Source organism: Conger conger, chromosome 11 (assembly GCF_963514075.1).
Source record: "Conger conger chromosome 11, fConCon1.1, whole genome shotgun sequence".
In the NCBI taxonomy this organism is placed as follows: Eukaryota; Metazoa; Chordata; class Actinopteri; order Anguilliformes; family Congridae; genus Conger; species Conger conger.
This window is the reverse complement of record NC_083770.1, coordinates 25496247-25568335: the sequence shown is the minus strand read 5'-3', so window position 1 is coordinate 25568335 and position 72089 is coordinate 25496247. Positions and strand designations below refer to the sequence as shown.

Sequence of the window (72089 nt, the reverse complement as noted above, 5' to 3'; positions counted from 1 at the left end):
ATGTGTTCCATATGGACGAAAAATGCAGGTGGAAGTGGCCACTTTGTGGAACATCCTTGGGGCTCTACCTTTTCCCACAGACAGAAAGGGTGCCTTATCAGGCCTAATGATGAAACAGCTGGAAGCCATTTGCGATAGACGGCATCGTCCTACTCCAGCCAGATTAGGCTTTGAAAACCAGAGGGCCCATTTAATCTCCTCATGTCAAGAATAGATGGAGTCGACCTGACATCAACAAAGAAATATTTTGAACTAATGTGATTTTTTAATGTTATCTCTTTTTAAAAAAAACATTGCATTGATCTTTCTTCATCTGAGAGCAAAGAATCACCTCGCTTTGTGTTCAGTTGATAATTATGGCAAGTAGATCAACCTTGTTTAATTAAACAGAGAGCTGCTGTTTGGTTTGGAAATAACTTGGAAATACCTGTGAGTGGTTTCATTTGGATATCGTGTCACATTCATTCCAGGTTGTGTTACTGTAGCTGACACAGGACACTGTCTCTTGTATGACAGTGACACCTTTCAGAGGGCAGTGATGCTGAACAGGTCAGTCTGATGTTGGAGTCTCTATCAGCTGATAGCTCTCCATGGGCTGACAAAGTACCATTTGAGAAAACTGAAGCTTATCTCATCTTAAAAGCTGGACTGAAATGGGTCTCAATGAAACACAGCTGTCCATGTATTTTTGCACGTCAGTTTTGCTTTATATATGCAGCAGTGCTGCCATTTTTAAATGTCTAATCTTCAACCATCATTGTCTCATCATTTTCTTATTTCATACTTCCAAAATGAAACATGCTAATCACTGTGCACTACAGGAACAAAGCTGTAAAATAACTTTAGTATGCCTGTGGCCTCAGTAGCTCAATACTGTTTACAGTACACCACAATGAGGTAATGAACTGAAACTATCACTTTGGTCATCATGGAGTTGCACCTGGGTCATATTGTTCTTTGGATGAGACATAAAGAGAAGGCCCTGAATCACTTTGGTATGGCAATCGCTAATTGTGTTGATGATTAGTGGGATGGTCATTGGTGCCCCAGGAGAACTCCCACATATGGGAGAGTTTGGGGGGGGGGGGATAGGGGGTTCCCTGGAACTCCAAATCTGGTTCTCTCAATCTGGCTACCTAACCTTCTCCCCATTTATTTGGATAAATGAAGTGTGCCCTTTCCACCTCAGCTGATGTATAGCAACTGTTTAGATATAACATGGCTGTTGCACATCATTCATTCACTCTGGTGGAAATTGAGGTGAGGTATTAATATCTTATTTAAATAATCACATTTCTATACAGTGTGACAAATTATTATGCAAATTGTTTTTTTACTTTTTCTCTGTCCAAAAAGTCAGCTTCAATAATAAAATCGCAATGAATAATTAAGCATGCAATAAGAGCACATATTTGAACTCAGAAATGGAGAAACCCCCAAGGTAAATCACATTACTATCCTGGGCTAATACACAAATAAATGACAATGTCTATTCCCTATGCGGTCAAAGACAGTGATACAGTTTTTTCAAAGAGCTCAAAAATGTTGAGCACTTTAATTACATTTTATATATTTTAAGGAGAGACAGTTTCATTTTGGAGCTGACATAGTAGCACAATGCATTTCAGCCTGTTATAGCCTGAGGGACACCGGAACAAACAATGCACTGCATATGCCAAAAAAACTAAATACAACATTGTGATACACTTTTTATTAATATTAAAGTTTTATTATCATTCAGGTAATTACTTCTACCATTGATATTTTTGTTATGAAATGATATGTGTTTCTATTATTATTTTTGTTATATGTTTTTAATGACTTGCCCTGGCGACACTTTACAATGTACACTGAAACAACTGTAAACACTATCTATTTCCTGGCGCAAGTGAGAATTACAGGCGCTGCTAAAGCTAAAGATCAAACTACAATGTCCTGTCCCCTGACCACTGCTCTACACAATAACATTATTTTGAAGAGAGCAGCATGAAATATTAGTTTGGAGTTGCCTATGTGATGGGTGTTGGAGTTTCACTACCTGTGTGTCGACATCTCTCTTCATGCCCCTGAGAGGGCTTGTTTTCACCCCAGAGTGGGGCAAAAACAGGAGGTACTTCACAACAGCTTTAACTCCAACATACTGCGAGTTAAACACTGTGTTCAGTTTGTTACTTGACTGTCTATAAATGCCTGTAAGCATCGAAGAGACATATGTTGTGTTATCAGTCTAAGCTGCCTATATTTGTCACTGCCAGTTGCATTCTTGCTTGTCTCTGATCATCCCATGCATGGATGCAGGTTTCTGATGGGAAACAGAGTGTAGGCCAGTGCCACTGTAGTACAGGGATGTCTGACAGATTGACTGAAAGCAGTTTTCCCCAGCTTCCTTAGAGGTGCTACTCCCCCAGTTTTCCAGCCTCTCGCCATTTCCATTAGCAGGTATCTCCAACAGGGTTCCCAGGTTTTGCTAAAATTTACAGCAGTAGCTGTTACATTGAAGCACAGCTCATTTTCTGGTGGGGAAACTGCATCAACCTCCATTCCCATTACAGCACTGCATGGCTACAAAGCTGAAAAGGCCTGCACAGATGCCGCTCAATCAGGGTGATGGATGGCCTCATTCATTTGTCAGACATTTTACAGGAACCAGAAGATGTGTTATCTGATGGAGGGTTGCTTAATTTCATATCCTGCTCTAGGCCCTGACTATGCCATGGCCTGGGCCCCTTGCTAAGGGCAGTTCTCTCTTCTCCCACCTGCCAGACATACAGTGGGGCGCAAATATTTGGGAGCCCCTGGTTTAAATGTCTCTTACAATGAATCTGTATGAGATCAAAAGCAAACCTGAACTATAAATGGTACAGGAGTTAAACATGAGACCTTTCTGCAAATTTTAAAGCAAGATTGCTTTTTATGAAAATGTTTTACTGTTTATAAATGTAAAAAAAGGTCCCTGAGCAAGACTTTGTTCTTTGTTACTTTTTAAAAAGTTGATTACTAAGGCCCAGACCCAGGTGATTTACTCATTAGGGCTTCAATGTGTCAGCTAATTCCAGGACTGAACTTTTTATTCTGAAGTAACTCAATGCCTTCTGAAGTATCCAACTGGAGTGGCTGTTCTGTCTGGTGTTCGTCTAAACAGTTGTCCAAGAATTTCAAAATGAAGATGGTTCATTTCCACCAAGAAGGAGAAGGCTACAAAAAAAGCATGGAGGTGGATCCATTATGCTTTGGGGTTGTGGAAATATTGGAAATATTGTGCAAGAGGAAGAACGAATGGAATCTACAGGCTAATATTCCGGAGGCTAATGTTCAAAGGTCAGTCCAGACATTGAAGTTGAAGAGAGGTTGGGTATTCCAGCAAGACAATGATCCAAAGCATACCTCAAAATCAACCATGAAGTTCCTCCAGGAAAGATGGATGAACGTTTTGGAATGGCCACCACAGTCCCCAGACCTGAATATTATTGAGAATCTGTGGAGAGATCTCAAACATGCCGTACATGCAAGGAGGTTGAAGAATATGTCTGAGCTAGAGGTGTTCTGCCAGGAAGGATGGGTAAAACATTCCAAAAGAGAGAATTGAAAGACTTAGCTGGCTACAGGAAATGCTTACAAGCTATTATAGTTGCAAAGTGCTAACTGACAGGGTTCCCATACTTAATAATTAACTTAATAAGACACAAAGTTAAAGAGTTAAAGAGTTTACTTTCACCAGCAAGTTTGGTATCAAAAATCCAGGATTGACTTTTGGCATGCATATTTGGCATAATCCTATCAGACACAAGGAGCAGAGATATTGCTCTTTCCCCTCTTCATTGTGCTTGCCTATTGATTTATCTTCCCTTCATCAGCAAAATACACAACAGGCAACTCACAGTGGAAGTTAAACAACCCCTTTGACAACTAAATATTTTAATGAAGAGATAACTACAATAATTGATGAATGTAGGCAAAATGCCATGAATGAGAAAAATGCCATTTGGTGCTTTGAAAAGTTGTAAGTAAATTTTAAGTTTATAAAAGCTGGTGTGGCAAAACAGGGAAAGAAAAATTGAAAATATGTCAAATGATTCCAAATTCAATTGGCTGAACTGCAAAATAGAAAGGGTACAATCCTGCTTTTCTCCTGCTTGAATAAAACAAAAACAAAATGTGAGACTGTCGTCACTCCTTTTAAAATGATGCACTGAATTTGAAATGTAACTGTCTGTATTGATGATAATTCAAATGATTGAGAAGATTAAACATGAGTCCCAACCTTTACACAAGATTTACACTGATCACATAACTGAGTAGACACATTTAGCCATCATAAATTGAAGACATGCCAATAACTATAAAATGGCTGGTAGACTACTTGACAGACTTAATTTGTCAGAATATATTGCAGGCAGTCTCTTTCTTATTTTCATAACCATGGAGATGGCAGAATTATGTAGCTACAGTTAGAACCCTCAATGATGCTCTTTTTATGCAATTATTTTTGTTGTCAATGCAACTAATTTCACAGAACTGTTAAATAGGTGAAGAAAATAGGTCAGTGAAGAAAATAGGTTGGCTTTCCTTGAGAAAACATTTGTAAAAATACAATAGCAAATAGCATAAAATGAAAGAACACAAATGTCATCAAAATTGATTCAAGCTTTTTCACTTAGGGGCTAATTTAATGTAATCAATTTGTCTCTGTAATTCCCATTGCTTTATTTTTGTCTTGTCTGTTTATACCCCATTTTTATTGTATTTTAGCTGCTAATAATTCAAACTCTTGTGTTTGTACTTTGTCTTATCCATGTTAAATTAAAAGAAGATCAAGAAGAAACACAAAGTAACCCAAGTTTGGGCCTGTATTATGTGACCGTGTGAAGTTGTTTCTAAATTTGGTATGTTTACATGAGGTCAGAAAGTACAGAAGTTAACATTTGTAGAGTCTGAGAGTTTGTGGCCATTTCAGTTACTTCTGTGGGAATCTCTGAAAAGTGCCAAATGCTCAGTGCTGTTTAGGCATGGAGTATGCCTCTGCAACCTGTAACATAGTGGATGGCATACTCAAATAATAACTAAAATTATTATAAGTCAAACAATAATGGAAGAGACTGGTCAGCATGTGAGTAATGACCAGCCAGAATTTTCAAAGAAGAAACATGCCTGTAACAGCACTGAGGGGTTTCCAGAAAAAAAAAATCATTTTTCTAACCAGTCATCAGTCATTGGCGAGCTGCATTTCAGCACATCTTAATGAAGTAATCCTCTCTCTCGTTTTTCTCTGGTTAGGAATGCCCTTGTTCTTTTTCAGCTCTTTTTTCCTGCTCTTCATCTGGAAGGCTTGGGTGGAGGGCCTGTGCAACCTTGAGGTTTGAGGTTGAGCAGGGCCGCAACTTATCACTGCTTTCACTTTTCCTGCATCTTCCCTCCATCTTGGCTCAGCTACAGTGGGCTGCAGCACTCTGTGTAGCTTTTCACTGGATGTTTCTGTGATGTTATCTCATGGAGAAACCAGAGGACAAGAGAGAAACTCTTCTCAGTTATAAAATAGCTGTGCTATTATAGCAATTTATTCATGTTTTTTTCCATAGTTGTAATCTAAGTCAGACAACAGTATGCTTACTCTTATCTCATAGAAATAGCATCAAACTGCTTTCTAACCATGTGAGAGAGTGTTTTCTTCATATTTCTTCACATTCAGTTTTTTTTTTACTTATGGCAGTTCTTAGAAAATGGATAGACTGTAGCTTTATTAGTCTTAGGCGTACTCACTGTTTGGAAGGGTGAGTGGTACATATGTATATGTGCATAAGTGGCAGGGGGTGAGTCAGCAGGGAGAAGGATATCAGTGGCCCGTTCAATCTTAAATCACATACAGAGCAGGCGGGCTGAGGCCAGAGGGGAAGGGGTTAATTAATTTCTCTTGCTGTGGTGCGACTGTGCTTTCCAGGCAGATAAGAGGGGCTGGAAAAGGGCAGGTACAAACGACGGGTTACCATCGGTCAGATCAAAGGCTCCAACATTAGTGGGCCAGGCTACTTTGTTTAGGCCAAGGCCTACTCAGTGCAAGAGCCGGGGGGATGGGGGGGCTATTTGGGGGGGATCCTCTGTCAGACCTTTCGCTCAAGTCATTTTTCAAATCCTTTTGAACACACGCCCAGGATTAATTGGCTGCATAAACTGAACATATTTGAAATACTAGTGGTTAGGGTGCCATATTGTTATGGTGAAGTCTATGAGTTTTTGTTTGGAAAAAGTCAATTTTACTGCATTAACACAGAACTATTTCACAAACATACAATATATGCACTGCGTAAAGCACTGACCAAAACAAATTCAAAAGGAACAAGGAAAATTAAGCAATGAAACAATAGCAATGGCAACAAAATACATCTTCATATAAATAATTACAATGGATATGGTTAATTTAATAAGCAACATAGTTCATAAGTAAAGAATGGGTTCATGAAAATGAAGCAGATACTAATTATTCTCTAAATCCAAATATTGACCTTTTAGAAAACTGCCCATTGCAATTTCTTAAGAGTGTGGATATCATATTATAGTGGATTGCAAAATAAAGTAATTGAAATATTTTTATTGCAAACAGCACCATCCATTTGAACAATTTCAAATTCCATAACAAATGAGAACTTCAGTGAAATAAGAAAACTACAATATAACTAATTATATTGCTCCAGCAGTGGATAGTTGAGGTTTTCTGTGATTGCACAATGCAGTTTGTATTTATTGGGACTTCTTTCAACAAGAAATATTGTCAATGGTATTATAAGCCTGTAAATATGGACGCATTACCTAAAATACTAGCCTCACAAGCCAGGCTGTTTATATCAGTGTGGATTTAATTCCTCTTGTAAAAGCATTGTGCTTTGCAAGCCCTGGTGTTCCTCATCAATAATTTAATATGGTCAATCACATACTGAATGATATATTCAAAATGAGTACACTGGTACTTGGTGTCTGTCTGAATACAATGGGTTTCATGCAATAACATTATCGTAAATTTCTCGTATTCTTTTGTACGACTCGTACAACGTTAGATTCTGAAGGTGGTTAGACACTGAAGTTAGATTCAGAAAACTGTCCTAAATGACCATGTAAACACAATAAATCCCCACCTCTAAAATGAGCATGTATGCATTGTCATGTCCTTTGCCCCTTGTCTGTTCTGTTTCATGTTTTGCCCTGTTCGTTACCACACCCCCCGCACCTGATATGTGTTCCCTCATGTTTCATTGCACTCACCTAATCCTCATTGTTTCCTCTTTAGTCTTGTATTTAAGCCCGTCTGTTTTCTTTGTGCCTGAATACGGTGCTGGAAATGGTGCTGGGGCAGAAACTGAAGAAGATGCTGGGGAGACTTGGGAGGCTCGGAGTTGCTGGGGAGATACGGGAGGTGCTGGGGAGACTCAGGAGGTGCTGGGGAGATACGGGAGGTGCTGGGGAGACTCGGGAGGTGCTGGGGAGACTCAGGAGGTGCTTGGGAGACTCAGGAGGTGCTGGGGAGATACGGAAGATGCTGGGGAGACTCAGGAGGTGCTGGGGAGATACGGGAGGTGCTGGGGAGATACGGGAGGTGCTGGGGAGACTCAGGTGGTGCTGAGGAGATATGGGAGGTGCTGGGGAGACTCAGGAGGTGCTGGGGAGATATGGGAGGTGCTGGGGAGATACGGGAGGTGCTGGGGAGACTCAGGAGGTGCTGGGGAGACTTGGGTGGCTCAGAGGTGCTGGGGAGACTTGGGTGGCTCAATATATATACAGCAGTGGGCAGGCAACAGGACTGGGAAAGAAATGAAATGGGAGCGAGACATAAGCACAAAGACAATGCACAAGACAATCTGGCAAAGGACAAAAAAAACAGACAGGCTTACATACAAGAATAACAGTGAGAATGCTGGAGGCTCCAGGGCCTGGGGGGGAGGGGGGGGGGGGGGAGAGAGAGTAAGGGGCATCAATGTGCTGGACCTGAAGCGGGCCGGAGCCTGAGGTGGTGCTGGAGAGGGAGCCTCTTAATTAAAAAAAAATGGGCAGTACTGTATGTGGTTTCAGTCAAATAGATGGCCAATGGGATCAACAAGAACTCAGTCCACTAAAGTACACTTGCCAAGTGTTTCTGAAAACATTTGAGCCAAGAAATAATTTAATTAGCATGTATGCAAATACAGTACCACAGCATTCACTGGACTGCACCTGTCATGCACTGAAAGCCTCTGCAAAGAAAATGAATGTAATGCATTCCTTACATGATATGTATGACAGGTCCTATACTACTCTAGATAAAAGAAAGCAGCAGGTTCTGTTAAATCACTTGTACGAGTGATTTAAGAACAAATATGTTTCTTGCATGATGCCCATTGTTGCTGAGAGAATTGTCATTAAAATGATTGGATGGATAAGGTATACTAACTTACCTGCATAATTATGTATTGCAAGACTTTCTTAAACAGCAATAGCATTCAAATATAGAGGTGCAGAAATAACAATTAATAACAGCTCAATGCCCTCATTTTCTATTCTTTGATTTAGATTTTCTTTGTCACTTTCTTTGGATTAACTGGTGTGACAACGATTCCTTTTGAATTCAGATATTTTGCATGATCATCCATGATTGATAAAGGCCAGGTAACCAGACAGAACTGCAACTGCAGAACGGCCCATACGATTGGCGAATTTTATTTATTGAACTGGAAATCATGGGCCACACTGTGCTAATATGGGATCAAACATACTTCTTCGATTAATATATTGTCCTCTTTATCAAGACTACTATCCGCTATAATAAGAGCGTACATGAACCTTCAGTAAATGAGACACAGGAATAGGTTAATGTCCTCTAACCAACAGCCTTTTAAAACAGATAATATTGAAGCAGCTCTCCTTAGTCCTCAACCAGGATATGCATAACAAGTGCAATGTGTTCTGATTGAAAACAAAGGATATGAAATGTGTACCATTCACTCGAGTCACTATTTTTTGGGCACATATAAAATGAGAAAATTTATGTTTTAAGGCTTTACAAAGCGTATTTGTAATGGAAAAATAACTATAATGGACTAGAAATTATTTAGTCCGATGGTAATTGCTGATCGTGGGTGGCTATAGACTCATATATTTTCCATCTCTCTTGCTTCTAGCATGACCCAAAAAAGAATGGAATGGGATACTTTTTTTACACTGGTTTAAATAAGGTAGAACAGCATATCAAAAGCTTAAATTCTACAGTAGAAAAAAAAAACTATTATATATATTCTCTTGTTAAAGAAAATAAATGTCTATTTCTTATTATTTGATTCTATTCAATGGATTACTTATGTGAATAGTTTTTCAGGATTAAAGTACAAATTGAATACTTTGAATTTCATGATTACAATAATGCATGAATTTTGCAATATAGATTTTCATATAAATCATATTATACATAATATTACTGTAATTACCGATGACATACACTCTGTGAACACTTTATTAGGGGTTTATTAGACTTATTAGACTTATCTGCTGCTGTAGAGAAGCGTTGTGAGATGCTCTTCTGCATACCACTGCACTGTTGTAATGCATGGTTATTTGCATTACTGTCACCTTCCTGTCAGCTTCAACCAGTCTGTCCCTTTTCCTCTGACCTCTCTCATTAACAAGGCATTTTTGCCCGCAAAACTGCTGCTCACTGGATGTTTTTTGTTTTTGCGTACCATTCTCTGCAAACTCTGTTGTGCATGGAAATCCCATGAGATCAGCAGTTTCTGAGATACTCAAACCACCCTGTCTGGCACCACCAATCAATCCACAGTCAAAGTTTCTTAGATCACATTCCTTCTCCATTCTGACATCTGGTCTGAGAATCAGCTGAACCTCTTGACCACATCTGCATGCTTTTATGCATTTAGTTGCTGCAACATGATAGGCTGATTAAATATTTGCATTAACAAGCAATTGTTCAGTTCTACCCAATAAAGTGGTCACTGAGTGTATATGACAATTATCTAAATTGTAACTAGGAAATTATATAATGGGTACATCTTCAAATTATTAAAATGTAACTAATAATCTAATGGGAACAGCTTATTGTTTTAAATATTTGGATGGACATTTACTTGCAAAACACACTTGGGAGGTACAAATTATGCTTGTAGTATATGTTAAATTACTTCTCTGAATATGCATACTTCTCTTTTAATCATTTTATTGATAGATTCATTATTCCGTGAACATGAACTTTAAAATGATCAATTTTCTGTGATAAGCCGTGGCGTTATTTCAGTTTTTCATAGATAGATCTGTCTGTCTCATTGATTCATTGGCTTGTAGGCATGAAAGGTATGGACAAAACCTTTAGCTTCTACTTGGTATGTTTTAATTTAACAATGACCTGGGAGAGTGGGGTACACGTTATAACACATTTATCTATTTCCTTGTGGTGTGCCATTTCATAAATCCAATCGTCCTTTGATGTTGATGAGGAGCACATCGACACAAAGGCTCGTTGGAGGAAGGAAATGAGGTGTCAAATCAGTCAGTCCTGTCTAGTTCAGACAACCTGTGAACCATGGGCTATTTTCAGTAGTCTCTTTCCTTTTTATACCTCCACCCCCTGACTGGCTGACCAGACCATACCCACCAACAGCTATGTAGAACTGAATAAGTCTCTCCAACTATAGGCCGAATAATATAATGTGGCTGGGGCTTTTGGCTTTACTATTTTTTTTAAACTAAATTTAAACCAACAGAAATACTTTGTGAGAGCTCCTGTCATAGCATCTGTTGAACTGCATTTGATTTACACCATTAGGATGTCATGGTTAGCAGCAAAAAATGGATCTTCAGGGCACTTGAAACAGCACTTTGTCAAGTCCTGCTTTTCAGGGCAATAGGTTAACCCTTAGGAGTTTAGGAGTGGCTCTTGCTGTAGCATGACCAGGTGGAGACCTTACAAGACGAGGATGTCCTTGGAAAATGCGTGGGAAGACCAGCCAACTGTTTTCTAACCCTGGAGCATTTCCCCCCTAACAGCTAGCTGAAGTGGCCAATAGTTTTGTGGGCCTATGTAATTAATCCCATACAATCGTAGCCATTATCATGGCAGTATTTTCCAAATCACACTACTTTCCAAAATGGTACTATACTCTACATGGCTTAATTTCACACAAAATGTGTTCTCTGCTTGCTGAGTTAATTTCATTCAGGCCTACAATACCTCAAATTGTTATCACCCAAGTATGTATGATTTATTAATTCAATTATTTACATCTTGGAGATGGATTGAGGGAGCGATCCTCATTTGCAATCCCGTAGAGTTACTGCAGATATAATAAAACCTCCTTTTACAACTGCCCAACAATAAGCGCCTAGCTCTTTCCACATTACACAACCTGTGTATTATATGGGCTTATTTAGTTATTGGCTAATGGCTGTCTATAATGTTTTGCCATTCATAGTACCTTCATAGTGATTAAATATACTGCAATATACTGAAATAAAATATTTTATCAAGATACAGTCGTATGCAAACATTTTGGCCTTTTCTGTTCACTTGGTGAACATAATCAAACTTGGACTGTAAATGTTACACATGAGAACTTTAAAAGCAAAATTGCTTCCTTTTTTCATTTTTACTGTTTATAAATTATAACAAAGGAAATGGGCCCTGTGCAAAAGTTTTGGAAACCTTTTGGATTATTCTTTGTTACTTTTTAAAAAGATGCTTACTAGGCCCAGAGATTTACTTGTTAGGGCTTCAATGAGTCAGGTAAATTTGATTTCAGGGCTGAATTTTTTATTCTGAGGTTACTCCATGACATCTAAAGTATCCGACTGCAGTAGCTGTTCTGTCTGGTGTTAACAACTGTGGGTTCCTCTAAACAGTTGTCCAAGGATGTCAGAATGAAACCTGTATGTCAGATGGTGGGAATGAGAAAAAGAGTTGGGTATCATCAGCGTAGCAGTGCAATACATGGCTGTGCATGTCTTGCAAATTGAGTGCATGCACGTAATTGGATGAAAAAATATAGACCTGTGGTAGCTTGTCCATTCGTCATCTCGTTATTATTAGTCAAGGAAAATGGTAATATGTCACACATTGCAAAAATTTACACTGGCTCGGTGCCACCAGGCACATATGGACTTTCCACTTCCTCCCTGTTGCCAGTCTGGGAGCTGCTGCTTGTACCTTAGCATCTTGATACTCAATTAGGGTCATGTTCAGCCTCACCTTGGTGCATTTGTTTTCTTTGGTGTGGCTAGAGACAGGCAGTCTCCATCCATCCATCCATCCATCCATTATCTGAACCCGCTTATCCCGAACAGGGTCGCAGGGGGGCTGGAGCCTATCCCAGCATACATTGGGCGAAAGGCAGGAATACACCCTGGACAGGTCGCCAGTCCATCGCAGGGCACACACACCATTCACTCACACACTCATACCTACGGGCAATTTAGACTCTCCAATCAGCCTAACCTGCATGTCTTTGGACTGTGGGAGGAAACCGGAGTACCCGGAGGAAACCCACGCAGACACGGGGAGAACATGCAAACTCCGCACAGAGAGGCCCCGGCCGACGGGGATTCGAACCCAGGACCTCCTTGCTGTGAGGCGGCAGTGCTACCCACTGCACCATCCGTGCCGACAGGCAGTCTCCATACAAGCCAATACCACAGAGGCAATGTGGGAGTCCATGCCATCTCTTTATGTATGAACTGACTGTTTCCAGCTTCAGTTTCTCCAGCTTCTCAGCTCCATCATGGGAACATCGTACACAGTTAGAGGCCACATCAGGCAGGGGAGCAATCCGAACTGCAGGCACCACAGTTTCAACTTTCACGAAAGTAAGGTCTTGTCTATGCTGACAAGGCCTTTGATGGTTTCTTCCCTCAGTTGGTCACTCTGGTCTACATCTTTGAGGTTTGCTGGCTGCTTTGACACCATTGGGATGGGTGTTTCATTGGCAAGGAATCTGTGGTCTTTGAGCTTTCCTCTGATGATGGATACGCTCCTGGGTTTGAACTTCATCCATGCCCACATTATGTTGGAATGGAGCTTTAATAGCAAACACTTGGTACATGCAATAGTTGAGGTGAAAATGGTCATGCCCATATAGGCACAGATCTGAAGATGTCGATGAGTGCAGACAATGTCCTACGACCCATTTGGCTGCTCTGATTATCAGTTCCATTGCCATTGTGAAGGCTAGATGGAGATGGCGCAGCCTGCTATTATCCCTACTTCCAGAGATTGCCATGATGTAGTGTACTTTGATATTGTGAGGCAGAATTGCAGATCTTGAAGTTGTTTCCGTGATGGTTTTTGGCACATGGAAGAATTTGAAGGCTGTTGAGAGGAGAGAATGCTGGACAGATCCAAAAGCGTTGGCTAGGTCTAGGAACACGACATGTAGATCTCTTCCTTCCCTTTTTGCACCTCAAATCTGATGGTATACCAGCTTTCTGTACTGATGTATCAATCAACTTGTTCTGTTTCATCCTCATCATCATCCTTTGAGCAATGAAGATTGAAGATTGAAATGTTCAAGATCTTCCCTTCCACATTTAGGAGATTTTCCGGAATTGGTTGAGATTCAACACATAATTTTCCTTGCGGATTAACATGCCCCTGCTCTTTTCTATACATTTGTGATGATTTGTTTCTTCCACAGCACCTTCATTTGCTTCCACATGAATCTCCGGACATCTGGAGCATTGTAATATAGCCAGCTTTCTCGACCTCACTCCATCTTGGAGGGCTGTCATGAAGCTGGTGTTCTGGTTGAGGAATGGGTGGCATAATGGCTGGAGGTATGCTCATGTCTCTCGTCATCTGTGCATGTTGTTTTCGGGTGGTCTTCAAGGTCTTTCTTTGGCATTTTATGTGACCCACTCTTTTCCTTGAAGAGTCCTTTCACAAATCTAAAGGGATCCTTGTAGAAGGATGCTCTGGCCCTCTCCTTCTTTTTTCATCATATTCTGAGGTTTCAACCACTGACTCCTCAAGTTCCTTCTCTCCTTGACAAGGTGCTCAATTTCTTGTTACCTTCTGGACTTTGTAGGGGTTGTTGTTTTCTCCATCGTTGACCATTTTGCGCCAAACCTTTCTGCCCTGCGTATTTTCCGCTGTTCCTTGAATTCTATCCAGGGCTTTGCTCAGGTCAACGTTGACTGTTGTCCACTCTTACTTGCTGTTTGACTTTGGCCACTTGTGGTCTGTGGCCTTGGATCTTCTCCACAGCAGGCTGTGTCTGGTTGAATTGAAAGTTCTCAGAATGCTCAAATTATCCTCCTGGGCCACTGGGGTATTGATGCTTAGCGGGCTGTGGGTTGGTGTCCTGCTACTGAGCTTCACTCTTGTAAGTAAACTTCACTCGCAGTCTCACAGGAGAATGCAAAGTCCTGGCCATGGCTCCTTCAAGCACTTCTTTCGGCCTTGATGTTTTCTTAGGCCTCTGATAGATGTTACCTTGGACAATTCACAGCTGCATATTCAGAATATGTGTCCAGCAGCTGATGTCTCAAGTGCTGTGCCAATTATCTTATTCGTTGTTGTGTTCATGCCAGGGTCAATTACCAGGTTATCAGTCAAGGAGTCGTCTTCCGCCCTGCTCTCGTAGACTCAGGGGGTATTTTCCTTTTTGGACTTTTTGTAGCTATGAGGGTTGACTCATATTAACTTATCGAAACAGTGGAGCCTGCCATCATGACAGCCCTGTTGGGGTCTTTTCCTCCTATCATCTGTCTTTCCACACTACCACAAGGTATTTGCCTATTTCTCAGCTGCACTTTCACAGCAATCACTGGATTCATCCAGCAAATTAGTTGAACTCATTAGACTTGATATTACAATCCCTTGATAATCAGATGGATTATATTGTGTTAATTAGCTCATTAATTTTTTTTTTCCATTTATTTTGCCTCCATTGCAAGAAATAACCCCTTTCATATATAAATGACTTCATGTGGAAAGGCAGTGATACATACGCAAGTGATTTGGTGAAAAAAGGAAGGTAAGTTGAGAGTAGTTGCCTATGTTCTCGGTTCTCTGTACGTTGAAGCCTGACTTGGCAGTAATGCTAAGCCTGGTATCGCGTACAGCTGAAAACAAAGCCAAGTTGAGTGCTATCAGGGTTCAAATTGTTTACACTTTGTTTGAGGCTGACCTTTCCTAGCATGGCCAGTCACATCACAGCTTTGCATGAAGCAGGCATACGTTGCCTAGCAACTCAGAGCCATTTCACCTAGGCTATATTGCTAACTGAGTTAGCCCGGTTAGTTTCTTGATGTTTTGGGATTAAACTCAATATGATTTGTTTATATAATAGGAATTGTTTTCACAGAGCGAGTACACAATTAAGCTTTTTAAAACCGCAGACAACCTACTGCTTCCTGGATGGATGACGACAAGTTGAACAACTGGAGGCACTTGATTCTTCTCATGTGTAGTCAACACCTTACTTGGCGTAGAACATAAGAGTTTAATGCTGATCGTGTGAAAGCATTTGTACAACAGGAATGTGCAAATAAATATTAATCAGGCCTAAACTACTGTTTGTTCACTATTGCTAACGTTTCATTTTCCTGTTATGTTTCATGTTAATTGTTTCAATTTCCTTTGTCTTCTTGTCAGGATTGGGTAATACGAACATTCTAACCATGTGTTCATGTTTCTTGTGCATGTCATTTACTAATTTACTAACGCTAGGGCAGGATAGGTTTATTACTAACGATTACTAATTACCTTGTTAACTTGTCAATCCTCCACACCTGATTTCCATTCTCATGCTGCTCTCAAACTAATTGTCTACACCTGTCTACACCTGCATATAAAGCTCAGTTTCATGTCATGTCTTTGCGAAATTGTTGGTTTTTTGGCTGGATTTTACATGTACGAACATTGCTTGTTTTTGACCACGCTCTCTGGATATTCCCCGAATAAAGCCCTGACGGGACTTTACTACACCATTGTTTCTGAGTCGTGCATTTTGGGTCCAAACCCCCCACGCACCCGTCTCACTGTGATAAAATTACAATATACCTGTTGTGAGTTATTGCTGAATTTCAGCACACATCCCACTATCATGTATTGAACAATAGCTAAAAACTATTGGTCCACTCAAATATAGGCAGCATATTTCAACATACAATTGCATTCCTATATAATTGACACATGTATGTTCTCAAATACATTTAGGCACAAGCTTCTATTGGCATAGAATTTTGGTCAAAATGAAGACAAAGGTGAAGACAAAAGTCAGAAATTGAAATTAACAGTTTCAATACTCCAAAGGTTCTTTTAAATTTATTGCAGTTCTGTATGTACATTTGTGTTTATTTATTTACATCAGTGATACACAACATGTTAATCCAACTGTTCTATACTGAATAACCAAATTTTATATGATAATTTCTTCATGTTTTTTCTTAGAATTTTAAATGAAAAAAATGAAAGTAAACTATCGACAAAAAAACCCCAACTCAAATTCAATGTATCTAGCAATATTTCATTTGAAGGGTGACTGCACAATAAATACTATGAACAAGAACAATACAAGTTACCACAAGCAACCATTTTTCCAAATGTAATTTTAATTTCATTTACCACTTGCCCATATGTAATACTTGTTTCTTAGAACATAATTTTTTTTAACTCTCTCCATTCACTTATCAGATGCTTTATACAGCCCTCAAACCTGTATAAATATGAAAGCATGAATGTCAAATTTTAAACTTTTGTCAAGGCAATAATATATCATTTAATATCAGCATACAATTCTTCACCTTTTTTTCTTTATTCAGTCCCATGTTTGTGGATTACCATGTACAGTCCCCTCCAAAAGTATTGGAACAGCAATTCCTTTGTTTTTGCAATACACTGAATACATTTGGGGTTGAGTTAAAAACATGAACACGAGACAAGACTTCAGAATTTTACCTGTTATTTCCTGGTATTTATACCTAGATGTGTTAAACTACTTAGAACATAGCACGTTTGGTATCAGACCACCCAATATTTATGTGAGCAGAAGTATTGGAACAGAGAGTATTTTAGTAAATGAAAGTAAATAACACTTAATAATTGGTAGCATACCCCTTGCTTGCAATAACTGCGTCAAGCCTGCAACCTATTGACATCACCAAACTGTTGCATTCTTCTTTTGTGATGCTTTTCCAGGCTTATACTGCAGCCTTCAGGAGGTGAAATGCATGCTCAATTGGGTGACGGTCTGGTGATTGACTTGGCCACTCTAGACTTGGTTATTCTTGCTCTCATGAAACTGTATTACTTCTTTACAAATTGTAATCTCGCCTTCTGATTCTTACTACTGATGAGTGGTTTGCATCTTATTAGCCTCTATATTTCTGCTCTCTAAGTCTTCTTCAAACGGTTGATTGAGATATCTTCACCCCTGCCCTGTGAAGATTGTTTGTGATGTCATTGACTGATGTTTGGGTTTTTTTTCTTCACAGGTCTCACAACAAAATCTGATCGATTTCTCCTCTTATCTAAACTTCAAAATGGCTTGCTTTTCTCCCAAAGACAGCTCTCTGGACTTCATGTTGGTTTATCTTTTCTAACACAAATGCAGCCTTCACAGGCAAAACCCAAGATTAAAACCAAGCGTAGACATTCATAATTATTTATTGTTTAACCGATCCATCCTACAGCACACATTGGGCAACAAAAAACACCTGTCAATCACATGTTCCAATACTTTTGCTCACCTAAAAATTGGGTGGTCTGATACAAAAGGTGGAGTTTTTTAACAAATCTAGATTTAAAAAATACCATGAAATAAAAGCTGAAATTGGGATCTGTTATCTCATGTATATCTTTTGACCTCAAACTTAATGTCTTCAGTTAATTGACCTTGCTGTTCCAATGCTTTTTAAGGAGACTGTATACTGGTTTAATAGCATGGTCTGTTTGTAAGCAGTATCAGCAAATAAATAGTTTGCATTCTTAATTGATGTTCTCTGTTGAGGTCAAGTTTTGTCAAAATATTTTGTCAAAAAGCATATCTTTCTATTACAATTCCAATTGATTCAATCTATCATATACATTTTTAGTGAAAATAAAAGAACAAGTGGGAATAATGGCATTAACAGCACACATTTTCAGTGCTCTTTTATTTTTAAATGTGAATGACTTACCCATTGATCATACATGAGGCAGGACAGTGATAAACAAACTGTTAAAAAATTGCTTTGAGAGTCCAGGAATCTCTTCATAGTGCTGTGTACCATGGGTGTGCACAGCAGTATCCAGTATCTCCTTTTTAGAAATACAATTCAACCCCAACACTTGTGTTGCCCAGCAGGGGTACTAGTTGCATCATAAGTTGTGTTATGAAAATTAATATATGCATATTCCCCAAAACTGCAAACCAATTGATCTGTCACCTGAGTTTTAACAGAGAGCTGCAGTTGCAGAGACTCCACATTTGCATTTTTATGATCTTCAGCATGACATTTGGTCATCGTTAGGCTCCCCCGTTCCCATCTTGGGTCCGTAATGAAAGAAACTGATTCTTCAGGCCACCAACATAAACCATTTAAAAGACAAAACCAACAGCAGCATTCTCGAGTATACAAGAACCGCACAGGGACATCTCCTGTTGATGTACTTTTTTCCCTCGTGATGCAGAGGGCTTTTTATGTTGTGGTATTTTATTCCCTCCAATGTCTCAAATGAAAAAAGAAACTGACTCTAAGCATCTGCAAGTAAAATGCATTTTGAGCACATGCCCAAATAATAAAGCCTGGATTCAATAAGCAATATAATATTTAGAAAGCATTCCATCAACTTGATTCCCAGTTAAAATTACAATGTTACATCACATTTAATCAAATGGTTTACACTCTTAGTTTGCAGATTTCTTTAGAGGCAATTTCGTGAGATCATTTTCCACCAGATCATTTTATTGAAGATGGTTTGATCATACAAACCATCTTCAATAACACTTGTTTTTATTTGTAAGTCAAAGACAAGGACAAATGTTGATTGTACCCAGGTCTCATGTTTGTAACAGAACCAGTGATTTACTGCAATACATGACAAGGGTTAGCAAAATGATGTACGTGACAGTCATATGCTGTTTTTAGTGCTTTTGTTGAATGCAGTTCACAGAATTTAGATTTAGTGAAAGGCACATTCCATTTGATTTTTATAATCGAAAGAGAAACATATTTTGTTGAATCTGCATTCGATTAGATATATGAAGATGGTTTATAGGATATTCTGCAAACTACTGCACTGACGGGTGTGATAGTGTACAGCAAAACTCGGTTAAATTGACTTCTAGCCATGCGATAATTACATCAGATGTGTTTCTGACAACTGCCACCACAAAAGTACAAATGCTTACACCTGGAACATTTATTAATTGGTGATTTTGTGATAAATAATAGTATTCCCATGGAAAAAAAAAATTTTTATATATAGATTTATTTGAATTTGTGGATAAATCTAAACAGCAGTTTGTTGTGTGTGCCCGAATTCAAGGTATAGTGATGACCATTCATCTGTTCTGCACCTCAATACAAAGCACTGAAATGTGTTTGCGAGATCTAAGTGCAAATAAATATGTACATTTTACTGAATTCAACCATATTTGTCAATAGCCAGTTCTCTTGAGAAAGGGCACACTAAAGAAAATAAGGAAATTTGCATTAATCATAAATTCATTAATACAATTGACATGCTTGTTAAGCAAGCAAAATAAATGGAAACAATACTGTTCTTTTCATACTCCCCATAGATCAAGCTCTCACTGTGGATGCTTATGTGTAGTCAAAGTGGTGCTGAATGGTGCTTCACACTATCACCATGCTACACTGGTGATAGTGTACAGAGAAATTAACCAAATGGACAGATCCAATAATGTAATGTATCCTCAAGACACCATTTTACCAAGGAAATAAATTACATTATTGGCATTTTGGCAGACGCTCTTATCCAGAGCGACATGCATTTTGATTAGACTAAGCAGGAGACAATCCCTCCCCCCCTGGAGCAATACAGGGTTAAGGGCCTTGCTCAAGGGCCCAATGGCTGTGCAGATTATTGTGGCTAGACTGGGATTAGAACCACCGACCTTGCGTGTCTCAGTCATTTTACCTTAACCACTACGCTACAGGCCGTCCATTGCCTTTTGTTCTTGAATAGAAATTATACCACTGGAAGGGAGTGTGAAAAATATCAAGGGATTCTACTCAGTCATGCTAAAGCATGTACACGATTTTGTTGGAAAGGCTACATGACAGGTAATTTCATACTGTGTCAACATGTACCCAGTAATGGCAAAACCTGCTTTCAAGTGGGATGTAATGATCAGGAAGCACATGGACTATTTTGGGAAAAATAACTGTTTCCTGTGTTAGTTTCAAAGGAATACCATAATGGGATGGGAATGGGCGAGGCTTCATTTGGGGCCAGCAATTGATATCATACACTTAAACACCAAGAGGAGCAAGAAGGGAATAAAGGAATCTGGTTGATGAGGGAAAAGTCTTACTTTTTGCCATGTCATTTATTTCCTCCTCTCTGTCCTTTAGAAGTGATGTTCCCACAGATCTCTCTGTTTAGACCCGTGATGTGATGGGAGTAATGCTGCAAAGATCTCAAGGCGCATAAAGCAAACTTCTCATGACCTGTCTTGGCAATCTTAAATAAAACCGATGAATAGTGTCATTAGACTTGTCTCGAAAATATTTTTTTTTATAAATGTCTCATTTTTCCACCCCATCCCATTGCCCACTCAAAATGTAAAAGCTGTCCAATTAGCTGCCCTCACTCCAATCAGACATTATGCCCACGGTGTGTACAGCATGGTACTGGTGTGGAGACAGAGTGCGGGGCATGCCATGGGGGTAAAGGTACTCATTGGCCTGCAAGCCCGTGGTGGGTGACTGAAGGCCTCCGCTGGGGCCACACTGCCTGGCGAGGGACTGGTGTGGCATCGAGCTCTGGTACATGCCGTGGGCATCGCCAAGTGGAGGGGAAGAATGGCTTGCCACACTGCTCAGTCTGGACACCAAGGGCCCAGAAGTGAAGTGGGCGGAGAAATGCTGGTAAGGCAGCCTATCCATGGGCTGCATGGCTGTCACCGGGCAGCTTGTGTAGGGTGGAACCCCCGCCCACGTGTTACAGCTGATGTCCTCCAGGCTGGGCACTGGCTCACCGGACTGCGAGGTGCCGGCGTACATGCAGGCCTGCCGCTGTGCCGACTCAGTCCTGTAGGTGGCGCCAAGGCCGGAGTGCTGGGAGAAGGCGGCTGGCCGGTAATATGTTTCATCCTCGCTGGGAGAGCTCTCGATGTAGGACTTCTTGAATGGGTGCTCTCCTGCATGGCACTCATCCTCCACTGTGAAAACACACCGGTAATCTCAGTTACGACATAAGTCATATTGTTAGTATATTGTTTAAATTAAAGGAAAAGTGAGACATTTTGTAAATAATGGTCTTTATACATAAATATTGCTTTTAAATTTAGCACAATAAATAAAAGACAGAATACTACCTTTTGTTATAATGCATCAGGACAGGACATACCGTTTGAAAGTGTTAACCCACAGTTCCATCTGTATAACCTGTTTTAAGATGCCATTGCTTTCGCTACAACAGTTCCTTATTTCATAAAATGTGGGAGGTAAAACCTCACGAGGTACTGGGGACCTCACGACTACAAGAAATACGGTAATGTCAGTGTTCTTTCCACGACAAGTGTCAAGCGAACTAAATGCATAATAGTTTCAAATTCTAAAAATGTGGAGTAACATTGATAGAATGTCCATTGTTTACTTAGAATTTCTCTGGAGGAATTATCATTGTCCGTTTCACCATTGTCTACTTCTACAAACGTACTTGTGCATAGAAATGCTATGATCTATGTTTAGTATAGGCTTTCTCGAACATGATGAGCAAAAGTACAACAATCTCCGATGAGTATTTGTAATTTAGTTTCTGAGAAAATGCATTTCCCTCATCTGTGTGTCAGACAATTCAATATAACTTCAAGAATTAAGAAGAGAGTCAAGAATCCCTCCAAACGTGTTCCTTCAAGACCCACTCAGTAATTTCCACAGAACATTTGCTTGCTTTCAACACAAATTATGTGGATGGCAACTACAGTCCCCTCACAAAGTATTGGAACAGCAGGGTCAATCCCTTTTTTTTTCTAAACACTGAAGAAAATTGAGTTTGAGATCAGAAAATGTACATAACATGACAAATCTTAATTTCAGCTTTGATTTCTGGGTAGATTTGTTAAACAACTTAAACATATCACCTTTCGTATCAGACCCCCCAATTCTTAGATGAAAAGAAGAAAAGAAAACCACTGGCATACAGAACTGTGAAGAAAAAGCCCAAAACATCAGTCAGTGACATCACAAACAATCTCCACAGGGCAGGGGTGAAGGTATCTCAATCAACCATTTGAAGAAGACTTAGAAAGCAGCAATATAGAGGCTATACCACAAGAAGCAAACCACTCGGAAGGCGAGATTACAATTTGCAAAGAAGTACAGATGAGCCACAAAAGTTCTGGAACAAAGTTTTATGGACTGATGAGACCAAGATTAACCTCTACCAAAGTGATGGAAAGTCCAAATTTGCTCATGATCCAAAACATACAAGCTCATCTGTGAATCACGGTGGAGGAAGTGTCAAGGCTTGGGCTTGCATGGCTGCTTCTGGAGTGAGCTCACTAATCTTTATTGATGATGTAACTCATGATGGTAGCAGCAAGATGAATTCAGAAGTCTATAAAAACATTCTGTCTGCCAACTTATGGAGAAATGTGTCCAAGGTAATTGGGAGGAACTTCATCATGCAGCAGGACAATGACCCAAAACACATCGCCAACATAACAAAGGACTTCATAAGGGTTTTGGACTGGCCAAGTCAATCACCAGACCCAATTGAGCATGCATTTCACCTCCTGCAGAAGAGATTGAAAGAACCCAGCCCAAAACAAGCTACAACTGAAAGAGGCTGCAGAAAAATCCTGCAAAAGCAACATTTGGTGATGTCAGTGGGTTGCAGGCTTGAGGCAGTCATTGCAAGCAAGGCATATGCTATCAAATATTAAGTGTTATTTACTTTCATTTACTTAAGTACTCTCTGTTCCAATACTTTTGTTCACCTAAAAATTGGGTGGTCTGATACCAAAGGTGTTATTTTCTAAGTAGTTTAACACATCTAGGTGTAATACCAGGAAATAAAAGCTGAAATGCGGAACTCTTATCTTGTGTCCATCATTTTATCTCAACCCGAAATGTATTCAGCATATTGCAAAAACAAAGGATTTGGCCTTGCTGTTCCAATACCTTTAGAGGGAGGGGACTGTAAGTACCTTGGTGGATCATGGTACTCATATTACTTAACGTCTTTCAGTGGCATCTTGGTAATCTGGGCAATAACATTGCTTAGCTCGCTGAACTGTGATACAGAGCCTTTTTTACTATTTGCAGTATTACTCATGTTCGTTTAATTTTATCTGGTTTCCCATTCCAGATAAAATATATTATTTTTCCTATTCATACAGTTTTAATAAAGAGTCAGCTGGACTGGAAAAGGACATAAATAGGTACATATATAAACAGTGATGTTACTAGTTACTAGTAGGAATTAATTAGAGCTGTTTTGCCACACAGCATATACCCAAATGTTTGCATTGCCATGGTTGTAATACTTTATCATACTTGCAAATGAAACACATGGCTGGATGATGTGGTTTCGAATAATTCTGGCCTGAAATTTATAGCATGCTACATGAAGGTAAATAGACTCACAGTTTTCATACATCTATGGTAATAATGTTTGTAATATTAACAAATTATGCAAATTATATTAATTAAATTGCCAGTGTAATTATTTTTGATGATACTTTTCCTGTGTACACCTGGTTGTTTTGCTTAATTTAGTTATTGTTATCACTTATCACTTCAAATACATTACACAGTTGAAGAAATAGTTTTTAATTTAGTTTACAGTAATTTAGTTTTTATATAGTTTTAGTTGTTGATTTTAATTTAATTTACAGTTTAACTTACATTTTAATTACGTATTTCACCTGAATATGGAATGCCAAAGGGTGCATATTACATGTGCGCTTCCGACATGCATATAGCCAGGTTACCACTTTTCACTGCGCAACCCCCACCAGCTCAGCTATCGTAGCTACAGTACAGGGCTGCACAACTACAGTGCAGGCATCACATTCACTTGAGGAGTTGCTGGTGAGTCAGAATGACCAATTATGCATATTTAGCATTCTTCAGACCTTTACTGAAATTATTATAACATGGCTTAATCGCACATCAGGGTAATTATTAATTATATTGCAATAGAATTGTTACCTCCAGTGAGTAAAAAAAGTGAGCAAAAGTGAGCTGAAAGAGGATCACCTACCTTTTCTCTTGGTGTAATGGTAGACCTGGCTGTGCTCATGGGGGAGGGGGTAGGAGCCTGGTTGGGGCAGTATATCCTGGGTGGTACTGGTGACCCCGTTTTCACATGGGTACTGTGAACTCAGACTACTGGATGTTGCTAGGCCTCGCACTTCCCCGCTGAATGGGCTGTGGCTGGATCCAACCCTCTGACGAACAGTGCTGCGTGGAACCACCGGGTATTCTTTACTGCTGGAGGATGGGGGAGGATGGGGGAGGGGGGTTCACAAAGCAGGGGACATCAGACACATAGGTAATATCGTCATAGCATCCCAATTTTAGCAACATGCATCCTGTAGCTGTGAGTATTGGAAGCAGGTTACACCGTGAGGTGTTCTATGCTAAATCAACTCTGATAGAGTCAATGCAATCTCTCTTTGATTCTGATAAACTGTTATGTACATGTGCATTTATGGCACCTCAAACAGTCCTCCTCCCCCAATCTGTAATGTGACCTCTGTGAGGTCAACATGGCATCCAAGGTGTAAAGCTATGTCAGAGAATGCACTGATTTTCAGAGGTCTATATACCAGCCAGCGTTTTTTACAGCTGTATTGGAATACCTTCAGGCTATGTTTGGCTTTATCTTGTTGCTATGATGGAATAAATACTTCTGGTGGTGAAATGTTCATATGTATCCTTGAGTTCATGCTCCCATGTTATTGTCAGATGTGTCTAGTTCCAGATGAGACCGGTCGGGGGCACTGAGAAAGCCTGTATTTTATTTACTTTTCGTGTTTCGCTTAGTAATGAATCTCAAACAAAAACTGGTGCTTGCAATCATAGCTTGGTTGCAGGAGCACTGCATGTCTCAGTTGAGCAGTCACATGGCAGTGGCGCTATGGCAGTGGGGCTTGTGTGCAACATTTGACAGTTGCATAAAAATATTCAACATTCACAAATTCTCACAGATAAAAATTGCCTTAACAATGATTCAATTGCCTTTCTATTGGTTATATTGGTTGAATCAGTAAAGTAACACTTTCTGGATGAAACCCACTGTGTTTAAGAAACTTTAGTCAGGCTGTGAATCTGAAGGATAAATGCGAAAATGGAGATGAGAGAGCATTGTACAAAATTTAGAGATCCAAGTATTTGCAAATGTCAGTGAGCAGTGTTTGTCAGAAAGTGGAAGCTGCATTATACCATGCAAGCAGTGCCTAGAAAAGACTGTCCCTTAAAACTCCAAGCATCCAATCAAGAAGGATTTGTGAGGGAAGCCACAGAGAGGCTAACAGTCACTTTGAATGAGTTACAGAGTTCAGTGGCTAAAAGTCGAGTAAAGGTGAAACAGTCAACAATATCAAGAGCTCTACATAAAACTGGACTGTATGGGAGGGTGGCAAGAAATAAGCCATTACTCAAAAAGAGCCCTCTCAAAGCACATCTGGAGTTGGCCAGAAAGCATGAGAGTGACCCTGCTAAGATGTGGGAAAACGTTTTGTGGTCAAATGAGACCAAGACAGAGCTTCTTGGCCAAAATTCAAAGCGCTGTGTATGGCGCAAAACTAACACTACCCATGGCTCTAGAAACAGCATCCCCAAATGGAGTATCATTATGTGGGGATGCTTTTTATCAGATGGTGGGCATCTTGTTAAAAAATAGAAAAAAACTGAAGCTTGGGAGAAAGTTCACATTCCAGCATTACATTACATTATAATCACTTATTATTAAATTACTGTTTGGTTTTGGTTGGTTCAATTGAAACATTAATAAAGTTCAGTATTTTCCTGATATTCAGCAATTTGAGTTTATTTCAGTAATCATACTGTTTATTTTCTGTAAAGAAAAATAAGTAATTTTTGTGCATTGCCAGTCAGGGATGCCAATAATTCTGGAGGCCACTGTATCTTGAACTCAACCTGGAAATGTTGTCAAAGGTCCCTCCTGTGCCCCGCAGAAGTACAGGAAAACAGAAGTACAACAACATCACATCAGCATCAAAAACTATTTTCAAAATACTAATTATGGGTGTGAATAATGAAAGTCAGATTTTTTTTGTGATGCAGTTATTTGTAGACCTTATGGGTAACTATGTAAAACTGGAAGTATTCCTTTTTTTCCATTCACATTACAAATATTCTGTGACCTATTTCGAGGCATTACAAGGCATTACATAAGGAATATCATGCCAACAACAATTGTGTCTATTTAATAATGTTCATAATTCACATTTTTGGGAAAAGATTGCCTCTGATTCACATGCACTTTCTGTCACCTCCTTACCTCTCTTCCACCCCCTCTGCACACAAACACACTAAACTCAATTTGACCTCACTCAGATGTTAGCTTATTTTGAAGCCTTACCCTTATGCTGCCCTGCCTCTAGACTTTCTGTGACACACTGTATAGAAAGATAAAGCACAGGTCTAAAAATACTCCCCAGCTTCTTGTCACATTAACATAGCATCTCCATTGCTAAACCCATGTGCTGCTGTGACTCACTGGCTGTGGTCTCGCTCATGAACTTTACTCTTTAACAGACAAGATATTCTTGTGTATTGGATGGTGAGAAGAAGTGACAGTCATTTATAAATGCAACCCTACTGTTTACATGAATAAACAATTACTGGGCACATGACTCATTACTACTTTTTTTTTCTTTTGTTGAATGCCATTTTGCTCAGTATGGAGTGTTTAAATTTAAGTCACCAGGAGAGTAAGGGGGGGAAGGAGTACAGAAGCATGCTGCTCATGCTACCAAACAATCCTTGCAGCCAGTCTAGAACAGCATGGACGAGTCCAAGATGAAGAAGTTACACTTGTTTAGATTCTGTGCCAGATCAACAATGAAAGCTTTTGCACAGGAAGGCCTGAGAAAATTGCTGGCCCCTGCTCAACAAACACACTTACGTCACCTTGGGGAGAGAAGGGCTAGGGGCCACACCATCTGCATTGAATCATAATTACTCGTTTTTGGTGCTTACGCGATTGGTTTTCATCAGCTAAGATAGAGAAAAGGATACCAATATCCCAAGGGGATAGGCCACGTGTTTTTGTAATATGTTTTATTCTGAATGAGGTACTTTGTATGCTATATTCTACAAAAGGAAAAAGGGCACACATGGAAAAATACACCAGCTAATGGTCATTTCTTACAGACCCTGACAGAGTCAACCATGTGTTGTTCATATTGATCATATTATTGAGTCATCTGTATGAAATAGAAACCTTATAATGTTTTCATTAAAGACCATTCTTTATGTAGTATTGGAAATGAAGGTAAATAACAAACTGATAAAAAGCTTCAGGTCAGACATTATATAAGTCTCCTGCCAAGCTATCTGGCTATATACATTATCGGACATTTTAAGCCAAATCACAATATAGAAATTCTTCATATCTTTACTCCCTCAGGATGTTACACTTGCTGAGTTTAAGATGCCAACTCTTGGTTAATTATACGATTTTCATTGTTGTGCTGCACCATTCTGTGAGATTGCTGACCATTGTGGAAAGTGTTATGCATAAAGAGAGGCATGATGGCAATCATCACAACAATGATGATGAAATAAAAGAGATCAGGTTCAATTTTTTAGATGATCCATAATGGATGTGTTAAGCACTGGTCTCGGTCTCTGGTACCTACCTCTGCATCCTGGACATCCGATGCAGCTCCATGTCGTCACTCCCCCGAAAACCCTTTGCAAAAGGATTATTCTCAATCTTCAACTGTGTAATCTGAAAAACAAACAGTAATTTACAAAAGACCAGTCCCCCAGTCCCAGGATGCACAGAGTTTCGATTCCTAGTAGCACTCGAACAGTCCTAGTGTAAACAATAATGCAATTTTTGCTAAGCAAGCAGAAAACAGATCTAAACGAACAGTACAGACAGATGCAATTGCAGTTGGAGTCACTGGAACAATTATTAGCTGTTCTCAGTGAACACAACTTGTGCATGCAGGAGATTGAACCGAGTCGAGGGGAGCAAAGAGGCTGATCTGTTTTTCCACTCCAGTCCAGTTCAGTGAATGTGCAGACTTCTCCTTTGTGAGAGAAAGAATTCAGATGTTTGAACACGGGTACACTACTCCATGGCATAAGTCCTTCCATCCCGTTCTGGATATTGCTATGGTGCAGCTTCATCTCTCCTTCTAGAGCACTGGATCCTCACTGATCCTTTGTTTCACTGATCACTGATCCTTTGTTTCCTTACTGATCCTTGTCATGTTTGTGGTATGCCTTTTGAATAAAATGTAAAATACATTTCTGCAGGTATCTGTATCAAGTATGAGGCAATGTGCCTGACTTCTGCCATTGATGGTCAAAATTGAGGAAAACTGCTCAAAAATTGTATGGCCAGGGTTCAATCAACATGTGTCCTTAACTTTTGACTTAGAATGAAATGCAAAATAGGTTTTATTCACAACTCAGTTTGGTGTGTTCAAAAATCAGTACAAAGAAATTAAAAAGACAAGGACAATAGTGATATATATACGACCATGGTTATATATAACTCCTATACAATCAGTGATCACTTCATTAGGTTGACCAGTACACCAGCTTGTTAATGCACATATTTAATCAGCCAATCATGTGCCAGCAACTAAATGCATAAAAGCATACAGACGTTGTAAACAGGTTCACAAAGTCTGTATGCTTTCCAAATGTCAGAACGGGGAAGTACGATCTCAGTGATTTTGACCATGGAATGATTGTTGGTGCCAGGCAGGGTGGTTTGAGTATCTCAGAAACGGTTGATCTGCTGGGATTTTCATGCACACCAGTCTCTAGAGTTTGCAAAGGATGGTGCAAAAAAAAAAAAAGCTGACAGGAAGGTGATAGTAACGCAAATAACCACACATTACAACAGTGGTATGCAGAAGAGCATCTCTGAACGCACAACGCATCATAACTCTCTGTGGATAAAAAATAAGTCTAATAATAAATACCTAATAAAGTGCTCACTGAGTGTATATAGTAGCTGCCTATGTTACGTAAGCTAAACAAACAATTGTATGTGAATATTTAAGCATGTGTTTTGTCTATCTTCAATGACAGTTTCTTTGAAAACTTTATTCAATTAATTAAGCTTCACATCCAAAAGATTTTCTGGGACTTTTATTAATAAAAACAGCGAAACGATTTAATGTAGGCTATTGTAAAAACAACGGGCTTTAAATCAAAGAAGATAACACGCACACAACTTATCCAAGATTCTGAACCGAACATATGTAATACATAAAAAGTATGCTTCTACGTAGGCCTATTTCCTCACAAAACCTCAGAAACAAACGGCATTTTGTTCATCTATTTAAATTTCTTGTTCATAGAAACATCCATTACTAGCAATGCCTTTCTGGGATCTTTTCAAATCTGTATGCTAATCAGCTATTGATTCAATATTAACTGCTATTGGGCTAAATGACCAGCTAGACTACTTCATTTGATCGACATATCGTTACATTGTCAGGACGGCTAAATGACACATTTGATATTATTCCGTCAGTTTTGAATGGACTGCTGCCAGGCATAGAGTTTTTGCGCCTGAAAGCTCAGGCAACCACATGCACACTTTGTCTCTTTGTATGCTTTCGCCTATAATTAAACATGATTTTACAGCTCAATACATAAGCCTACTGGTTAATTTTGTCTGACTACTAAAACCCAGGCATCCTACTGAACTGAGAACATGTGCTAAAACGTGTTTTCTTTTGGATTTTCAAGAGGACATTGTTCAATTTGCCAGACCTCAGTTGTTAAGGTTAATGAGAACGATTTCTGACCAGAAAGTTCTGTTCTTACGACCCTTATGTTAAGGGATCGGATATAATTAGCTATTACCTTAGGATAACATTCATTTGGGTTTCCTGTTCTGGACGGTTGGCTCGTAAGTCTTTAATTGTTCTCATTTTTCCCACTCTTATTAGTCCACTCCGATCCTGAACATAAATATTGGGAGTCTGTCAAATGGTATGAAAATAATGTTTCGATTCGAGTCGAATTACTATGCTTTTTGATATTGTGGATAATAGGCTACTTTGATAAGGCTAACAAGTGCGGGTTAAACATTGGCCTAAGTATATAGCCTTTATTTTATTTTTTTCGCGAAAACATGGGATAAATATGCCTACAATAAAGTTCAACATGCATATAATTGACAATATACAAATGCAGTACGCACTTTCAGATTAACAATAGTTTGTTATAAATCAACGCGCGTAAATACGTACGAAGGAAAGAATATTTGGCTGAAGAGCAGAAGTAAATTACCAGTGTACAGTATACTTACATAAATTAAGATAGACCGAATATTAGAGGTTTGTTGATACATTTCGTAATATGTAGGCCTAAGCCAGGCAGATTCCATGATGTATAATACCACCGAAGGAAAGGGTATTGCGCATAAAACGCATTGTATGTTCCACGCTTCAAAAATGTGTTTATGCTATGACCATGGTTGAATTGCACATTGACACGTTATTAAACCTAAATGGTTTAACATCACTCAGCCTACGTAATTCAATTCAATTCAAGTTTATTTGTATAGCGCTTTTCACAGAGAGGACTGTCACAAAGACGATTTACATAGTAGCCTACGTGGTTTTTAACACATAGGCATGGAGTAACCCCTCACAGTCCAAATTATAATTAAATACGCTACGTAGTTTTAATTAGACCTACTGGCATACATTGTATCTTGATAACAAACGGAGTAGGCCTAAATGACTCAAAATGTACTCTTCTTGGAAGACATTTTCATGAGACTAGTTGCAACAGTACTAACAATGTTGCTACTGTAGCCTCCAAAAATAAATATGGCCTATATTACCTCCGATTTATTCGTTCCTAAAACGATTTCTTCTTGAAATTATATTTACTGTGACTTTCCTGGTTAAATAAATCTTAAATATTATAGCAAAATAAAAGAAATAAAGAGAGCGTTTATCTCATCAATTAGCCTCTTGTTCCATTCATGATGGTGAACTCAAGCTGTTGAGTGTGATTAATAACTAGGGGAGACCAGGGCACAAACTCACATGGGGCACGTTGAAACATGGGGATTCTTACGCAAGATTGATGGATTTGTTTTCACGTATGTATTATAGCAACGCGCCTGGCACGACAATTTGAAAACTTAATCAAGAGTTATTAACAAATCTGTATTTTAGCACCATGCAAGTTATGTTTTTTCACCAAAGTATTTAATAAGTATTAAAGTATTTAATTAAGTATTCGATTAACTGATATAATCCAAAAATACGTAATTTAAATCACTTTGGTGTATAAGCCAGTGTAGTTTTGATACATGTTACTAGCAAGCAGAAACTGAGAGACATGCAGGAGTCCAACTAGCACAGCCAGGCCACGTTGGACTACGCAGTGTTTAAACATGCCCCGGCCTATTATAAATTACTTTTAATCTAACATTGTATAATCCATGTATCCCATGCAGTTAGTCGGTCCTATTTAGCACTCGCTCTAATCCCTTTCTCCCGAGACATTAATTACATATTAATGTTGTCATATGCGGTTAATATAGACAAAATATAGACAATTTCTACAGGACAATTATCAGATAAAACATTTAAAGGCCTAGAAATGTTGGATTCACCAACCTTTCACTTGTAATAAAACCAAACATTTTCCAGTCCGACATTTCGGACGCTGTTTCAATGTCCCGCAGAGCTGTTTAAACTTGCCCAGTAGTCGGAGCATGCAACAGTTTCACTCTCGCTGCTTTCGACCGAACTGTAATCACCAGGAATGTCCTAGAACTGTACCGATTGTCTATAGGCCTAGTCATAGCAAAGATATGCCTCTTCTTTCCGTAGCCTATGGGAAATGTTTCTTCTAATATGTGTATATATTTTTTCATTAATCGAAAGCGGAAACGTGTTTGTTCCCCGGTCTCTCATACTTCAACTGATTCGTACTGATATATTAAACATTAATAATCAGAAATAATTACTTCTTGAAAGGAGGGACTGATGTGTGCGCGAATACTTAATAGCATACCTGCGCAGCAGAACATGCACCGGAGACTACATACTTACCATTTCAGAGGTTTTTTTTCTAAGAGCGTACTGTTTTCTATAACACAAAACCACCAAAAGAAACGACAACATAACGTAGGCAAATCGTTTGGCAGTGCCTTTCCCGGTCCAAGACTTAGCTCTGCTTTGAAGACCTTGTGGTGTACGTCCTTCTGGCACGAAAATCATAACAACGGTGATCAAGGGAAAAGAGCACTTCAGTTCCGCATCCGAGAGTTATAAACATTGTTCTTGGAGTAGGCTAAGTCAAATTTGACGAAACTGAATTAGAAACTGAAATTGTAAGCCACTCACCGCGGGCCCACGTGCCCAAACTATCGATTTTCACTATAGTCTGTAGTAAGAATTTAAATTAAGTCTTGTATTCCAAGTTAGAGTAGGCAACATAAAAACACAACATCAAATCAGGCAGTCGAATATAAACGATGTGAATATGTAGCCTACATTAGGTGTAGCTACATATTGTTTTCGTCTGTCTTGAAACAACACGTCATTGATGACAGTGATCATCAGATCAGAATAAAATGCTTTGCACAATTCCCGCTAAATCTATATTATAAGAGAATGCAAGATATGCGGCTGCACAATAATAATAATATAAATAATAAAATGAAAACAGTCGTTTGGAATTTTATTCGCCAAATTATTACCTTAATCACATGCCAATAAACCGCATTCCCTGTCTTAAAAAAAAAAAAGGGGGTAGATTTTTACTACTTGAATTGATAAGAAAATGTAGCCTATACTATTGTAACACGACACGGGTTTTTCAATTTCACAATTAGACAGTGAAATGCCCAGTTCAACTCTTGCATATGGGCCAAAATTATTTCTCAAGCTTTATAGGCCTATTCCAAATACACTTGCCGCACATCTGTACGTGTAATCTGTAATCTCCTTGTCGTGTCGACTGAACAGGAGTGGATTTACCAAAACCTGTAGGCAAAGCATAGTTTCCCGATAATGCCGCCCGATTACGCCATCAACCCTGCAATTTGATTCCAACGAGGAAAGAATAAAATGGTTGCCATTCTTGTCAATAAAGGTTCCTTAAATATATTTTTCGGTGGATCGGTTTACGTTACAAAAATATTTTGTTGTCGAAGCATTAGCATAATGCTAATTTCTTGTGGCAATGAATAGGCCTAGGCCTAGCTCATTTTAAGAAGAAATATAAGGATGGCTAAAGAATAATAATTCCTTAAAGAATTACACAAGCAAACATAATTGTTTAGACTATTCAAGATTTAGACGTAGTTTTTGAAAAAATCGAAACAAGGATACAAATTACTTCACTTCATGCATTCTTCATGAATGAATTACCTTGACATTTGATGAAGATACCTTTCTTTCCTCACGGTAAGCATAGGCCTATAGACTGACTGTGGCAGCTAGATCGGATCTGCTTTGTCCTTATCAGTGCATGCGGTTATAACATATAGAAGATAAACCTAAAATGAACTCAGATCAGAAAAGCTCACGTTGTTCCATAGTAATGGTACATCTTTTGGCAATAGAAAATATGCAATTACACAGGAAGATCTAAATATTAGAATCACGGGCTTTTTGTTTGTTTGTTTTTATCGAAATATAACATATCATCACCAAAAGACGCCCTAGAGGAAGACTAGCCCACTGTAAAGGTATTTTATATTGCCTGTCAGGTTCTGTTGTGAATTAATTTGATTGCCTGTTAATTTGGCCCGAAGAGTTTAATCACCCATTTAAGACAATTAAGCATCAGATATAACGGACAGTGGGAAACAATCGCCCAGTACCGTTCAAAGAATATTGCTGACGATAACACGCAATACATGTAACCTGTATCGCCTAAGGGTGCTCTAGAGTTTGACAAATCGCGCCTTATAATATAGGCAATAAGTTCCTTCCTGTCCTCTGCTAATTATTATCTTCACAATGTAAAAATCAGTTATCAATACATTTAATACAGTTTCCCTTGATTCAAAGTCCAGCAGTTCATTGCAAGGTCATTCTCTACAACTTCTGTGACATGCTGGTGAAATTCTTGATGGGACTGCAAAGCACTACATTATTTGGAGAAAAAAAAAGGGTCTGCATTTATATTGCGCCTTTATCCAAAGCGCTGTACAATGTATGCTTCTCATTCACGCACTCACACACCAACGGCGATTGGCTGCCATGCAAGGCACCAACCAGCTAGTCAGGAACAATGGGCGGTTAGGTGTCTTGCTCAGGGACACTTCGACAAACCCAGAACGGGATCCCAGGGCCAATGCCGCCCTCACAAAAAGGGTAGAGTAATAAAATACTACCATTAAATATTACTAATATATTACCATGATATATTCAGCTATTCAGCTATATATTGCTTAGATCACTGCCATAATAAACACATGTAACAACATCCAGATTGAACTTTCAATTTCATTTCAATAAAATTGCAACAAGCTTTGTCGTCAAACATGGATTGTGAATATATATCAAGTGCTTTCACACTCACATACAGTATCTTAAAATAGAACTGCATTTAGCTTACATTTACCCGTTACTTTGAGTCTAAATTTGACTTGAAATTTCTTCATAGAATTTAACAATTATAGAATAAAAAAAAGAGCCGTGCGAAAAGATTATTAGAATTAAAGTAACTTAAACGTAACATGTGCATTCGTTAGGAAGTCAAAATTTAAGGACACTGCTAATTCAATCCAGGCCAAAATTAAGAGCTTGGTTGTGAAAGGATTTACTGGAGGAAATGTTACAATTAATGTACTCAGTCAACGTTGTGGATAATTTAAATACACAATTTATTTGTCCTGGGCTCCTATGCACAGCACGTCCACTAATTTGGATGTGCACGCTATTATGCTTTAAATCCAACTGATTAAAAAAAACCTTACCTTATGGTTTTGGTAGGATGTTACAGCAATGAATGCTGTTTCTGGAAACACGTGAGTGCAAAAAGCTGTATTTTTCGAGCCAAAGCCATTGTTCTCATCTGCCTTCACAATGTGGAGCCTGGGCTGGTATTTATGCATGGAATTTAATATGATCTAGAAAAGAAACATATATGAGCATTATTCATTCTAACTGTAAGTGAAACTGAAAACAAAAACTTTGCCCGCTTGGTATATTCGGTGGTATTCAATATAGATGATAAAACTAGATCAAGTAACTGTCAAAACTTCTGTTACTTACTACCATGACTTTCTATTGCTACTCATACCGCTACTTTTTCTGTTGTACAATGTAACTTGATATTTTTTCAAACACATACATACACCACAATACATACTTTTATTTTGTGAACCTATGGAACAGTAGTAAATGGGGACACACACATTTGTTTTCATTTTAGCCAACCTGCATGGTCTTGAAGCTTATTTTCCTCTTTGCTTCATGTAACTCAACAGCTGTATGAAGGCAGCAGAAGGGTTAAACAGAGCAACTTCTCGTCTGGTTTTGACGCATTTTGTGCTCCTCTCTTGTTTTACATTTCCTGCAATATTTAAGCACAATCTATATCCCTTCCTTCTCTCTGTTATGCCATGGGGTGTTTATGCTATTGTGAGGTATGGTGCTATTCACGGAATTAGAGGATAGGGATATGCTGTCTGCTTTTGCCAAACCGGAACTACCTGCCGCTCTCCAGGAGCCTCCCATACTAAAAAAACCAAGCTTTTGGCAAATGGTTTTGACATTCCCAGAAGATGGAGACACTGGCCATATGCAGTGTGAGGCTCTGTAATGTCATTACAATCATCCTAATTTAGACTCGGTAGGGTGGTCAGGTTCTTTGTCAGTTTGGCCCCTTGTCTTTACTTGGGCGTATATGGTATATCTCCAGAGTAGTGTCTGTAGACTGTGTACTGCATTCATCATTCATCTGTTGCCCTTTGAACCACTCCTCGTTCCACTACTCTTTCAGGACCTTTCTTCTCCAGCTTTGGCCAGAGCCAGAGCGAGCAAGCATCCATTCCTTTTGCCTCTCTATTTAACTCAACGATCAATGATAACTCAATAATCAGCCTACTTAAAATTAATGCTCAATGCAGTATAAAAAAGTACAAAACTGCATTTGCTTCAGTTTCCACAATTAACTGGGCATTGTTACATGTTATAACAGCGGTTTGATAGAAGAGACGCAGTCCCTACGATGCCTGTATGTTGTTTTGATTATTGCACTTGCTTCAGTGTGCTGCTTGTTTTGGTTTAAAAGGGCCCTGGCAAACTTTGAACAGAGGGTGTAATTATCCTGCAGTAAGGAAAGACTCCACCCCCACAAGTAAGCCATCTATGGCATAGAATGTCTTTCCCAATAAACACACCACAGGGACATTCTGCATGAGGGAGACTGCTATCAGGGCACTTGAGCTGGTGCCTCCAGTTATCCCCCCTCTGCTATATGTATGACAAACATATGTTCCATTGATTTGTATTATGTCACATTAAGCTATGCAATGCTACTGCCTGGAACATTATCCTGAGCAGAGTAACCTCTCAGGGACTAACCCAGAATACATCTCCTTTGAAAAATGAATGTGGCTATGAAATATTACAAATGTAAGAAAGGGAAGCTAACTGATAACACGTAATTATATCACATATCAGATAATGTATGAATAAGTACATATACACTCAGACCACTTTATTAGGTATTTATTAGACTGCTGATGTAGTGCATCTTCAATTCAAGGCTGTGTGTGTTCAGAGCTGCTCTTCTACATACCACTGTTATAACACCTGGTTAGTTGAGTTACTGTCACCTGTCCTGCCAGCTTGAACCGGTCAAGCCATTCTCCTCTGACCTTCCTCATTAACAAGGTGTTTTCGACCACAGAACTGCCACTGTGGAACTTTTTCGTACCATTCTTAATAACGTCTAGAGACAGTTGTACCTGAAAATCTCAGGAGATCTTATTCTGAAATACTCAAATCTGGCACAAACAATCTTTCCAATCAAAGTTTCTGAAATAAAATTTCTTCCCCATTCAGACATTTGGCTGAGCAACAGCGGAATCTCTTAACCATGTCTATATGCTTTTATGCATTGAGTTGCTGCCACATGATTGATTCGATATTTGCATTATCAAGCTGGTGTAAGTATGCGAAATGGATACCAAAATATGTGGCATACTTATATAAGGTCAGATCATTGAAAGAACCAGAATGTCTTTAGAACCCACTGGAAATGCAACCTTTGGGTAACACTGCTGTCCATAACACATATTTTCATATATGTGCTTAATATGTTAAATATGGTTATTTTATGTGCAACAGCTGAGGAAACATGGCAGTGAATGCATTTTAGTGGAGAAGCCATGTTTCTTTTTTTTTTATTCCCTTGACTCTTTCAACAAAGAGCAAGGGTATGCTATAAACCATTGCAGATCATCAAAAGTGTAAACCTTCACAAACTAAATCACAATCAGACTGCTCTCGGGCCACTCCACCAGCTGGGGCTGGACAATACTGCAAAGATTATTTACAGTTCTGACACTGCTGGAATGAGCTAGAATGGTACCTTATATAAATATCGCATTTACACCAAACCTTTTGGTGTCAGATTGAACTTCTTTGGGTTTTTAATATAGTTGGCACTACTGTCTTAGGAGGTTGCTGCTTTCTTCGATTTCCCTGTCATATAGTTCAATATAGTAATACATTTGAATAATTCAAATAAAATGTCTTTAAAATGTTGAATGAGATGTGCTAAGTGGTTACTGCTCCATGACTGCAATACTAACATTTTTCCTGCACTCCTTATACTAGGAAATATTTTTCAAATTGTATAATTTGTGGGGAAAAGAGCATTTTATTAAACACATTTCACTATCATCTGTCAATAATTTCATCTTCGTTAAAGAAAAATTTTATTGGACCACTGAACTACTTATTATAATTTTCTCCAGTTGATACTTTCTCAAATATTCAGATATTGTACAAAATATAAAATCTTCAGATTGTGTTAATCTGCATAGCATCCAAATGAAAGACTTCACATACTTCCATTGCTGGTCAAAGCCAATTTTTTTTATTTTTATGGCATTTGGCAGACGCTCTTATCCAGAGCGACGTACATTTGATTAGACTAAGCAGGAGACAATCCTCCCCTGGAGCAATGCAGGGTTAAGGGCCTTGCTCAAGGGCCCAACGGCTGTGCGGATCTTATTGTGGCTACACCGAGATTAGAACCACCGACCTTGCGTGTCCCAGTCATTCACCTTAACCACTACGCTACAGGCCGCCCTATTAATGGAGATGAGTATTTAAATTGGTTTGCATCTTTAGCAGACCCTTGCCTGTCATTCCGGTATGTCACCAGTCTCAGGGCAATTCAAGAAACTAATGTATATGACAAGGACCATTCTAAGAATTTGATTATCAAATTGTCAGCTCTTTCCAAAATAATGTCATGCTTGTCCTTCTCTCTCTCTCTCTCTCTCTGCCTCTCTCTCTCTCTCACACACACACACACACACACACGCACATGCACACACACACACTCACTCACTCACTCACACAAGCTTGAAATGATAACTAATATATTCATTTTCAGAACAAACCCAATTTAATATACCAGTAAAACATCAGGAAATACACCAGTAAATGTTCTTGTCTGAAGCTGGAATAAACTGGAAAACTATGGCAACTGAAATAAAGGGAACATTAGCACCACCTTGGTTGATTTTCTGTCTGTGGCTCTGTTGATTAACTAATGAGCACTTTATCCTTCCAGGAAAAACGAACCCAGAACTGTTTTCAGTAAAACTATGGCTATATCTTGCATGTTTACATCTCAAGTTAAAAACATTATTAATGTAAAGCACGATGTACATGAGTCCAATGTACATCAACCACATGAAAGATCTGCTGTCCAGATATGTCCATTAAACAGTGTGTATTGCGCTGAGCACTGTGTGCTCCACTGTTTCTGATTTCAGGCTAGTCCCTATGAAGTTGTCTGGGTAAGGCGCCGCATATAGACATAGTGTTTACCATCTGAAATCTCTCAGTTGAGTGCCCACTGGCATATTCTTTAACATTCTGAATACAGAGCTCCTAATTATATCATCATTATGTGTGTCCTTAATTTCAACAATTAATTTCAGTTTTACATGTTTTATTAGTACTCATTTTTCACTGACTATTTAAAAATATCACATATATTCACAATTCAAATTTAAGTATAAAGTGCTCTCAAAAGCCTTTGATTAAGATAAAGGTTTATCAGGGCAGTTTTTAAAAACTGTAGTGATCTCCTTATTATTACCGTTATGAATGCATTACTTGTTTGTGCTTTATATTAATATTCATATTGTACTACTATGCATGTTAATATTAATAGTTTTGAGAGAGGATATACATATTTAACATTTTGCCTACAAGTTGACATATAGAAATGCACAACCTCACATTTTGGCATTTTCTCTCTAAAACTCATTCTCATTTCTTGCAGAATGTTCAAATTATACAGGATTGCCCACATAAGCAGTCCAATTCATTTTTCCCTAAGCTATTTTTCTTATGGGACAAACATGTGTTGGCTAAGGCTGGCAAAGATAGATGTTTCTTGTTTTTGTTGCTAGTTATTTCAAAAACTTTAATATGATTATGCGACAGACTTTTTCATGTGGCTATAAAATCCACAATTTCTTTCAAGCATGTTTTCACGATTTTCCAAGCACACCATATAAAATGCATGCAGGCAAATGAATGGAGATATTGGACGTGAGTCATGTCAGGCAATACAACATCATTAAGTTTTCATGAAGAAAAACCTGCAACCTTTGGATTATAGGAAGGATAATTGGAGTATATTTCCAATACATTGCTATTCAACAATCTAAACACACTTGTTTGTATTAGAGCCTAGATAAAGAAAGTAGTTTAGTTTAAACTTCAAATTCTATGAAAAACACACCTAATTATAAATGTTTTGTTAACTTCATAATACAATATCCAAAAAATATAACATCCAGTGTGACCCCCCACACCTTATACAATTGCATTATAAATAGAAAATAAAATATGAATGCATAATAAAACAAGCACATCATCACCCTTACACCACCAGTATTTACAACTGGTGTAATTACTATTTCTACTATGACTACCACAGTTCTACTAGCAAAACAATATCAACAACAGATAGTACTAGCCATTATGATTTTCACAATTAGCAATTACTGATACCACTGCAGATTTTTCTAATGCTACTAAATCAGGGTGACATTGGCTTAGGAGATAAGATCAATAACAGCAGTCATCTGACAGTCTGACGGTTGGCAGTTATTTGGTTGGTGCCTTGCATGGCAGCCAATTGCCATTGTGTGTGTGTGTGTGTGTGTGTGTGAATGGGTGAATGAGAAGCATCAATTGTACAGCGCTTTGGTTAAAGGAGCTATATACCTTACCAACTGATGTTCTTTGCTATGAGGACCTACATGAACAGGAACATCAATAAGACAAGGGGTAGAATGAACTAAACCCATGAATAAACAAATAACACTTACATGTCCAAAAGGATCGAGATGGTTGTTTGTTAATTTTAACTTCTGGAAGGAGACAAGCTGCCTCATCCAGTGTGCCCCCGTCGCTGGTGAGTCTGGGTGGACATACAGCCTCCCAGGCATAGCAGGCTCTGCCTTCCCCGTCACTGACCTGAGTCACACAACACATTCACATTGTTTTACATCACTTACTGTCTTAAATGGCCATACAGGAATCCATACATTGCTCTCTCCTTCTAATTGCCCTTCAAGTATTGTAGGCCTAAGCCTTTCGCGTGGGCCCCTACTAGCAACAAATTAAAATTCAATATAAAGCCTCAATATTCCAGGCTGTTAAACACAGTTGGGGTTTTCTAATGTTTTTTTTCCATTGACTAGGGGAGACCAGGGAACAACACCTTTAGGTTTTCACTAAAATGCAAAATATATACACATATTACAGCAAATATGATTAATCCAGGGAGAAGATTCCTGTATTTGCGATGACTATACACCATCAGTACAGTTCCTGGCGATTACAGTTCAGTCCAAAGTAGCGGGAGTGAAACTGTTCCGTCTACATGGGCAAGTGAAACAGCTCGGGGCACGTTGAAACAGCATCCGAAATGTGGGGGGAAATGCCTTCTTTTAAATCAAAGGTTGGTGAATCCAACCTTTCTTACCGTTTACATTTTTCATTTGAGCATTGTCCCGTAGAAATTGTCTACCGCATATGGCAACAATAATATGTAGCCTAATGAATGTCTAGGAAGAAATGGATAAGAGCGGGTGATAAATAGCACGGAATAAGTACATGGTGTACATGGAATATACAACGTAACATTGAAAGTTATTGTGAAAATAAACGCCACATCAATTAGGCGGTTTAGTCGTGTCAATAGGGATCAGGGAGTAATGTAAACGGCTCACCGGTTTAGTTAATATGTGATTTGCAATAATAAAATGAAAAACAACGTGACATTAAAAGTTATTGTGGATGATGCATATACGGGCGGGGGGACTTTGGAACACAGCGCCAGTTATACTCCAGCAAGACACAGTTTGTTCTTGGCATGTATCGAATATAGATTCGATACATATTCGACACACTTTTAAGTGGTTTAAATTACCACTTATATTTGGACATATCATCAGTTATTCTAAAAATACAGCCACTCACACACGAGAAGCGCGTTGCAAAATACATTAGTGAAAACAAACCCAAGCATTATAACTTGCGCAAATACAACTATGCAAAATCCCCATGTTTAAACATGCCCGGTGTTCGTTTGTGTCCCGGTCTCCCCTATACTAACTGTATTGGTAATGCCATAAAGTATGACTAATGCAAATAGGACATTGTTGAGTAGACTAGGCTAACTGTCGTGGGCGGATATAATTAGTACGCTCGATAATCATGAATTGGTTCAAATTTAAATACAGAGAAGCACACTTTAAATATTTAAAATGGGATTTAGCTTCCTATTGAAACGCTATTACTGTTGTCATCAAGAAGCTGTGTAAATAGCGCAGTAGTCTTAACTTTCATTCGCTGAAGCCACAACACCTAATACCAATATATATTTTCGGTAATTCCGTAACAGATCGACTCATTTAAGACTTAGCTTTGTTCCATTTTCAAGACTGATGTGAATTTATAACATTTTGAGCTCACCATTCTTAACATAAATATTTTTTGTACAAAACAAAACGTTTTGAAACATATTGTTGGTAGTTTAATTGTTGTACGCATTCATAGTATAATAAGTCACATATAATTTCACTTCCATAAGCATGCTAGAGTTCAAAATAATAAAAAAGCATAAAATACATTTCCGCTTGTGTTAAAATATCTTTTTTTCAATACGTACCATTTATTATCAGCAAATTTGTAACGATGATCGTCAGCCGGCACTATATCCATCAAGAGAATATATTTCGTTTTTGGATTAAGTCCAGTAACCTTCACCTTGTAGCTTGGAAACATTCGCCTGCAAATTAAGAAGCAAGAATAATAACTACTCCTTACTACTACTACTACTACTACTACTACTACTACTAATAATAATAATAATAATAATAATAATAATAGTAATAATAATCATCATCATCATCATCATCATCATCATCATCATCATTATCATCTCATCATCATCGTCAACCCAGTTATAGCCTACTGATATTGACTAAATTACCGGTCACCTGCGATTGACAAAGTTATCCCGTAAAACCGCAGCCATCTTTAATGCAATATGTACACTGGAATACATCTCAGACTACTGTAATTTGCATTGAAACTAGAGGGGAACCAGCACAATTTAAACGCTTCGCAATTGTAACATCGGCAACATTTACGTTTGTTTAAATTGTGCACGAACCGTTTGTTTCATCAATTCAAACCCAACCATGTCTCATTCAAGCAGGCAAGTGTATGCTCTTGAATTTCACAGCTTTTTTCACTGGTTCACAACTACTTCGTCCGAAAGGAAACAAAGAAAATGTTCCACTTTAGCTCAGTGCAAAGTGACTGCATCGACAGGAGCAATGTAAGTTGCCAGGAACAATATCATTCAGGAAAAAAAATGAACCTTTGTGTTATCAGCAAATCATTACAACTTTGTCTCATGTCTCATGTTAGGAAGTGCATCGCAAAGGGTCATGCGCGAGGAGCTGGTAATTTAATACGTTGACACATAAAGCATAAACATTCACCAAATTATCCTTCTTTTAAGGCTTTTTCTCTTCTTTTTTATAACTGAAGACAGACTTTTTCGGCCCTTTTTAGCTTTAAATGGTGTGTTACATTGACAGATGTTCTCTACACAACAGAATTTGGCAGCAGAGGTGGAAATACCCATTTTTATTTTGGAAAGTTTTGCATAAGCTAACATAAAAGGCATGAGACTCAACACACTCAATGTCAGACCTCGTCTCTTCTAGGCGGGAGGTGTTATGGAAAGTTTATTAAAGTTTTCAACCAGTTTTGAGCATTGAAGCCTCCTTGTGTAGCCGTGTGAGAAATTGAGGACATTTTATGGAATAATTTAGTGCACACAGGAAGTATATGACATGACCGTAATAAATAAGTGGGCCCACGAAATTACGAAATAAAGAGACAAAATGTTAACAATAATACGAACTTATTAAATATAAAAATTTCACATCGATGGACGCACTATATTTGCGCAGAGACATAATTTTATGATTTGTCTGTTTATTACGTTTACACAGTAGGCTTTGTACAGGCAGTTCAGTTGACTACATTATAGCTACAACAAGCGGATGCAGGTTTACTCTTTCGCCTGTGTGAGGTAAAGTATTTTAAATACTAAAGTACACTTTCACATTTTCACCAACAATTATTGATTGCAATAAAACTGGTCCAGTTGTTTTTTAGCACAGTATGTGTAAATGAGCTATGGTGCGTCATAGCCAACTGCTTTCGCATTCAGTTTTGAGTACTGTTTACTGATTGAATATGTTTGAAGGAAGACAAGGCACACTTTCTTTGTGACATATTCACAGTAAAATGCCTCTTACCTCCCCGCCTTTGTGATAATCATTTCAGTCCCAACTTCATGAAATTTCGTCCACAGTTCTCTTTCGTGCAAGTAAACCTTTATTGCTTCCATTCCCTAATAAACAGAAAGAGAATTCATCAAACATGCATTTGCATATGTTCAAACCCCTTAGCTTTTGAAGAAAAAAAAAGTTTCCGAGTTAAAAAAGCATTTTAAATGACACCGCTACCTAAAATCACGCTGAAAAGACAGTTCCATTAGGCTACTATAATTTTAGATTATAAAGTTAACTTTTGCGATTGAAATATAATTCCAAACCCTATTTTAACATAATTTATATAATAATAATAATAATAATAATAATAATAATAATAATAATTATTATTATTATTATTATTATTATTATTATTATTATTATTGTTATTATTATTTTAAAAAATGTTTTATTATCATAATAATAACAGTTATAAAATCGTTAAACACTTGCTGTTATATTTTGCTGTTATATTTTCTATTAGAGGGCGCTGCAAGTAATATAGAGCCAAACAGAAAAGTCACTAAAATATCAGTCAAGTGCTCTGCATCTAGACTGTTATCTGTCAGCTGACAGACCTTGCTGAGATACCCAAAAAAGTAAGAAATGTAAACTGAAAAACTACACACACAAAAAGGGTTCGCATGCATAAAGACAGTGAGCGTTACGCCAACTCAACTGAAGGAAATGTAAAAAAGTTAATAATGGAACATAGCCTATTTAATCTTCACATACATTTACTTTGCACTTCCGTAAAAAGTTCAATAACCTACCATTACAGTGTCCAAGGTCACCATACAAAACTTAAAACGTTTCTTTACGTAAGAAATGTTGTAGGCCTACAACCGATTACCCCGTACATGTGCTATATATACTATCATAGGCCTATATAAAATACACAGGAAAAAGATATAGGCAAATATTGCAGTCGGTATATGATGCACACTTTGATATGCCCCACTAAGCCTGTATTTAACTTAAAAAATATATCAGCGCAGCACGGCTGTGGATAATGCAGTAACTACTAAACACAGTTCTAGGTTCTAACCTGTTGAGTGTATGTTGTCTGAGGCGATGGTGATTTGCTCGAAGTTCCTATTTGGTTATCTTGTTTGCTTTCATTCTGTAACTGCTTTGAATCCGATTCATTCGGGGTATTGGGGAGTCCAAAAGCTTCTTCGGTATCGGCCATATCAGACACGTCTGAAGATTAGCATCCAACTGTCAAGGTAGGAAACAAACGAAACAATAATTACAAATATAAGAACACCCCACTGTTTTGCATCCTTAAACATATCATTAATGTCAATGCGTAAGTATGTAAGTGAGAGTCACTCGAAACAAATAAATAAGTATAGACTACTCCGCAATAGGCTATACATAAAATTAAATCTAAAACGGAAAAAAAACGCGAGGACTTCCAGTTCCTGATGAGATGGTAAAGCCTGGACACTGGACATGCCAAATAAATAAATTAAATGGAATGTAACAGACGCAGAGACGTCTCAAATTATCTAAAATATGATTAATTGAATGCATAGCCTACAGCACATAAAGGGAAAACGATGTCCATGCCTTTGATAAAGAATATAATGGCCTTCGGCGTTGACACTCCCAACATGCTTTGCTTGGGAATTCCATTGTCAAGCCACCCCTCAATTCAATGTATAAAGTGTGTGTGCGTGCGTGTGTGTGTGTGTGTGCGTGCGTGCGTGCGTGTGTGTGTGTGTGTGTGTGTGTGTTTGATGAGGTACCTTCTCCACCGTCTTTAAAATTTACTATCGCTAGAACATAAAGAAAAACTATTCCTAACAATATTGTGCATAAGAAACAAATTAATACATATTCAAAGGACAGGCGCAATGCTCCTAAATGTATCTGTAATATCATAAACTATTGTGATCTTATATTGATTGGTGATATTATATTTTTCCTAACGTGTACGTGTACAGAGGCAGTATAGTGTTTACAATATGTGATTACATATTTTCTGATTTGAAACCAAGTGATGGCCTACGATTAAATTTATTCCAAACACTTAAAAGAGGAGACTGAGAGCGCAAATGAGATGAAATCCATACATTTCTTTGATATATTACCAAAATGAAATAAGCCGCAGCTCAGTAGGTAAGTCTCCGTTTATTGGATTTTGCTGTTTGGTACCACACTTTAAAAAGAAAAGAATCAGAAAAGAACCCTATAGATTCCTTAATGAACTTTAAAGTTCATTTAAGAACGCTTCCTCTGTCACCAGTTCATGAACATTTCAGTTAATTTTAAAGTTCGAAAATGATTCCCTCTTTAAAAAGGGTTCTCCTAAGCAACCTAGAACCTTCTGAAATTAAGTTGTTATTTCTGGGATGTCTCGATTTCCGGGATGTGTTCTAAATATTTAATTAATTGACATTCACTATATATTTATTGATGTACTCGTATTTGTTTTATACATTATAAACAATACATTACTATTTTATGTGATCTAACAATGCAACAATACAAATATTATTATTATTATTATTATTATTATTATTATTATTATTATTATTATTATTATTATTATGGGACATTCCTCCAAGCACTTGAATGTATCCAAGGAACCTTTCCAAAAGGAAACCTCAAAGAACCTTAAAAATGGTTCCTGGGGGCTCCTCACGGGTTTCCGCCGGTGTAGCAAATTGAGGAACCCCTAAAAGTTCCTCCAATAACTTTTCATTTTTCGAGTGCAAGGGTCTTTAAAAAAATAAAAATAAATCTTATTTCACAATAGGCCTACTTATCCAATGGTATAGTATGTTTCACCAGTATAATATTGCTCGTAATGTTGAAATAAAACTAGCTGCATGAAAAATAACGGAAAGAAAAAGTCTCTTAAATGCTTCATCAATCCCTTTTCAATAGCCTACCACTGATAATGGGCCTACAACTACAATATCAGTACCTGTAGTCTACTGCTAGCTACTAATACTACTACTTCTACAATAATTATAATTATAATTAACATACATATATTACCTTAAACCGGAAATAATAATACAAAGTAGCGTGTGCTCCTGAAGAATCCTTCTCAACCAAGAACACTTCAGAGGCATTTTATATTAATACATGCTAATCGCATTCTTGTGATTCTTCAGTTATAGGCAATGTTTGTGCAATGTATTTTCAGCACAGACATCGTGACATGCATGTTCTTCCAGAATTAAACATGTATCTCAGGTTATTATTGTATGCATAGGTTGAATGTAAAACATGAAACAGAAAACAAGATTGCCTACAATGGGATTAAGAATCCAAATAGTACCAGCACGATATTTGTGGCAGTTCTACTGCCGATTCTCTCTGTTTGCCTCAATGCGTAGTATTTAATAGTGTAGACCGATTAACATCAAACAATTGCATGCAAAAACAAAACATGTAGATGCAGATATCAACAATGCCTCATAATGTAGACAGGAAGAAGATTCGAACGATGTAGGCCTTAGTGGGCAGGGATTGCAATAACAACGACCCAAGTGAGCGGCTGATCGTGACAGCGTTGATTACCCTGCATAAGGCAAGCTTTTACCTCGTAGTAAGAGACGAGCCGTTCACTGTAGGAATCCCTCGGCGTGGCGTTGTTCCTCAGAGGTGTTTTTTTATTTTTTATTTTTTATTTTACCGCATATTCCAAATGTATAACCCCGAAGTTCGACCCAGCAGATCCAGAAAATGTTTTTTGTCCAATACACTTCCAGGTTGCCAGACGCCAAGTATATTTTAAAGAGGAAAGAAAACAGAGTAGATACTGCTACAGCATAACAGCGAGTTGGGTTACCGGGTTTATTATCGTGAAACGTTAACTTTTTTTCAGTATGCCTTCTCTCAGGATTGTGCTGACCGGCGTAGTCCTCCCCTTGAAGACCTGGTTCATCTCCTCGTCCGTCGTCTCCGCCTTCGCGTCTCTCTCTCTCTCTCTCTCTCTCTCTCTCTCTCTCTCTCTCTCTCTCTCTCTCTCTCTCTCTCGCTCTCTCTCTCTGCAAAAGCCAATCGCTACTGGATGCTTGCGATTCGCACATCAAGTTCAGGGATAAATACCTGGGATAGCCTAGCTTTGGTTGCTCTCACAGTCCGCCGAAATCGCTGTGATCAATGATCAACTCCAAAGCATTCAGTCCCCACCCTTCCCCCTGGCCTGCCTGCCTGCCTATTATTCCCCTTTTCCCCATATGCTTGTCTCTCAAGAAGAATATGCGAATATTTTATCCTGTAATTCTCACATGCTGTTGTCTATGCCGATAGCACAAACACAAAGAACATCCCGAAGATACATGGGTAATCTGGATGTCATGTGCAGCAAGGTGCATCGTCATAGAGCAAGACACACAATCAGATTTGACATTATTCTGAATTTCCCCACTCTGAATTCGATTGCATTTTCGCTACCGGAAATCCACGGCTTTGTCACGAATCGTCATTATTGTCGTGTAATTGTCATTATATACACTCACCGAGCACTTTATTAGGTATTAGACTTATACTGCTGTTGCCTATCCACTTATGAGTTATGATGTGTTTTGTGTTCAGAGATGCTCTTATGCATACCACTTTTGTAATGTGTAGTTATTTGCGTTGCTGTCACCTTCCTGTCAGCTTTGACCAGTCTGGCTATTGTCCTCTGACGTCTCTCTTTAACAAGGGGTTTCTGTCTGCCGAACTGCAGTTTCTGAGATACTCAATCATTCCACGGTCAAAGTCTGTTTTACTGAAAAAATCTGAGATTTTTTCCCCATTGTGATGGTTGATGTGAAGATTAACTGAAGCTCCTGACCCGTATCTGCTGCCACACAGTTGGCTGATTAGACAAGTGCCTGAATAATTTAAAAATATATATTCCCAATAAAGCCATGCACATCCAATTGCGTTTTTTCAGTTTAAGGTCATTCATGCATAGGTTAGCACGTTTACAATCAGCAACATAGCACACGTGAAACATGTTCAAGCAATATGTTACATGCAGATAAATTGTCGCAATAACAAACAGGAAATCCAGCAACTCTGAACACTCCCGCTCAACACAAGATATGCCTTAGAGGCATTTGTGGGGAGAGCCGGAATTAATAGAGACAGAGAGCCCATATTTTATGACCTACAACTTGCGACTCTAATTTTCATTTTAGGATATATGAGTTTAACATAAATAGGCCGAGAACTGACCATGTGCAATGTTACTTTTGTCCTTGACGAGCGAGACGAAAGTACAGGCGAGGATCGAAAGTAACAGCAAACTAGGGGTGGGCAATTTGTGTCGTAGCTCTGTTTTCCGGGTTTGTAATTCCCTTTACTTTGAACACATGTACTATGTGAGATAATTTCATGTTTGTATCGATTTAATAAATGTTCGAAATCCATGAAAATGAACCATGCGTAAACATCGCAATCAATAAAATGTTTTGCGATTAATTGGACTGAAATTCATTATTTTGGCTTAATAGCTACAGTAGATCCTCGATTTTATGTACTGAAAGGTGTTAAATGTGTTTTTAAAACCTGTCAATAAAAGTGGCCTATATCGTGACTTTGTGATGTTTGTAGACCAATTTTCAGTGTAGACAAAAAAGTGTAAGAAAGAAACAGTGGGCACTGTGCAACAGGTAAGAGTAGACATTAGAAAGTGCAAACCAAAAAATATGCATTATGTGGTGGTGGTTCCCTACCATCTCCTGGGGCCCTCTAGCTGTTCCATGTATTTGTTCAATTCCACCACCATTCTTTGATTAACTAGGTGTCCTGACTGGCCGTCATCCTTTTTAGGAATCTAGAAAGCGTTACATAGCATAAGCCATGCTTATCTGCGCTGGTGCGTACAGATAGGACATCCTGTTTGCCTGTTTGTCTGCCTGTTTGCATGTCTCTGTTGAAAAGAGAACTCACTGTGTCTTCCTGATTCTAATTCTCGGCAATTTCTGTAAATCTAACAAAATAAAATGCATTATAAGTAATTGTAAAATATCGTGGGACGAAAGTAATGACGTTACTTTTGTCCCTCCATGGGACGTTACTTCCGTCCTTCCCCTCTCTCCTGTCAGTTCTCCCTGGCTCGCATCCAAGACTTGTTAGCATGAAACTTGAAACCTATGCTATGATTTAGTCACTAGATGTTAAGGAAATTACATATCTGTATGAAACTTATTCACTGTTATATGCACATGCACATGACAATAACCACGTCATTGCAACCCATCGTTTTCGGAGAAAACGCGCCCGTTATTTTCGCCCTCGGTTACTTTCGACCCGGCTCTCCCCTACATTCCATTTTCTAAAGTTTGGCACGTGAAAGGGAATCAAAAGTGTATTTATATGGTAAGCGACACCTTAATATCACAACTACAGAACTGAGGAACCTTCTGGTGTTCAAGAGATGTCCATCGTCTTTAGAAATATGTGGGTGAGCGGTTCTTTGACAAAGGGTATTCTAATAATGGGTTATTCTGATAATAACAGAAGTAATAATAACAGTAGAACACATTCAATCCCTACTCTAGTTAACTTGGGCCAGTTTAACTCTGCTTCCATGAGTAGTCGCATTTGATATATAGGCTACTACCCATAGTCTAATGCTATACCGCACCCCCTGCTTCAGAACTTATAAAAACAAAGTACAGTCTACATCACCGTAGAAAAAATATTAGGTTACAGGTACCTGCTGCGTGCAAGTGCAAACATGCTCGCTGCTGAAGAGCACGTTGGATGCCCCAAATGGTGAAAAACGATGCATATTACCCTACTTATTCTTTTCAGGACTGACCCAAATGTATTTCACGCGAAACACATTTTACTTGGCACGTTGTGCTTGACTCTGTCTTAATATGCTTGAATGAATTTAATAAACATGCTGGACACAATCTATATTGAATATAACTACTACATAAAAGCTTCAGTGCTAATGGCAGGATAAAATAATCCACTAACTGTTCGGTGCCAAGGGATGTTTAATTATTGATGGTCATTCCTGTAAATCACATCAGGAATGTGAGTAATGTAAAATAAATGACTATTTCAGTAGATCCCTTGAGAACATTTGTAAAGCGCATTCACACTCAATCTTAATGTTTTATATTAACCATTGTTAATATAAACCATTAGTGTATAACTTGTGACGCCGACTGCTTTTCGGTGACTACTGACAGAACTTGATTGGAGCAATACAATGTTAGAAGACCGCTTGAGAAACGATTTCGATAATAAACTTCAAATGTACTGCAGAAGAATGATTAAGCATGAAAGCGCTGAGCTACACACTTTACAGCATGAAGATGAATCCTCATAATTTAACACGGTTCTCAATATCGGCATTTACGGAACTAAATAGCTTAACTACGAGTAATTTATCAATATGTGCATGATGAGTATACGCCTTTATTTTCTTTTCAATAAAAACAAATATACTAATTCTAAATCGGCTACAGCCAGAGAGCGACACACTCCTTGTTATGTCACACAGAAAATATTTAGTGGTATTTCAACTCTACGTGAGCTTAACAGTGAAACAAATGCATTATATCAGTGTAATACGTACGTAATCAGAGCGGATTTAACACTAACCATGTTGCTGTTAATGCAATTTTGTGTCATAATTATAGTCTTTATTACCACAATCGAAAATTAGATCGGCCCCCGCCAAGGCAATGAAAACGAACACACTCTAATGACAAATCGTGGAAATTATCTGTTGAATAATTTCGAACAAATTGTCTGGTAATTCTATTCTTATTACACGAAACATTGTCCACAAACAGAGAAACGACATTGGATGACCCACATTGAATATTGAATAGTTTTGTCGGAGACACAAAGTCATGCAGCACATTAAGCTTTTTGATATGAACAAGGCTGTTACTAAAATATAGGCCTATATATACTCACACACTCAGTGAGCACTTTGTTAGGTATTTATTAGACCTATTTTTGTACGTATTGGGTTTTTGCTGCTGTAGCCTGTCCACTTCGAGGTTTGATGTGTTGTGTGTTCAGAGATGCTCTTCTGCATACCACTGTTATAATGCGTTGTTATTTGCGTTACGGTCACCCTCCTGTCAGCTTCGACCAGCCTGGCCATTCTCCTCTGACCTCTCTCATTAACAACGTGTTATTGCCTGCTACTCGCTGGATTTGCTCTATTCTCGGCAAACACTAGAGGCTGTTGTGTGTGAAATTACAGGAGATCAACAGTTTCTGAGATACTCAAACCACCCTGTCTGGCACCAGTAACCACGGTCAAAGTAACTCGGATCACATTTGTTCCCCATTCTAACATTTATTCTGAACAACAGCTGAACCTCTTGACCACGACTTTATGCTTTTATGCATTTAGTTACTGCCAAATGATTGGCTGATAAAATATTAGCATTAACAAGCTGGTGTACAGGTCTACCTAATAAATAGCTTACTGAGGTTATATTAACAAATATTTAAATGTCATTAAATCCTATGGTGATTCTTCTCTTGTGTATAGGCTACTCTGGTTCTATAGGGTTTTCATATTTTTATCCTTGAAGTGTGATTGCAGCAAATCTAGTGGACTACTGGTACTACTGCTAATACTACGGTGTTTAAATATTTGCATTTACAAGCCGGTGTACAGGTGTACCTAATAAAGTGACTGAGTTTATATGAACTCTGCTAGAGGGCAGAGGCTATTGTGACATCATAGGCTTCCATGAGCACACAGCCTATTTGCATATCAATAGAGGATTGGCTGAAATGCAGAATGTCTGGCATAGTGAGACTAGCATAAGAAGAAAGCTGTTCTCAAACAAATGCTCATATTTCAAAAAGTATAAGAGCATCTGTCCCCTGAGGAGAGGGAGAGACAAATGCCTGAGGGTCGCTACGTCTACTGGGGGGCAGTCTGGAGGATGGCCACCCTCTTTGAACCCCCTTCCATGGTCAGTTCAAGCCCTGGATGGTAAGCCAATTGGCTCTGGTCAGGTACAGCAATAAACCACTTAATTTGATTATAGACTATTCCTATGTTGAAATGATCTCCTTTTACCTTCTTGAGTCCGCTCTTGATCCATTGATCCTTGGCTAACCTTGGTTACTCACAGTTCTCCTGGGTTTGTGGCTCTCATGTTAAGTGGGGTGTTGCCTGTCTTCACTCTTGTCCCTCCAGTGGATCCCTAGTGGCAACCATCCAGATGGACGAAGTGCCTCTTCCTGACTCTATGAATCCTGGCTCATCTCCTGTTTCTTTAGTCGAATTGACCTGCCCCCGGGCACAGCTCCTCCTATGGGAAGGCTGTATTCCTTCTCCCCTCCAGAATCTGCTGCTATAGAGCAATACATCCAGGAGGCACTCAAGACAGGCTTCATTCATCCATCCACCTCCCTAGCAGGGGCCGGGTCCTTCTTTGTATCCAAGAAAGATTGCTGCCTTCGACTCTGCATAGAATGCCGTGACCTCAACAAGATCACCACTAAGAACAAGTACCCGCTCTCTTTAATTTCTTCTGCTTTTGATGGCCTGAGAGATGCCACCCTCTTTACGAAGCTGGATCTGAGAAGTGCCTACAATCTGGTAAGGATAAGGAGGGGCGATGAGTTGAAGGCTGGTTTCATCACACCCAGTGAGCATTATGAATATTTAGTCATACCTTTTGGCCTGGTAAATACCCCCTCAGTCTTCTAAGAGTTTGTTAAAGATATCCTCTGTGAAATGCTTAACATACTCATTTTCGCCCTCTCACAGCATGTCCGCCAGGAGGAAGTTCTATGAAAGCCACTTGTTCACCACTGGAGAAATGTGACTTTCACTCATCCAAAATCACATTCCTGGGTTATGTCATCTCCCCTGATGGACTACACTAAGGTATAGAAAATCACCAACTACACCAACCACACTGAAGTAGGTACAGAGATTTCATGGCTTTGATAATTTCCAAACAAAGGTTTATTGGTAACGTCAACACTGTAGTTGCCCCCCTAACAGCTGAGACCAAGGGCTCTCCTACAGAAATTTGATGGACATCAGAGGCACAAACTGATTTTGACAGGCTCAGGGAACACTACCTCAGCACTTATTCTGGTACACCCTGATCACTCCTTGCCTTTTGTTGTTGAGGTGGATGCCTCTAATGTTGGAGTCGGAGCCATCCTCTCCCAGAGATCCGCTAAATATTACATCCTTGCAATTTCTTCTCTAGGTGTCCCTGGCTACAGGGAGCTCTCCATCTATTCCTAGTCTGGACAGACCACAAAAACCTGCCATACATTAGATGCACGTCAAGCCAGGTGAGCCCTTTTCTTTACTAATTGTACTCTTTTTTTTCAATCAGGTTCAAAGGCAGATCAATTGTCCTGCCAATACAATCAGTCGTAGAAAGACCAAGATCCTGAACCCATGGTGGGTGGGTATCCTGGCCCCAGTTCAAGATACGGTGAGATACGGCGGATACGGTGAGAAGATTGCTGGATTCCTGATGCAGTGCCAGGAGATTCCAATACCTGGTCAATCAGGAGGGGTATGGACCAGAGGAAGGGTGCTAGGTTCTTGTGCAACACATTTTGCATCCAGCTCTCATCTGTGAGATCCACCGTCTGCATCCAGCCCATCCTGGGCTGCTGGGAGTCGGCTCCAGAAGAACAGGCCCTGTCACACACCAGAGTGTCCACCAGATGGATGCAGACCAGGATCAGCAACTTCTCCCCAATTCTTCTGCCTAATGGACTTGATCATGTTCACCTGTGCCTTGTTTCACTGCCTATTTAACCTGCCCTATTTTCTCAAGTCTTTGCTCAGACATAAACTTTCTTTTGTGAGTGTTTGCTGCTGAGCATTTCTCTTCTCTAAGAGATTCTTATTTGTAAAAGTGTTTTGTTTCTTTGTATTCAAGTAAAGATCACTGATAATTATAACTTATGCCTCTGTCCACTTTGATTGCTAAAAATTAAACTTTCAGTGTCTTCAGTGTGCCTTCTGACATTCTATGACATAATTTTAAAAATGTAGGCTAATTCATGTTATGTTAAATAACTTTTGATGTTAAATGTAGCATGAAACAATCTAGAAACAACATATTTATTATGTATTAATGTACAAAACAACTTTGATGTAAAAGCTTAATATGAAGAATTCTTGCATGACAGAAGTATATAATGTAGTCTACAAGGGCAGGTAAACATAGTTCTCTGAGCGAAGAGACTGTATTCCATATGTACGGGGAAGGATCCCCTCTGGTCCTTACAAATGGATAATCTTTATGAAACACTGGCTGTGCCAGCCACACCCTGATTAGTGCTCTACAAAGCACCTGAGTTGGCATGGTATTAATGAACATTTCATTGACCCTGTCTCTGAGCAGCCTATAGCTGGAGATATTCTCTTTACCCAGAGAACCATGGTTAATATGTTCTCTTTCACATCAAGAATATCTCTCCACACAGCATATTCCATATGTACGACCAAACACACCGCAAGCAGATGAAGCAGTTGTGTCCAGCTAAGTACAACACAACTGAACTGTTTGCACCCCAAACAGGTAAAAGGCCATGCCAAGCGCAAGGACCACGCTGAGAGGTGGAAGGTCACTCAGGCTGCCTGATGCCAAGTTCATTTAAGCAACAGGGCATTACACAATGTATCCAGCCGAGGGCTCCACTGTATTACTTACTGGAAAACCGCAATCTGGCTATAAAGAAGTAGCCAGCAAACTGAACACATCATAAACGATATTATCGTTATTTATTCGCTGATGAGTAAATTCGTTTTTGTGATGAACCTTGCATTAGTGCATTTTCATTTGCCTAAGGACAGTATTGTATACCATTTTCCTGGATAACGTAAATGGAAACGTGGGTTGAAAAGTTTAAAATGAGTAAACTTAGTCATGGGCAACTATTAACATTCCAAAATGGCATTTGTGCTACATGTAATATGTAGTAAAATGGGCATATATAGTAATGACAAAATACTGGCCGTGTAAGGAGTGCATTTTTATGTCTGAAAGAAAGGGTACATTCAGTTTTGGATGCATCATATCATTGGTTGAGAAAGTGGTAGCTAAAGTGACCAAGTGTAAAGAGGTTTGTGTAATGGTGGAAACTGAAATAAACCGATTTTTGCAAATACTTTTTCATTTGTCATTTGTTCATCCTTGAGTCGCCATCGGAAAGTAATTAGCCTAGACTACCAGCTAGTTATTGTGTGTTCGTGATTCGCAATCCCCAAAAGGTACGGTTTTCAGTCCAGATCTGCATATCCTCACATCGCATAACATCCACAGCTGTAAATTAGCTATAGTATCAGGTCTGTAGAACAAGTGAACCCAATCGCAGTGTAATCAGCAGTAAAGAAGGCATTCAGAAGTTCATTCAGAGTCTTTATTTTGTTCAGGAGAGTCAAACAGGTGAGGGTCAATAGGCAGCAAACAGATTCAGTGGGGATCAGGCAGTTTGTAATACAGAGTCCAGGCAAAGGGTCAATACTCCAACAAACAGGTATAACAAGGATAATCGTGGTTACAGTGCGGGCCGTCTGAAAGGCATCACAAGGTACGGGTAGTGACCGCTCGGGGTATTGAAAGCCGTCTTCCATTTGTCGCCCTCGAGGATGCGGACCAGGTGGTAGGCGTTGCGGAGATCCAATTTTGTGAAGAACTGGCATTCTTGTAGTGATGAGAAGGCAGAAGCAGTGAGTGGGATGGGGTAGTGGTTCTTAATGGTAATGTCATTAAGTCCATGGTTGTCAATGCATGGTCGAATAGATTTGTCTTTCTTCTCTACAAAGAAGAACCCAGCTCCTGCTGGAGAGGAAGAGGGACGAATCAGACTGGCAGCCAGGGAGACCCCAATGTACTTCTCCATGGAGAGGGGCTCTGGAACGGGGAGGGAGAAGAGACGACCTCTCAGAGGAGTGGTGCTGGGATGCAGTTCAATGGCGCAATCATAGGAATGATGAGGAGGCAGGGAGCAGGCTCGGGATTTACTGAAGACTTGTCCTATGTCGCGGGATGGAGGACAGGTCAGGTGGTGTCTTGGGTGTGTCATGGGCGGACTCGGGTTGGTTGGAGGCCGAATGGAGGCAGGACCCAGTCGACTTGGGGATTGTGCTGGAGTAGCCACATTCTGCCCAAAACCACCGGGACCAGGGGAGACTCCTTAATGTAAAACATAGGCTCCTCCTGGTGGTTGCTGGAGATCTGCAGCTGAACTTGGGAGGTGATTGTGTTGACTGCAACAAGGGGTGCGCCTGTGATGGCATTGGTGCAGAGGACCTGGGAGAGGGTTGAGGTCGGAACCTCCAGGCGATGGACCAGAGTGGGGCAGATCATGCTGGCATCGGCTCTGGAGTCGATCAGAAACCGCACTTGGTGGCTCCCTCCCTCCCAGAAGATGTATGCCATGACAGTATTCAGGGTAGCACCCATCAGGACCCCCTCCTTCACTGATGGGCATTGTCTTTTAATGGGCAGGTCCGGAGTACAGACAGAGATGCTACTTCACCCATCTCTCTCTCCCTGTGGTTGAGAGGTGTGTGGTTCCCACCCCCATGGGTTCAGGTTCAGGAAAAGGAGGTTTCCAAGGGACCTGGTGTCATGGACGAGGGCCCTGAAGCGGCAGAAGAGGATCCGGTTCCCAGGGTCGTCTGGTCGTGTGCCGTTCCTTCTGCCGTGTCCACTCAGATCACCAGGTGGATGAGGGTGTCCAGGGAAGCCGGCAGCACACAGGTTGTTAGTTGGTCCAGGATAGATTTGGAAAGACGATTCTGGAAAGCCCTGTGTAGCGCTGTGTCGCCCCAGCCTGCAGACACTGCCAGGGTCCGAAACTTGATGGAGTAATCTGAAACAGAGCGGGAACCCTGGCAGATGCGAAACAGTTCACAGAGGCAGCTGGTCCGGAGATGACCTGGTCAAACACTGTCTTCATGGCAGTGGAGAAGAGAGCAAAGTTGTAGCACTCAGGGGTGCTAGAGTCCCAAAAAGCAGTTCCCCATTCCCTCACTCTGCTGGACAGCAGAGTGACCAGATAAGCCACCTTGGACCTTTTGGTGGGGAAGCTGGAAGGTGGAAGCTCAAAGATCAATGAGCATTGGGACAGGAAGGAGGCGCAGTCCCTTGGTTCGCCATCGTAGCATGGCGGAGGTGGCAGACAAGGCTCTGGGTGGGACCTGGGTTGCTGGACCTGGGCGCTGGTTCGGTCTCGTGAATCCCGAGGCGCTGTCCTTGCAGTCTGCTAGCCTCCAGTGTCGCAGTTGGATCTCCTGGGTTCATCTTGGCCATCTTTATTTTGTTCAGGAGAGTCAAGCAAGCGAAGGTCAATAGCCAGCAAACAGATTCAGTGGGGATGAGGCAGTTTGTAATACAGAGTCCAGGCAAAGGGTCAATACTCCAGCAAACAAGTATAACAAGGGTAATCCAAATCATAATCATGGTTATAGGTGAAGGGTCGATAACTAACAGGCTAAGCAGACAGAAACAGAATCCAAAAACATAAGTCGAGGTACAGAAACAGGTCAATAAACTACGGGTGAAAATCAAACAGACGGGATAAACAAAATGCAGAAGAAACAGGCCGTAACAGGTATCAATCAGAAAACGCTGGAGAGTATGCATAAGACACAAAGCAATCTGGCTGGAAACTGAACAAACAAAGGGGTTTAGATTATACAGGTAACGAGAGGGAATGGCAATCAAGTGTGGGAAACAATCAGGAAGTGAAACAGGTGACACATATGAATGAAGTGGCTACGGTGTTCACAGGGGTAACAAAAACACAGAAACGCTAATGGCATAGACAGAATACAATACATAGAAAACACGAATCCTAACATATAGTCTGATATCAGGAATAGCTGTGCATGATTAAGTCCTATATTGGCACTGTGTTGTATTGCATTTCTTGACAATATTCCTCAAATGATGTACTCCTCTAAATTGAGAGATGCTCTCACCTTTTCCTTTGTGGTTCTTGAGAAAGAAATTACCTACATGACTACACCCTGTCTGCCACCAACAATCATTCCACGGTCAAAGTCACTCTGATCAAATTTTTTCCCCATTCGGAAGGTTGATGTCAACATTAACTGAAGCTCCTGACCCGTATCTACATGACTGTATGCTGCCACACAATTGGCTGATTAGATAATTGCATGACTAAGTAGGTGTATTAAAGTAAAAATGTCCCTAATAAAATGCTTGGTGAGTGTGTATAAAGTTAATTTATTTAATTTATAGTTTATTATGTGTATTTTTACAGGACTAGCTTTCAGTTCCCTTGAATAAATGTGACATAAATACTTTAGCATTGAGGTGTCCAATAATATGTTTGTTTGTATTTAGTTAGCTAGTGGTGACACTAGCCACTGCTGCTAACACCAGTGGATTTCAATCTGCTCTAGCCTGCCTGCACAATTTTGTAACATAAGCATATATACTCACAAACACATCAATTCATTGCTGCTTTTATTTTCATTAGACGTCTCAAGTCTTCTGAAAGTCCTGGAGTCTTTTGGATTTAGTCATGAGCTCCCTGCCCAGGGAGGAAATATGCTGATAGAATCTCCTGAAAATGTTAGCAGTAATGTTAATACTGCGCAGAGGGACCCAGCTATCACAGCCAGCCAGCTGTCATATAAAACTGAAATTAGTTAGCTCATAACACGGCAGCTAATTAATGTTACGCCCAGAAGAGGCCAGAACAGTTTTTAGAATAATAAATACAAGTAGACAAGCAAGGTATTGGGCATAAGCGAACACAGACACAGGTTGTCAGTGTGTCATAATAATGACTGAGCATCTTTGTTTTATAATATTGTCAGGGTGAAAATCTTGCATAGTATAGTAGAGAGAGGGAAGTAACTATCAACTCAAGCCAAATGTATGTTTATGTATGTGCATGTATGTGTAAGTGTAAGTACACATGTACCCATGCGTGGAAATGTGGTGTGCATAGGAGTGCATATAATACATTTAAATGTGTGTGCGTCCATGTGTGCATGTACACAACACTGTATTAATGTGTTGTGTTTGGTGGGGGTGGGGGGATATCGGTTCCCATTCAACTCCACAAAAAGCAGGGCATGGCCTCTCCTGTGCTTCCGCTTGATCCACTACAAACTGACTGGACTGATAAGGCACTGCAGGCCCCGCAGTACTGTAGCATTCAGCAACATTGTCATCCACACCTCCACCCTCACTCACAACTCCACAGTCAAGCCAGGGCCCACACATGTGGAGCAGTGGGGGCAAGGTCAACATATTTCTGCAAACAATCACATCACACACACAGGCACTCACATTCTTACTTCCCTCTCTTGCTGCATTTTTTCATCTTTCTTTAGATTGTGCATTTGGTTGGTCACACCCCCAGTTCCCTGTGGGAACAAGCAGAGTGGTTGAAGGCAATGCCGATCAAAGCATCCCTTCTTCCCAACCTGCTCAGGATTTTTCTAATGAACATCTGACCCTTGAAACAGCATCTATTTTAAAATTAGTGCAGTCAAACCCCAGAGCAATAATGTATTTCGCAAAATACTTTACATTTATAATTGGTTTCAAATAGAATATACATTGAAATCACATTTTTGTAATATATACAAGTAAATGCAAAACTAAATGAATTCATTTGTTTGTGGATAATGCAACCAATCCAAGTTCACCTCACAGGTGCACTTTATGACCACAAAACTTTAGTAATTACTACTGAAACATATATTCAGTGGATTCAGAAAGTATTCAGACCCCTTCACTTTTTGCACACTGTATTGTGTTGTAGATATAATTTTTAATGGACTATCAATCTACACTCAATGACCCGTAATTACAAAGTGAAGGCATGTTTTTAGAATTTCTTTCAGATTTATTACAAATCAAAAACTTAAATCTTTCTTTCACATAAGTATTCAGAACCTTTGCTGTGGAAACTTCAAATTGTGGTCTTGTTAGCTTTAATTAGTGTGATTTCGAAGCAACACACTACTGTTATCCGAAAGTTGTATTTATTATTCTGCCGGTTTTTGTCCACGTACTCCTCCCAGAGTTCCCGAGCTATTGACACCAAACAAACTGGAAAATGCCCAGCTTGATCCCGAGTGGTATACTTGTTCACAGCTTTTCGATATTCCCATGAATTTCCTTCAAGATATTGATGGTTTTCCAGTGAAAAAATCCCAAGGAAGCCTGTGATGTCACAATAGTCTCTGCCTTCTAGCAGAGTTCATATATACTTTATTAGGTACACCAGTACACCAGCTTGTAATTACAAGTATTTAAACTTTTAAAAAATAGTATTAGTAGTAGTAGCAATAGTCCACCGATTTGCTGCATCACATGCCGCATATTCTATAGGAAATATACATCTCTGTCTGAAGGATAATGATCACTCTAACAGAGCTTTGGAACTCCTCTGCAGAGATGGTGTAACCTGCCAGAAGGACGACCATCTCAGCACGATCAGGAGCGAGATGGAAGCCAATCTTGAGTGAAAGGCATATGACAGCTCAAACAGCACTTGAGAGCATGGGGTTGTTTCTCAATGGCAGGGGCAGGGAGACTGGTCAGAATTGAGGGAAGGATGAATACAGAGAGGTCCTTGAAGAAAACCTGCTCCTGAATGCATGGGACTGGGGCCACCTTTCAGCACAACAATGACCTGAAGCATACAGCCAAGACAACGCTGGAGTTGCATCGGGACAAGTCTCTGACTGTCCTTGAGTGGCCCAGCCAAAGTCCAGACTTAAACCCCATCAAACATCTGTGGAGAGACCTGAAGATGGCAGTTCACAGACCCTTCCCATCCAATTTGACATAGCTTGAGAGGATCTGCCAGCAAGAATGGGATAAACGGTACAAATCTAGGCATGCAAAGCTTGTAAAGACTTACACAAGAAGATTCAAAGCTGTAAGTGCTGCCAAATGGACTTCTACAAAGTACTGAATTAAGGGTCTGAGTACTTACAGTATATTGATGAGAGATATTTGTTTTTGCTAAAATGTCAAAAAACATGTTTTCACTTTTTTGATATACATTTCATGAATATTACCATTTACATTTCCATAGATTGGACTACCTGCCTTTGTTCATTATTTTATTTGCAGTATACTTGCAGTATGCCATATACAACACTTTTTCACTTTACATATTTCGATTTGTCTCATATTATAGAAACATTGGGAACCCTGCTCCTGAATTAATACATTTTCTTACAGCAGATACTACTTATATATGTACATGATTCGGCAATGATTTGGTCATTTTTTATTTTTTCATGGAACTTTCAAGGAACTTTTCAAGAAATGCATTTAAGATATTCAGACAAATGTAGCTGGACCTGTTCATTTACATTTGGCAAAAAAGCAAGTTATAGTCTCAAATCTAACACTGACAGATTTAAAAGGAGGTTCTTCCCTCAGTCGTGAAAATGCACAAAATACTTAACACACCATTTCAAGAAAGTGCATTTCCCGAAACATGACGTGAGAATTTTTCAAGAGTAACTTACAATACGGGATCTTTACAATACGGAATCAAAATGACAATAAATTGCACTTTCTTTAGCTTAATTGAAATTAGACAATAGGCTATCCCATTTACTGCGGCAGTTTGCAATGGCCTTCTTAATCAACAAAAAGCAGTAGAACACTTTCCCAAAATTAATTGTCTAAAAAACGCACATTTGTGGTCGGGTACGGGACATAGGTTTTATAGGTGATTGATTTGTCCGCTGTCCGTACGGAGGGATTTAACATGGCACACAGAATAATTGCAATCTCACAACTAGTTCCAAGATGTCATGGAAAAATAAAAATGTCATGCATTACTTGAGTAGCTACATGTTTCGGGAAACTAGTAAAATCAGCGAATATCTTGAAGAGATACTTCCAGACATTCTTACCGCCGAATATTCATATTCAGTGATTTGCCTAGCCCTGTGCAAAGTTTTTGAACATCACAGATATTGCAGAGCTGCTTATATCTTAAATTGCTTTGCTGTTTACTATATTGAATATAAGAAATATACCGCTGTTGATGAGCTCAATGTATTGTCGCTCTCTGTCTCTTTTGAGAAGCAATACAATGACAACCAGCCGACAATTCACATGACAACAAGAAATAATATTTATCTCATTTAACTTAACAATTTGGAATAGAAGGACTGACACATGCAGCCTATGTAAGACTGCCATCTACAGGACTCCTAAAATGTTGTTTTGAATCTAAAAATGTGCAGGCTTACATTCAGGTGTGCTTCTCACGAGTGAACTATTTTCCTGCCAATGCAAGTAGTAGTAGCTTAATAGTGGGACAAGCAGCTGCAGCAGTATTGGTAGACTACTATCAATAGATTTGCTCTAATTATTTGAACATACAGTATGGGCACAAATTGGAAACACAGTGCAGTTTAAATCTCATATCATAAGATTCCTCAATTATGTTGATATAACCCAAAACATAATGGTACGTGCAATGATTATTGCTTATTTCACACAGACAGCAATTATGCCTTCATATTTGTTTTATGTTCATATTTGCTTATTATTCCAAGAGATACATTGTTCCAAAATGTTGCAGTAATCATCAAACATAGTTTAATGCAGTCTATGCATAATTTGTGCCAGTATTGTAGATATCATTTGAACTACAGTCATGTGATTAAAATGATTGTTCAATTTGCGTTCATTGTCATTTTTCTCATTTTAGACAGGCACGAGTGAAATAGGCATGAGTGAAATACAGTACCCCAGCGATTACACTTACAATTATAAAGAAGAAAAAAACAGCAATGTGTGCATTCTTCATACTTGTGGGATTTAAATCAAGACAAACAAAAAAGTGTTATTTGGCTTTTGAGTAAACTGATCATCCAGCACTTGCATTCTTTTCCTGTTTTTTTGCAACCATTCCATATGTTGTACATTGTTTTATTATTGTCCTTGCAGTACTAAATGTTATGTTTAACTGTTTGTGTATTTGCTGTACCCATTTAAATTGACAGGTCTTTGGCTGTTGCCATGCTAAAGGATGACAAATGGATTTTGCATGCTTGTTACCATTTTTACATTCTAGTAAAACAGGAAGTGATGGAATGACACAATCTCAGTCAAAAAGAACTACATTAACTAAATTAAGTAAAATTGTATTGGCAATTTAACTTTGTTTGATTGTATTTACAATAATTGTTAGGGGTGCCAATAATTGTGACACTTATGGTTTTCAGAAAAAAATAGATGACTGAAACTTTTAAAGATTGAAACATGTGCACAAACGCATTTAAATAAAAGTACATAGTTCTCTCATATATCGTCTCCAAAGATGTCTCTTGCAATCAAACAGAAAATGGACAAATTCCATAAAATTCAGATAATTAATATGAGACTATTGCATCATGTTCCCCCATAGTGGAATGGTTTGGGGCAAGGGAATGAAAAAACAAAAGGATTAATAACATCAAATTCTCCTTGCCCCTCTAGTTGGCTGCCAGATGTGATTCCTGCAATGACAAAGCGAATGACATTACATTACATTACATTATTGGCATTTGGCAGACGCTCTTATCCAGAGCGACGTACAACAAAGTGCATACCCATAACCAGGGATAAGTTCGCTGAAAGACCCTAGAGGTAAGTACAATTTCAACTGCTACCTGTACAACAAAGATAAGGACAAGGGCCATTATTATTATTATTATTATTTTTATTTTTTTTTATTTTTTTTTAACAAACAAACAAACAGAGCAAAAGTCACCAAAGTTAACTATCCAAACACTGCTTACCTAGCCAACTAAAATACCGATACACAAGTCACAGAGACAACAATTAAGGTTCACAGGGAGGTAGGGAGGGATGGGGAGAGGTGCTGTTTGAAGAGGTGTGTCTTCAGCTTGCGCTTGAAGGTGGGGAGAGATTCTATAGTTCTGACCTCAACGGGGAGTTCGTTCCACCACCGTGGAGCCAGAACAGACAGTAGTCGTGAGCGTGAGGTGGAGGTTCTGAGAGGGGGAGGTGCCAAGCGGCCTGTGGAGGCTGAACGAAGAGGTCTGGCAGGGGTGTAGGGTCTGATGATTTTTTGCAGATAAGCTGGGGAAGACCCTTTAACTGCTTGGAAGGCTAGCACCAATGTTTTGAATTTGATGCGAGCTATGACAGGCAGCCAGTGGAGGGAAGTAAGCAGGGGGGTGACATGTGAGTATTTGGGAAGGTTGAAGACCAGACGAGCTGCTGCATTCTGGATGAGTTGGAGGGGTCTGATGGCGGACGCTGGGAGGCCAGCCAAGAGGGAATTGCAGTAGTCCAGGCGGGACAGAACCATCGCTTGGACCAGGAGCTGGGTCGAGTAGGGGGTGAGAAAGGGGCGGATTCTCCGTATGTTGTATAGGAAGAACCTGCAAGACCGGGTCACCGCCGCAATGTTCTCGGAAAGGGACAGTCTGCTGTCCATCACCACGCCGAGGTTCCTTGCACTGGGTGACGGCGTGAGTGTGGTATCCCCGAGGGAAATGGAGAGATCCAGATGGGGAGAGGTATGCTGTGTTTGTAGAATTCTGTGTCTGTGTTGTGTGCATTGAGGGCATTATCTGATACACCCAACCCAAATCTTGGCTTTCTGTCAGCCTCCATTGTATATCCAGTTGCAAGATCCATGCTCCAGATGTGACATTCAATCATATGACAGGCAAAGCCACCAGAATTTTATGGCTTTTGGAAAAACCTTTACATTGGCAATCAGCACAAGCAAAGGAATATGATCTGTTTCTTTGGGAAAAGCTGGGGTATAGCTTGGTAATGCTGTATTTTTTGAGGGGGTGGGGTGCTCATAACTGAACAGCAGTCTCAGCCTAGGGGGCCCCACTTGGCCCCGGTGGTCTGTCGGCCATCGGCACTCACCTCTATCTCAGGTCAGGCCTACATGAAGGAGGTCACTCCATACTGGTCTAACCAACAATTTACAGCCACTGTCAAGGCTCCCATGCCTGAGTTCTAAATCAAAATGATTTCTACTGAGGGCACACTTTTGCACTCTTTTCCTTACTAAACAATAGCTGATGATTTCAATATGATAGGTACCATTTTTAACTTCCTAGAACATTTTATTATTATCCATTATTCCTGTTAAACCATAGACATTAGCTGCGTTTACCTCCAGAATATTTCTTCATTCTGAAAAATCTGTTCCGATTGAAGATACCAAATGAAGCTTTTACATGCGCACTGAATACATTTCATCCAATTAATGTGTATGTTTACATGCCAAGAATTTAACAAGAATAAAACATTTTGACACGCGCAGAATGATCTCGCACAGCTCCACAATACACATTTCTCGCACAGAGGGGAGATTGGGGTTTGTTTTTGTCTTTTACCTTATTTAAGAGACAGCTTGCATGATAGTCACAATATTTTCTACAAAATATCTTCAGTCTGTCTGTCAACTATTTATGATGTTTATTAATTTAGTTAATCACACTCTGTGTTGTGTCATTCCATCACTTCCTGTTTTACTAGAGTATAAAAATGAGGTCAAAAGCATGCAAAAATTCTTTGTCATCCATGAGTATGGGAAAAGGCAAAGAATTGTCAATTCATAAGCGACAGATGGTAATTAACTGACACAAGTCTGGTTAATTGGTAAAAAGAAAAAAAGTAAATGGTTAGACATAGCACTTAGCACAGTGAGGGCAATAATATGTAAAATGTAAAACACATGGAATGATTGCAAACTTGCTAGGTGGAGCACACATGTACCTTGTCTCCATGGATGGTGAGGGAGGCTATAAAGAAACCAAGGATCACAGTTTAAGAATAGCTTGAAGCTTAGAATAGAGATTGGTTGCATGTTGAGGTCCCCACTCAAAAAGAATCATACAATTTCACCTCTATACCAACAAACTCATTGGAAGGGTGGTACAAAGATAGCCCTTACTGAGTACAATGAACAAAATCAAACATCTGGAGTTTACCAAACATCATTGGAATTATTACTGGAAGAGAGTGCTGTGGCTATACACACCATAGATATGTTTGGCTTCATACCTACTGTCAAATATTTTCCTGCCAGTGGCACTATTTAAGATCAATGGCATAATGAATTCAGCCCCAGGGCATTTTGGCAATATATAGTTCTCTCTGCTAGGAAGCTGAGACTTGGTCATAGGTAGACTCCAAACTTATACAAAAATGCACACAGAAATGGTTAATTGAAAATAACATCCATGTTCTGCAACGGCTATCTCATTCTCCACACTTGAATCCCATCAAAATCCTGTGGTCTGAACTGAAGAGGCGGGTCCATAAGTGCAAACCAACGGATATTAATGATTCTGTACAGTTCTGCATGGTGAAAAATCTCTCTAAATGTATTCTCTAACCTTATCACACATTATACTGTTTTAAAAGACCCATGGCTGTCATCTTTGCCAGAGATGTTTGCACAAAGTATGAAACCAAGGGTGCCAATAATTGTGAAACATGTTTTTTTGTGGGGAAATACATATATATTTTTGGAAAATGTAAGTCTTTGGTTGATTCAGTTGAATCATTAATAAAGTGCACTACTTTACACATGTTAGAAAATAAAGCTCATGTCAGTAACTGTATCATTTTTTAGTTTTCCATATTTTCTGTGCATATTTATCAAGGGTGCCAATAATTCCGGAGCTCACTGTATATGTATTATTGTTGTTATTTTTACATAAATAAAAACAAAGATTCAGCCTGCTTCAGGAGCCAAATAAATCCAAATTTGTTTTATATGATGATGTCGCCACCATGTGGTTGAAGACATGATTACATCTTTAGAAAAGTCTTTAGATACATACCTTTATCTACAGCAGTGCTGCCCAACCCACTTCCTACTCTAGAGACTGCCACCAACAATCATTCCATGTTCAAAGTCACTTAGATCACATTTTTTCCCCATTCAGATGGTTGATGTGAACATTAACTGAAGCTCCTGACCCATATATATATATATATATATCTATATATATATATATATATATATATGGGTCAACTTGGAAAGTTGATGTACACTTCAAGGGTTCAAGTGGTATCTGTGTGATCACTCTAGGACTTGGAACTATACTGTACTTTCCAAGAAGATAGAAGATGGAACCCAGTCAGGGGAAAACGGGTCATCAGATTTGGCACCTATAATGTTACAAGAGGGTTTATGTTCAACATTGAACATTAAGAAGTAATGTTAACATTAGTAACTTTAGCATAGGCCTGTAGCATAGTAGTTAAGGTACGTGACTGGGAGCCGCACGGTTGGTGGTTCAATATCAATTATCCCACGGGGTTCAATAAAGGTATATAAAAAAATTATTAAATTAACCTTCCCCTTATCAAAGTTAAATTACATAGAAAAATTAGGGAAAGATATAATAATTAAAATAGTCAGTGTTTACTTGAGCTTACCTTTGATGAAATGTTCGCAACAAAGATATGTGTATGAAATCAAACATCTTACACCAAGTCTAGGCAAGTTCGAAGAATACCAAAAAAACTTAACAATCTAATTCAACTGACAAAGCAAGATTACTTTAAAAAGAGACAGGAATACATGAAACAAATTAACCCCTGAGTTCCACTGGCGAAACAGGAATCCAAATAACGGGGTAGGAAGTGTACACAAACAGCAAAGGGGGTCTCAGTCATTGAACCCCAAGCTTATCGGCTAGTTCGCCAAGGGGCGATACCATGATGATGTACACCACTTGACTTTGAGGAAAGTCAGCAACCAGAGAAATTCACCAGACATTTAATCTTGGTGAACTCCACACACTAATATCAAATATACATTAATCATGACACAAATACAGTACGCTTCTCGGCTCTGCAGACCATCCTACATAGAACTCCAGGCTATCCAAGGTTTGCACTGCTCTTACTGGGTGCAGCGATAACTCCAAACTTGCGTATTTAACCTTAGTGTAACACGTAGAAACAAATGTGCACTAAGAAGGCAACAAATAGCATAAGTACTTTGGGCAAAAGGCTTGGTAAATGGTAAATGGTTGGCATTTATATAGCGCCTTTATCCAAAGCGCTGTACAATTAATGCTTCTCATTCACCCATTCACACACACACTCACACTCACACACCAACGGCGATTGGCTGCCATGCAAGGCACCGACCAGCTTGTCAGGAGCTTTTAGGGGTTAGGTGTCTTGCTCAGGGACACTTCGACACAGCCTGGGCGGGGATCGAACAGACAACCCTCCGACTGCCAGACGACTGCTCTTACTGCCTGAGCCATGTCACCCCCATGTCGCAGGCAAGGCTCTCTCTAATAAGGATGTTACCTCTGATGGCACCAAATTGAGACTTAGTGCTACATACACAATAACAGACATATAATGAGAAGAGAAACACCTCGCTATCCTAAAGTAAACATAAGACGGCTTTCAAACATTACGGGAAAGAGACACACAACATCGCCAAGAATTATTTCCACATACTGATCGGGGGAATATTGACTTATCCCTTACGCTTGATCAAAGCTGTAGGGGGTCTGAGCCAGCTTTAATTACCAAAGGGTCTCAGTAATCCTGGATCAACTTTAACTCAGCCTAAAGCTCCTACCTTCCTAAAGGTAGCTTTTAAACAAGGCGGAAATAATCTATGTAGACAAACAGCCAATGAGAGCAAGCGTGCAGAAAAGGGATGCACTAAACTCAAAACTCCAACACTTGGGTAGACAGAAGGAAGTGCAATTGTTGTGCGTCTAACATTTGTGCACAAAATAAAAGGTGAAGGTGAATGTGTGACAGAATGTCCTCACTACCCCGAGGTGACGAAGAGTTGCAGCGTGTTCAGCTTCCATAAACTCCGCCACAATAGGTAAATGACTGGGACACGCAAGGTCAGTGGTTCTAATCCCGGTGTAGCCACAATAAGATCCGCACAGCCATTGGGCCCTTGAGCAAGGCCCTTAACCCTGCATTGCTCCAGGGGAGGATTGTCTCCTGCTTAGTCTAATCAACTGTATGTCACTTTGGAGTGTCTGCCAAATGCCAATAATGTAATGTAACATTCCTCACATAGTGCACAAAATCGAAATAAAAACTAAAGTGCTATGGGAATTGTAAAAATAACAGGCAGTGCAACAGGCAGTTATGCCCAGCAGGTTATGCCAACTACCTGTATATTTTTCAATTCAATATTTGGTGTGACCACCCTTTGCCTTCAAACCAGCATCAATTCTTCTAGGTACACTTGTACAGGGATTTTGTAGGCATATAGTCAGGTGTGTGATTAACCAATTATACCAAACAGGAGCTAATGATCATCAATTTAATATGTAGGTTAAAACACAATCATAAACTGAAACCTTCAAGCCGTCTAACATTTGTGCACAAAATAGAAGGTGAAGGTGAACGTGTGACAGAATATGCTCACTACCCCAAGGTGACAAAGAATTGCTGCATGTTCAGCTTGCATAAACTCCTGAGTCCTGAACAGAAACAGCTGAGTAGGAGGGTTAAAACTTGGTGAGGAACGGCCAAACTCCAAGGTGAGGTTGCTGAAGACAGTTTAATGTCAGAAGTCATACACCTCAGAGCCGTGGTGGCGCAACAGGGTAAGATGTAGCGAACTTGCGGTTGCAGTTTGTTGCAGTTGCACACTGAGGACCAAATTGAACCGATTCCTGGTCCTGCCAAAAAGCCAAGTTTGGCCGGCTCTTGCGGAGCGGCACAATTGGCTTGCTGCTCCAGTGGGAGGGACTTAGCAGGGTTAACAGATCACCCTGAACCCCGGGCGCCTTGGAATCATGGTCACAAGCATGAGATGAGACGACTTCGGGCCATCAAGGAACGGGGTGTGGGCGGTGTATGGTGTATCCCCCAGCTAATACTAGTTGGATTAGATAGGGTACACTTGGCTGCCAAATTGGGAGAAAAGGGAAAAATCATGAATACATTTTTTTTATTTTTTATGTCATACATACACCATAGCAAGACTGAGCACAGCAAGAAGACACAAGGTAGTTATACTGCATCAGCAATGTCTCCCCTAGGCAGAAATTTCCAGACAGACAGGGGTTTCCAGATGTGCTGACCAAGCTCTGTTGAAGAAGCACAAAGAAATGGGCAACGTTGAGGACCGTAGACGCAGTGGTCAGCCAAGGAAACTTGAATACCTGCACAATACCATCAGGGAGGCATCTGATTGGCCCCAAATTTATTCTGCAGCAGGTCAACGACCCCAAACATACAGCCAATGTCATTAAGAACTATCTTCAGCGTGAAGAAGAACAAGAAGTCCTGGAAATGATGGTATGGCCCCCACAGAGCCCTGATTTCAACATCATCTTGTCTGTCTGGGATTACATGAAGAGACAGAAGCATTTGAGGCTGCCTAAATCCACAGAAGAACTGTGGCTAGTTCTCCAAGATGTTTGGAACAACCTACCTGCCAAGTTCCTTCAAAAACTGTGCAAGTATACCTAGACGAATTGATGCTGTTTTGAAGGCAAAGGGTGGTCTCACCAAATATTGATTTGATTTAGATTTTTCTTCTGTTCATTCACTTCTGTTCATGCATTTTGTTAACTGATAAAAATACACTTTCAACATTTCTATTTTTGAAAGCATTCTTTCACACCTGCCTAAAGCTTTAGCACAGTACATATATATATATATATACAGTCAGG

The 72089-nt window shown here is 39.4% G+C and overlaps 1 protein-coding gene across 2 annotated transcripts; it reads right to left on the bottom strand.

Annotated features, from left to right (window-relative positions):
- Window positions 1-20766: 20766 nt before the first annotated feature.
- On the bottom strand, window positions 20767-45656 carry LOC133141007 (T-box transcription factor TBX5-like). 2 transcript variants are annotated; one of them, XM_061261349.1, is made up of 8 exons: window positions 45513-45656; window positions 44450-44544; window positions 42781-42900; window positions 40934-41081; window positions 35318-35470; window positions 28029-28120; window positions 24401-24630; window positions 20767-21350 (listed from the first exon to the last, which is right to left on the bottom strand). In XM_061261349.1, the coding sequence occupies exons 1-8, from the start codon at window positions 45654-45656 to the stop codon at window positions 20767-20769; spliced, it is 1566 nt and encodes a 521-aa protein (XP_061117333.1). The 2 variants fall into 2 exon arrangements, with proteins under 2 accessions (XP_061117333.1, XP_061117334.1); XM_061261350.1 differs by having other exon boundaries at window positions 24401-24627.
- Between the last annotated feature and the right edge of the window lie 26433 nt (window positions 45657-72089).

Coding starts and splice junctions, on each gene's coding strand:
- LOC133141007 (XM_061261349.1), bottom strand. CDS start 45,656: ATGGCCGATACCGAAGAAGCTTTTGGACTCCCCAATACCCCGAATGAA. Junction 42,901..44,449: donor ATTATCACAAAGGCGGGGAG/GTAAGAGGCATT, acceptor CTTAATTTGCAG/GCGAATGTTTCCAAGCTACA. Junction 35,471..40,933: donor ATCTCGATCCTTTTGGACAT/GTAAGTGTTATT, acceptor TTTCTTTTCTAG/ATCATATTAAATTCCATGCA.